This window comes from Netta rufina (assembly GCF_964035555.1).
Source record: "Netta rufina genome assembly, chromosome: 1".
Classification (NCBI taxonomy): Eukaryota; Metazoa; Chordata; class Aves; order Anseriformes; family Anatidae; genus Netta; species Netta rufina.
In genome coordinates this window covers 53,792,263-53,860,570 of record NC_140123.1, presented here as the reverse complement: position 1 = coordinate 53,860,570, position 68,308 = coordinate 53,792,263, and the positions used below count along the sequence as shown (strand labels likewise).

The following is a 68,308-nucleotide window of genomic DNA, read 5'->3' as shown; positions in this document are numbered from 1 at the left end:
GGGAGGGACACCGGGGACCGGGGGAGGACTTCCCGGGGACCCGGGGGGGAAAGAGACGGAGCCGGTGGCTGCCTGTGGCCGGGCGACACGGCAGCAGCCCGCTAAATGCCGTCACACAGCTCGGGGGAAGGGGAAAAGCAAGCCCCCTCCCCACCTGCGCGCTCCTGGCAATGGAGAGGGAAGCAGGGGAAAAAAAAGAAAAAAAAAAAAAAAGAAAGAAAAAAGAAAGAAAAAAAGGCTATTCAGGCAGAAAAGGGATCCCTGGAAGAGAAGAATATGTGCCGGGATTGTTCAACTTTTAATAAGTTTTAGGACTAATTCCAAACCCAGCAATGATTCCTGATCAAATTATTCCCCTGGAAATGCTCCTACACGTTCTTTTTATTAAGATTTCTTTGGCTGCCAGAAATGAAATATGAGACGTAGCAGATAGAAAGTAAAGGGAGGCCAGAGCAAATTCTTATAAGTTTTTTTTTTTCTTCCTTTTTTTTTTTTTTTTTTTTGGAGGGGTGGAGGGGAAGGAGGCGGGAGCGGAGGATGGAGCCAGAGAAATGACAAGTTATCTAAGGCAGCTCTCGCTCAGGTGCCGAGCGATGTGAATTCACACTCCAGGCCTGAGCAGCGAGGCGGCTTTCGAGCACATCCCAGGCTTTGACTCGAGGAATTTGACTCGCCCTCTTTTCGCTCAGGGGCTGAAGCCGGGCTCGGCGCGTTTGCGAGGAGCTGCTTTCCCAGCAGCACGCTCGGAGACCGAATTAGTCCCCGCGTCTTTGTCTAGGGCACCCAGACATAGCCAAAAATAAATAAATAAATAAATAAAAACCACGAAAGCAGGGTCCGTGCTCGCCCCCGGAGATGGACGTCCCCGGGCTGTGCAGGGCCCCCCTGCAGCTCCTTGGGTCTGGGCGAGCGCAGCAGGCAGCAGCCGAGCCCTGGGTTTCGGCAGGGGCTGCTCGCCTCTTTCGGGCTCAGGAAGAGCTTACCTATCCGGGAAAAGAGGGTGTCTCTCCACTGTTTTATTTTAACGCGTCTTAATAACCCGAATTGTCTCTATAGCATAGAGCTCGGGAGTAAGAAGCATTAAATCTGGTCGTGTTTTAAGAGGGATCAGCCTGAACAGAAATCAATTAGCACCGCAGACAAAACCAAGCCCTTCTAAAGACAAGTGACACCGCATTTTCAGCATACTTCGGTGGTTAATCGTGAGATGCTTCAGCAGTGCCGGCCGGAGGTGCCCGCCGGCCGGCTCCGCTCCCCACGAAGCCCCTGGGCTACGGCTCCGTGCCTGCAGTTCGCGTGGGCAAAACCAAGCCAAACCCAACCAAACCACCACCAAACGAACAAACCCAGTCCCTGGGATTAGGAGGGTGTCGGACCTAGAGGCACCCGGGAGCCAAAATTAGGCAACCCCGACGCTTGCCCCATTGCCTGTGCGCCTGTGCTCCCACCTGGCAGGTGGGGAGCTGGGTCCTTGCCGGAAAGGATCCACGGGGATCCGCTCCCTGAGTGGTTTGCTCACACCTCCCACATTAGGCACTTTCAGGATAAATAAAACACGGACCCAGCTCGGCGTGCATTGGCACCTCTTTGCCCTTGCACATCCCAGTGCGGGCATCCAGCGTGCGCAGTGCTCGGGGCACGCAGACAGCCTCGCCGGCCCTGTGGGGCTCCACGGCCAGATTTAGCCCCCTGGCTTCCGTGTGTGGCTGAGACAGTTTCTTGAATGCGTGCTTCTCGGATGTCGGGCGATGACATTTCACTAAAACCTGCCGTAATTGCCCAAGTCCGGCCGGCGGTTGGGGTATGGTCATTCCTTCCTTGCCCAGCCTTTCTTGACCTTGTTAACGTAATTACGGAAGAATAAAGGTATGTCTGAAATTTGTTTTCACAGCCTGAATGTTCTGCCTACAGGATAAATAGTACTTTTCATCATCTAAATTTAATAATTAGCAACCCGGCATTCAAGTAGCCCAGGAACCGGTGTTGCTGGCCAATATTTACCAAAACATTTCGTGTAAACGATGCCCATTCGTATGTACCTGCACAAAACAAACGATATTGTCACATCCATATTCTTTCATTAAAAATTTGTAACACTAACATTGATATTTTATTACATTTTGAACAAAATCTCAGCAATTTAAATAGGAAAAGCATCCAATGTACAAGGAATAAGAAAGCAATTGCAGCAGGTTTGTCTTGGTCACAGATAAAAAATACTGGGGAAAATCCAGACCACAGTAAAGAGAACGACATAGCTAACAAGGATTTCACTAGGACCAGGCTTTTACCCAACATTTTTTTTTTCGTTGATGCTTTGCAATAAATTAATTAGAGTCTGGGCTCCAAACTCTTCAGAGAGTCATAAATCCTGGTGAAAACATGCTCCCTCTTGAAGTTGCACCTGGATCACTGGTAGGAACATTTTTTTAATTCATGTAAAAGTTCCTTTCTTCATAATAAAGTGAGAAGTTGAAGAGGATAGCGGATTACAAGAAAATTTGGACTTTAATTTGCATCTCATAAGTATACTTAAGAATGTCCTTTTTCTGACATGAGCTAATGGCAAACTTGGCTCCCGGATGACCGACTAGGACACATTATTTAAGGATTGCTAATTAAAACAATTGCTGAAGGCGTATTTCCAGGTTTACTGATTTTTTTTTTCTCTCAAATTTTCAATAGTCATTCTTACTACAACACAGAAGACATACCCAAGGCTCGCTCCCTCCAAACGGGTAGAATATTTTACCTCAAACTTGTGACAAGGGAAATGATCTCTTACTTCTGAAGGATTTAGGTATAAGATTGCAAGGTTTTAGGGAAAGTGAACTCTTTACAAGGCGCTGGTTTTGTTGGTGGTGATTGATTTAGTTTCCATACAAATGCTTAAGTTTTTGCCAGCCTCCAAACCCCACACTTAAAAGAGAACACCAGTTCTATCTCATGGTCTCTTTCTATAAATTGGAAGGAGGGGAGTTAAGTCCTATTGAACTATTGGTTTATGATCAGCTGTGGAGAAGTAATGACAGCTTCAGAGCAGGTCCACGCAAGCAAGTCTGTCCCTTGTGAGCTCACCAACATAGCTCCGATACAGCTGAACACCTCGCAGCAAAATCATGCTACTTGCAGTTGCGAGGTGAACTGATATCCCATCTCCATGAGCATTTCCTCTCCATGGCAGAAGATACTCCCTTGGCCATGCCACCCATGCTTGCTCTTTTGGAGTTTTTCCATCCAATTATTTCATGCTCTGGCCAGCCATCACAGCCCATGGTTTGTTCTCATCCTCTTCATGCTCACAACTGCCCTTGAGACCTGAAGTTATGCACTTATATATGCACATATATATGCACATATATATGTATATATATATATAAAATATATATATATATTTTTTTGAGACTGTCTTTTCCAGATCAATTTCCTCTCACTTAGGGATGTGACAACTTCCTCATGCAGCTCACACAGTCCTTTAACCACATCCAAAAGACCTCCCCCTTTACCCTCTTGTTCCCTTACTTCTTCCTCCCTGGTGGCTGTAGAGAAGAAGATGGTTTAATCTGCCACCTTCACCTTGGCAACACAGAATATCCTTCTTTGCTCACATTCTGTCTTTGTAGGTCTTTTCAAACTGCCTTATCTTTGTGATTTTTAACATACCAGAATTAATTCAGCATAGCTCAGAGCAAACTCCTAGTTTCTCAGGCTTTATGCATTTTCTCACTCTCCTCCCTTAATATTCCTATCAACATCTCTGAGCCTTGTCCTTTCTTCTGGTCCTTCCAACCAAACTCTAGTCTAGTCTTACGTCATTTGGGTTTGTGTAAGTTCCATTGAAAAATGTCTTTCTGTCCACCTTCCCTATGTTCTTTCATAATAGTGTGTGGGTCTCCTTCACCTGTGTGACCACCTCCTGATGTGTTTTCCTCCTCTGTGCCCCTCGTCTCCATGCAGTTTTAAGGATTTTCAACACACCTGTTGTGCTAGCAACTGCATGCCGTATTCCATCTTATTCCCTAACTACACTATCTATTCATGTACTTCTGCCTTTGTTGTGATTTTGATATCACCTTCATGGCCCATTGATTTAACTTCCTCCTCAAACATCTCCAGCTTTTCCCAGAATATCAATTCTGTGTTTAAGAAGCTTCCTATGTGGTGCGTTGCATAGTGTCCTCCTCCTAATCTCTCCTTAAAGAGATTGCACTAGCAAACACTCAACAAAAGCAAGGCAGCTGGAGGGCTGCTTATGAGTGATGATTTTACCCTTTCCTCATCCTGTTTGCATGTTGGATTATCTGTTGTCTTGTCTCACACACTAGGATTGTTCACTCTCCAGTCCCAGGATGTATCTTAAGCTGCATGCACAGCACAGATGGCTGAGGAGCACAGTTTTCATTTGTCAGGAGAAAAAATATACACACACACGCACATGCACATGGTTTATTTTATATGTATTTATACATACCTTTCATTTCAGTCAAAAACGTTTTGCCACAGTCTGGACATTTTGTAGAAAAATAGATTGCTTTTAAAGCACCAAAATGCAAAGTTTCCAAATAAGACATGCACTTTGCAGCTAGCATTTGATGAGGCAACTGCTCTTCTGTCATGGGTCTTCTGCAATGTGCATCTGTGGAAGCTCCCACAACACATGCCGGTGAGACACCTCCAGCACCCAGACTGGCCCAGGGCATTGATGGACCCCAAGACATTGCCCAGAGTCTGGGCTCTAAATCCCAGCCCTGTAGTGGGTTCATGAGGGCTTTATATGGAGTATGATTTCAGCCAGGCCTCGCAGGTGTGCTGGGCTCCCTGTGGCACATGAATTAGGGGTGTTGAAACCTGTTAGAGCTGGGACCCCGAGGGCCTGGGGATCCCAGCACCATGAGTGACAGTCTGGAGGCTCTTACTTTGCTGGTTGCTTGGAACCAGCAATCACAAAATCTCAAGTTTTGGCCCTTGGGCAGTTCACCTTGATTAGCTCAGAGGCGACGGGACTGCAGTCTTGTAGCTGGGGTGATATTTAAGCCCTGTCGGTGGCTCTAAGGCAGATTCACCTGTAGCATATCTCAGTCAATGGACCTTCAGGTGCTCAGCTCAAGAACAGACCTACTAAGTGGTCTGTCCCAGGGACAGGAGGTCACTGTTTTCACAGCTGAGTTCCAGGGAAGGTCCACCAGGGGTATCTTTCTAGGTGGGGACAAGTCTACTCCAGGATGCTGCATAAGCTCTGTTGAGCAAATATTTATGTTCTGTGCTTGTAGCCTCTTTAGCACAAGTGGTCCACAGATGAGGTGCTGGCATGCAGGATTGGCCACAGACCAAGAGAAGTACATTCCCATTACCAGGAGTAACAGGTGTCAGCTCCTTCCCAATCTGAGTTAAGCACAAGTGGTTTCAAGGTATTCTGACCATGGACCTCAGTGTAAGCTCAAATGATAGGTGTTATTTATTTATTTATTTATTTATTTATTTATTTATTTCATCCAACTGCTTGGAAGTGGAAGCTGAGATCAAGCATGGACTTCAGGCAAATTTGAGAAAGCGGTGAGTCAGAAAGTTGAGGACATATGAGATTCTTCAGATGGACCAATGCACAAGTGGAATAGACTCAGCTCTGATCTGAATGGGAAGACAAAACTATGATTTTATCACATGGTTTGAGGATATGTACAGCATCAACAGATGCTGGAGGGGTAGAGGAGATAAAGCTCCCTTCACCCCTTTAAGAAATCAATACTCACATAAGCTAATATCCTATGACGTTGATGTTTTAATTTTACTTGCTTCCCCTGGTTTATCACAGCTTACACCTTGGCAGTTCTGCAGGATATACCCACTTTATACCTGTATGTTTTTGACAAATACAAACAAAGACTCCCTCGATACTTACAGTCACAGCAGTGAGCTCTTGGAGTCGTGCTGCTTCTGGAGGGAGCAGCATTTCCACGGAAAGCAGGGACCTCTGAGGAAACATGCGTGCTGCATACAAATGTCAGACTTACGTATGTAGCTACATGTGTAAATGATTTTCATTAATTTGTTGATATAAGCAGCAATACCCAGCTAGGAACTCTTCATCTCATGGATAACTCTAGGGGACGTTTGATTATAACAGCAGCACAAAACAAAATACAAAAGCAGCAGCATAGCCTAAATATCTTATCTGCAGGTTGAGCAAACTGTGTTGCTTTACTTTGTATGCTTTACCCCTCTCCATCTGTTTGTTAATACTTTATCCCTCTTATTGGCACTGTTACTGTTTTTAACATCATTGATCTCAGCATGGGCAGGAATGGCATATGCAGGTGGAAAACGACCCAAATTCATGGTGCTCACCTCTGGGCCCTGTATCAGAGGCAGTGTCCATGTGCTCTGCCCACGTGTCCAACTGCTCGCCAAGCAGTTCCAGAGGAAGCAAGCCTACATGTCCATGGAGTTACGGATTAGGTTTAGAAATAGGCCATATGCTTGGTATCGCCTTCAAGATCTGTCAGAAACTTTTCCTTGGGTTGGGACCCTGAAAATTTCTGTACCTGATGGATAGGGTTGAACTTGGAAAGACCCTAGGGCTGGAGCCTTTCCCTGTGGAGGCACCAGATGGGGTTTCTCCCCAGTGCCCAGCTGTCCATTTGCACACTGAGCAGCTGCAAGTCCACCTTCCCCCAGCCAGATTTACCCGTACCTGGCCCACGAGACCAGCACTTTCCAGGAGGGGACCACCAGCGAGCATGCTGCCTGTTGGCACAACCTTTTTCCCCATTGGGAAACCATCCTAAAAATCACCGTGCGTGTCCGTGGGGTGAAAAACCCACCGGGGGATGGGAAGGGGAAGCACTCTAAGCTGTCCATCAGCAGTGACCTGCCCGAGCCTGAGCTCCTTTGGCAATTATTAGGGCCGGGCTGGGGGCAAGCCTCGGGGCAGCCTGGGCTAGCGAGGAGCCCTCGCAGCTTGCCGGGGGCGCGCTCCCGGAGCCCCCCCCATCCCCATCCGCGCGGGGGCGCGCAGCGGGGGCGCGCAGGGAGGAAGGCGCCGGGGCAGAGGGGGCTCGGAGCGCGACGAGCAGCCTTATCGCCGCCGGTATCTTTACAACCGCTCAGATGAGTTTTTAATTGTGGCTTAATGCGTTTAATTATGACAACTCTCGCCCATTTTCAAGTATGATGTATTAATATTACAGATCATTAACGCTGCTAAATTGCTGTAATGACACAGAGTCCTCGGTGTCCCAGTTAGACGGAGAAAAGACCCGCTTTTCTCATTTGGCGCTTTTGTTACTCGCCTTATAGGAAATTCATGCACGATCCTCGAGTCTTTAAAGCATGTAGGAGAGGCTGCTGCTGCTGCAGCCTCCTTATTAAATTATTGATAGAGAAAATCCCCCATGTAAAACTTCCCGAGCCTGAGACGGCACAGGAGCTAATATTGTCTTTCTAATATCCACTTCATCAATATAAAAGTTAGAAAGCCTCGGCTCTCGAGCGGGTCCCCCCATCCCCTCGTTCATAATTAGAGCAGACCGCATTTAACATCTGCAAAATAGTCATGCTTATAAGGAATGAGAAATGCGAGATGTTCCATTCTGTTTGCAATGGTTAGACCGTTTTAATCTCTTAACTTCAATATATGTCCTCTAGCAGGCTATACTTCTTGGATTTCATTTTTAGATCCTTAAGGCTGCATATATCTGTCAAACAGCCATAATGAATTTAAAGTGCTAATGCCTAGAAGACCAGGAAAAAAAAAAAAAACACATTGAAATATATCCTCGCTTGATTAAATTACCACCTCTAGCTACTTTACCTCCTTATGTCCGACCAGATTTCCCTTTTTACTTACCAAGTACCGGATCTGGAAGATGTGGAAGATGTAATTTCATGGTTAAAAGAAACACACTCACACACACACACACACACGTCCCCAGAGCCTCCCCCCCCCTTTCAGACGTGTGCCCGGACCAGGGGGCTTGCCGGCGGCTCGTCCTCGCACCCAGCCCGGGGGTGGGCCGGGGTCCCCCCGGGGGACAGGGGCCGGGGTTTGTCGCCCCTCGGGACGGGACGGAGAGCCACGATCCCTCCGACGGTGCCGGCGGTGGCTGGGAGCCGCGGCGCCGGGAGGACAGCACGGTAAAGGGGGGGGTGGTGGAGAGGTGGGGGGGGGGAAGGAGAGATACATCGCTGGATAAGCGGCTTCTCTAGGTAAAAAAAAAAAAAAAAAAAAAAAAAAAAGTGAATGGCCCGCAAAAAAAAAAAAAAAAAAGGATGAATGCGGCGACACAAAGGGAGGGGGGGTGGGGAAAGGAAACGGGTCTGTGGCGGTGGGAGAGAAAGGTAAAAGTGAACAGAGGAGAGAAAAGGAGAGGAAAGAAAAAAAATGTAAATGAGTGAGACAAAAAAGCAAAGAGAAAAAGAAAAGAGAACAAGAGGGGGAAAGAAGTAATATTTTCCTTGATAAAAATGCACAAAAGGGAAGATGAACTTTGTTCTTTTTCTCTTTCTACTCTCCTCTCTCTTTCTGCTTTTCGCCTCGCAGCACGCCAGCCTAAGCTGAGAGCTGTAATGTCATTAAATTGCAAATGCTTTTTCATTTCCGACACACACTGTTTACTTATCTGGCAAAAACATATGTTGGAAGGAATCCGTTAAATTCTGCCCATTGCCTTGGGTAAAAGTGCAATGGAAACGGACCCACTGAGCTTCTTCTTTCTTCTTCTTTTAGCACTTCCCTTATCTACAAGACTGCTTCGCAGAAAACTGGCTAGTTCAATGAAAAATGAAGATACAGCAGGAGATTAGAGAAGAACACTGAGCAAAAAATTCCTGGAGAGAGGGTCACTCCATTGCAAATGATTTCACTCCTCTAGATCTGCATAAATTACTATTTTTAAGGCATCTCCAAAGTCTGTATATTTTTCTCACTCTGTCAAACATTTAATTTCACGCCCCGTGTTCTGAATATGCTAAAATGCATATCTCTGATGCACCTTTAAGCCAGAAAAACGAATGCAAAATTGAAGATAAAATGATGTGATTTGCACTACAAGCCTATTACTTGAGGTATTTACATATAGTTTACCTCTGCAGTTCTGAGAATGATTTATTAAAAAAAAATCTGGATTAAGCTCATATAAATATGTATAAATCTTTGTTTAGAAAATAGATTTTGCAGCTGTTGTGTCAAAAAAAAAAAGTTCTTTAAGATTCTGTGAAGAATTTTCCTTTTAGCGCGCTTGAAAAAAGAGGGGGAAAGGACAGCATTTGACATCCTGCTTTGGCAGGAAAACACACACGCACACACGTTCGGGATTTTTTTTTTTTTTCCTAAAGACTCCTTTTATTTCACACTTTTTTTTTTTTTTTTTTTTTTTTTTTTTTCGGTAAAGTTCCCCGGCCCCCTGCCTCTCCCTCCCCTCATTCGCCGGGCAGGAGCCGTGCCCTGCCTTCTGCCGGGCGCGGAGCGGAGCGGGGCTCAGGTGTAGTAAAACAATTGCGGGCTGGGGATGAAAAAATAAATAAATAATAATAATAAAAAAAGAGCCACAGTTCAGCCCAAAGCGATGCTCGCCCAGGTGCCGGTGCCCGCGGCACGGGCGGAGCGGCCGCCCCCGGCCCTTCCTTGCCCCCCCTCCCGGAGCCCCCCGGCAGCGAGCAAAGCACGGGAAGATGCCCAAATGTGTCCCCCCCGGCTGTATTAAGGTGAGTGGTGGCGGTGCCGGGCACAGGGCTGCAGCCACTTGAGCAGCCACAGCCGGGGGCTTTGCTTTGGCCGGACACAGAGCGGGGGTCGGGGTGTCCCCCCAGCCGGGCGCGGCCACCCCCGGTGGCAGCAGCTGGTCCTCGCCCCGCTGCTCCTCCCTCTGCCCTCCCCTTCCCGGCTAACGGGGAGCATCGCTGAGAGAAGGGGGAGACAGCCGAGGAGCCCGCGGGGGGCTCAGAGGGGTCCCCTCCTCTTCTTCTTCCTCCTCCTCCTCTTCCTCTTCCTCCATCCCCTGGCAGAGGCCAGGCTCGCAGCACACGGGACTCCCTGGCTTAATTAAGGGCAGGGGAAGCAGACGGGGTCACCAGCCCAAATCCCCGTGCGCAGGCCTTCCGCAGCCCCATAGGGTTACGGCCGTGCTCCATGAGGTTAATCCAAGCGAGCCTCCGAAACGCTTCTTCAGGCGCCACTCCAATTCCTGTTCTGCGATGCGTGGCCCAGGCGACAGCGGCTGTTTTGGGGCTGTTTGGGTAAGTGGGAAGCTTTTTGGGATAACCACATACCCGCCTAGGACTTTAGATAACTTCTAGACCAATCGAAGACTCAGTGGTGAAATCTGGACTTTGCGTGATGCATGAATTGCAGCTCCCGTAGGGACACGGTGCCCAGGCAGGGATTTTCTCCCTCAGTCCTATCATCCTACTCTCACCTCCAGAACACAAGAGCTTTCCACCACCCCTCACAAAACAGATGCCATTGCCTGATGTGACAACCTCACTGCCAGCGAGAGCCACCTATACGTGCTCCTGCCCCCTTTGGTCTCTAGGAACAGACCTAGGAGATAGGGGATTGAAACTCACAGACTGTGCACAACACACGCACTGGTAGCTACAAAGCTGGTAGCTAACAGCTAGGAGATTTTGAGATTTTAGCTCCTCTCCTGCTGCTGGGTGACAGCCTGATGCCTCGTCCATCCATAAGTCCCAGAGCGCCTGGGACCACTGGCAGCACTGACACAGACCGGAGCTGGCTCCCTCGCTCCCACACAGGTGGGAAGGTGGGGAAAATAAGGGTATGCAGGTCTCGAGGGGAAGCAGCAGTGGTCCTTGTGTACTGATGGCTTCAGTGACAAAGTCCCACGTGGCAGCGGAGACTCCTGAAGGCCATCGCTTTGCGTTTGAATACAAGAAAAATGAAAACATGAAGGAAAAGCAAAGACAGTCTTGAGGTGAGCTTTATTTTGGACAGAAAAGGTACATCTCATGCTTCCCAGTAATAGCTCTGCCAACCAGCAGGCTTGCAGTAGCTGAAAATAGTTACCTGTAAGAGGTGGCAGGAGGAAACCTGAGGGCAAAGCGCAGCCTCATGTGCCACGCTGGCTCCTAACAGATTTTGAGGGGGACGAGGCAGGCCCTCCCTGCCATGCAAGCAGAGCATTTGCCACCACACTGCAAGTTGTGTGCTACTGAGGCAGCGATCCCTCTTCAGCCAGGGCCAGCTCACTGCAACCCCACGGGCTCTGCAGCCAAGCGAGTCACCCATCGCCACTCCTCTCTGCTTCTTCCAAAGGCATTTATTCATTTCTAACAACGACCTGGCATATTCTGCTCTTTCGGTGTCAGGACTCCGGGTCTGCACCATCACGGCTACACCGAAATGAGTATTTAGAGAGGCTTAATCCCCGTTCAAACCAACCAGCAAAGCTGCAGTTCGCCAGGGCAGGGATGGACCGAGGTAAGGTTTCTGACACGCGAAGCTGCTGTGACTTCGCTGTAATTAACCACCAAGAAAGCTGGCTCTGCGCTGAAGGCACGGGCACACGCTGCAGCACTGCGTGCAGAGGGGACAGCTGCACACGCATGTAAGGAAAATCTCTCCAGGACCAAAATCACCCTGTGGAAAAGGGCAGGGAAGTGACCAGATAATGGCACTGAGTGCACATCTCCAGAACGGAGACCTGAAAACAACAAATAGAGCCCCAGGCACCCCAAGGGGACAAGGCGGTGAGCGAGGAGCGGATGCTCTCTCTCCCCCTGTCACTTCACTAATGAAAACAGGGTGACAGGAACACCAGCAGACCCTGCTGCTTCTCAGGTTAAACTATAGCACTGCCCCGTCCCTCACCACTTCGAGGAGCAATGCAAACAGACTGCAGGGAGCTTGTCACCATTTGCTTGTCTTCTAGGGGTCAGCAGAGGCTACAAACAGAGGGGCTGGAGGCACAAGTGCACGGGAATCGAGCAACGAGGAAGGTACAGAGATCAGACACCCACAGCTCCAGATGAGGAAATATCTTAAAAGTGTTTGTTGGTACTGCTCACCTTTGCGCCTTGCACAATACCCTCCCCCATTGCCTTTCTATGAAAAAGGAGCAATGCAGCCCCGCCACCCTGAACTCGCTGGGTTCTCCAAACCAAGCCCGGCGCTCTGCACGACTTTGACGCAGCATCATCCGAATGCACGGATTAAAACCACCCTGACCCCCCTGGAGCTGATGCAGCTCGTGTAGTCTGTCGCAGGACCGCGCATCTGAGCTGCGGGTAGCGTTGCCATATGCAGTGTAAGGAACCTTCCATATGGTTTCTGAAAAGTGGTTACAGCACACGTGCACCAGGCACTTTTCAAAGTAAAACAGATCTGTTCATTTTTATTTTCAAAATACCAAAGCAGTAAAATCATGTAATTGAGTAATCACTTGCCAAATTTCCTTTTTTAATCTAATCTATTTTGAGTTACATCAGAGCCAAAATGCAAATTAAACTGGTAATGTTCCAAGATTTTTTTTTTCCCTTTCAGAAAACACAATTTAAGGTACTCATAAGTAAGGAAATTTTAAAAACCATTTGTTTTGTATGCTGTAAACTCTGGAAAACAAGTTCCAGCCTGAAGTAAATTTTCATAGGTAATAGGTTAAATAGAAGGCTTATGTAAATTTTGATCTCATCCTAACAGCTCCATTTTACAAAATTTGATTTGAAAATAATTCCACGGTTTAAAGGGAGCCTCGCATGGTCAGAAAGGAGGCAAAAAGTACCCACTCTAACAGCACAGATGTACGTTCTTTCAGCTCTGACCACTGTATTGAAGAAGAGATTCCTGAGATTGCTCATTTGCAGCCTCCCTCGGTCATTTTTCTTGCTGTTGCAGCATTAAAAGCCAAACTAACTAACCAGCCTGGGCGCATACTTCAGTACTTGACTGCAAGGTAAGAAAGATCCTCTCCATCCTATCGGAGCCGCATGAAGAGCTGCATCTCAGCAGATGGATGGATAGAAGTAGCCTTCAAGAGTACCTGGTGCTGCAAACCACGGCTCTTTGGGTTGCAGTTGCTCAGATGAAGTCTCTCCCTACGTGCAGGCAGACCTCGTGGAAAGCTGTGTGATCTTCATGGTTACCTTCCACCCCAATGCTGCCACCTGTTGAAAAGACTGGCAGCCACTCAAGTGGTGGCTGTTTTCATGTTGCTTGCCTCTTCTTCCCTCAAAACTGCTTCAAACCGGGGGCTGCTTGTGACACCTCCTGGCCCCTTTTGTAGGGCTGCAGAGACCCTGCTCATCTGAAAGTACTGTAAAGCAGCAGAACTGTTCTCCCATTACTGAAAAAAAAGCCAGAAAAACAAAAAACAACCCATCCCCAAAACAACCCGACACTACTCTTGAAGAGGTTTTAAGGGAAAGAAGAGGCCAGTTCTTAGCACGCAGAACCTAGCAGAAGACGTGCACGAGATAGAGTTGGGAGTCACTAGGCTATGGTTTGCAGAAGACTGACCGACCTTGCAGCTGCCCTTCCAAAGGGGATCGTGCCCCTCTTCAGCCTGCCCGCTCTACCCCATCCCCTGCAGTGCCGCTGGTGCTCAAAAAATCCCCGTGAGCTGGTTCAGTGTGCTAAAACCATGGAGAACGAATCTGATTTTTCTTCCTGCTGCTGCTACAGGCTGAGTTTTCTATCAGTTTAACTCCTTGACTCCAACTCCCTTAAGCTGGGAGGTGACAGCCAGTGCCACTGCAAGGGAAGCAACAGCAGCACGCAGCCAGGGGACAGGGACACTCTTTTTGGCAGCAAACAGCCCAAATTAGCTGCAATGTCAAACCACACCCTCAGGTCTCTGATGGCTAGAGAGACCAAAGGCATGGTGGAGAGGGCAAAGGAGAGACAGGAAAAGCGTGAAATCAAAACAGACCAAGGATAAAGAGAATACGCATACTAGATGCAAAGTAGGGGCTGGACTGAGTGTTGATCGTGGGAACAGATGGAGAGATAGAGAGAGAAATGACACCCATTACGCTCAAAATCATATGTGCGAGAGAGGGGGGAAAGGGAAGGAACAGAGAGTGTGCGGTGGGAGAGGTGGGATTCTGACAGACAGCGACAGGACCTGTAGGAAAGAATGGTTTAAGAAAAATTAGAATCAAAACTTACTGCTCAAAATCACAGCCTAGTGGTGTTTCAGTGTGGTTAAAGAACGATCCTTTGAAAAACAGCTTAATATTTTCTTTTAATGTTTGACATTTGCAAGGATCACCTGCCCCTTGTACATTGCATAGTCACACAAAAAGAGTTCCAAGGTACAACATAATCATCAGTTTTAGCCAGCCCAGCCAACATTTATAGCAATCTGTAAAAAGTGTCAAGTAGAGGCATGGCATCACACGGAATAAACCAGAACCAAACTGAATCAAACAGTCTTCCAGTTCTGTAGAGGACGGAGATGCAAACAAAAAGATTTTGATATCTCTGTGGCTCTCCATTAGCACTGGAACCAGAAAGGAATATTTATTAGGTCTGACTATAAATGTTTGTCTTGTGTGGGAGGTCTTAGTATAGTAATATGTATTAGAAACTTGATATTTTTCCAATCAAGCCTTTCCACTTCCATTTACATATATTTAATTGTAAATATTCATTTTTCCTACCTGAAGCACTTTAAATAAAAGCACAATCAACATACCCTACACGGAATGGGAGCGAATAGCTTAGGGGATGAGCTGGAGCATTGTTCCAACCTCTACATCACTGGTTCCAATCCAGCCCGGGTCGGGAGCCATGCAAGATTACCACTCCTCGCAGCGTGTGGGGGGTCTCGGAGGCTGAATTGCTGATCTCACTCTCATTCCTCCTGAACAACGATCCTCCCCCCAACCAATAAATCAGAATTGACACTAACTGGCATCTGTGCCAGTAGAAAAGGCAATGACTGGCAAGGAAACGTCCTCTCATGCACTGAAGTGAGTTTCTTCAGAGTGCAAACAACTTCGGTTTGCAATCTTGTCCATGTATACTTATCTTTTCCAAGCACCGAAACTCACAGACAATGGAATTAGTATACCCTCTCTCTGCAACTTTATTTAAAACAGAACCACGCGACGCATAAAAACTAACAAGTACGAAGCTGCCATTCAGCCCCAGCTAAATAGTTGTGCTCAGCACGGCCGGCCAGCAGCTGGTAGCGCTGCCTTTGCACGCAGCGTGTTTCTCTCTCATTGCAGCGGGCGAGGTGGCAGGGAGTCTGCAAGCTGGCTACAGCCCTCCCGCTGAGAGCTCCCCGGGTCCATGACTGCTTTCAGCTGGCACAAAACCATGCCATTTATGCGCTGGGGCTACGGGCATGCTGAAGGAGTGCTTTTGTCCACTGCTGTCATCTGGTGTGTAGCTGAGGTGGGTGCATCATGAGTTGCTCAGATCAGCCAGAGCTACAGTTTGGCGACGCAAAACTTTTTTTTTTTTTTTTTTGGGGGTGTGCGTGTGTGATGGAAAGCACGTTTGAGAAAAAAGAGAAAGCTTTTCTGGCAGGATGCACTGATTGAAGACAACTAAAAGAAGCCTGGAAGCTATTCTCCTAAAATGAGGTTACGAAACCAAAACGGTTAAATGGGTCAATATGTGAATAAGCATGAAAAAAAACCAAGGTTTTATCAATTGGTCTTGTTAAAAATGTAAGTTAGGAAGCAGGGAGAATTTCACATATTCAAACCTTTCTTCAGGCAGTGAACTTCAAGCCAGAGTTTAGGTAGGCAAGAAGTTTTGTAAATAGGTCATATTTGAAGACTCCAGCCACCCCACACCCATGGGTATCACGTACCGAATTAACTGACATCTTGAGTATTAGCACAGTCATCCTGACCCACTGCTACAGCATGCGTTAGTGATTTAATAACAGAACACCGGTGGATGTTGGTTATGAAGGAACGCTAACAGACCTGAGCAGAAACGCATGTCCGTGGTACAGCTTACCATGAGAAAGTGATACTTAATTGCTACAGTTACATTAATAGTAAAATCAAAATTTTATTTTCAAATCATTGGATTCAATGCCAGACTAAGAGGATAATGTTACCTGTTGACTTACGGAGCAATATGGAAAAGATTAAGAGACAACATCTGATGCTTTGTATTTATGCCCAGATGAACTATGAATTCTGAATTCATTTTATGAATTGTTGTAGGGTATACTTAAAAGGTGAAATTAAGATATCATTTACCTTAACACTGGCAGACTGAAGTCAGAGGGACTACAGGAAGTAAGAAAGTACTTCTGGAGAATGAAATAAATAGAGTGCCTATTCTGAAAGTCACATGCAATTTTTCTGCATAGGTTAAAACTTTTATCATGACAGATCATAAACTATAAAGTAGCTCTTGTGTCTATCAGAAAATTCTATTTTGTGTGTGAATTTCATGTCTTATACATGAGGACAGATAGAACTCTTTTACTGCATTATTGGAGACTTATCAAAAACAGGATGCTTTTTTCTTGAGAAGATGAAAAGTACAGAGATAAGCAGGGAAATAAAGACTGAAGTTTTAACCAATAATATTTTTGTGTGGTTATCAGAGGAATGTAATAATTAATCTTTTAATCACTCTGAAGATTGTGTGAAATCATAATATCTCATCTTTTCCAGCCTCAACCTGCCATTCTTGATCTGAATTACAAACAATAAGAAAGGAGATGATTTAATGAGCAACTTTGTCATGTTGCCATTTTGCCTTAGTCAAAGGCAAATGTCTACTTTCACCTCTAAACTGAAATGGAATAGACTTATGTTTCAACTATGCTCACAGCTGAGGCAAACACGCATGGAAAAGTTAGGGTTATTTTAAAGCTAGAACCCTGGTGTCTTCACATTTTCAAAAAGGCATAATTAAATACATACTATTAAGAAGAAACAAACATTTGTTTACTAGGAAATAAAATCGGCGTCGTGAAGAAACACACTTGTATGGTGAGAAATCTAAAATATGAAAAATAATAAAGTAAATCCTAAGAGAACGATTGCAGTCACAATGGTAATAGGTATGTTCTTATTACGAAGGAAAAAATGTCAGCACGATTTCATCATACTCAATAAATAGGCACTTCAATAAAGTATATATTTACACTGGCTTTCTGAATGCTAGGGCATCACAAAGTAGTATGGCTTTATTACAATGGATGGAAGATGGCAACTACTTAGAACCCAGTGCCAACATGGATTATAACAAATCCAGTGAGTATTTTGTTTTTCAATTATTCATAGAAAATTTAATCCTGATTAAGTATCCTTGGGCAGGAATTCATGGGTAGTTGATGACTGAAACCAACATTTATTTGAAATGCTTCTGTTAATTTAATCTGTGTATATGGCTTAATTATGATTGAATCCTCAATGTAAGAGAAATGAATTATATCAGGATTAAAATTCTAGTACCACATCACCCATTCCATTTTCTTTGCCTTTTTTTTTGCGAGCCTGCTGTTTTAATTACCTTTATGTTACTATATCTTCTAAGCCTCAAATATTGTTTAGAACTTTACTGGGTGAGATTTTTAGTTACATTTATTTCAAAAAAAGGAAAATATAAACTCTATTTCCATTCCCATTAAAATTCTAACCAATATGAACAGTAATTGCAAAAAATGCTTTTCTTTTACACCAATACTAAAGAAAAATTTCCCACAGTTAGTTGTAAACATTTATATACGTTCTTAGTGGACTCTCCCTCTTTTGTTTCCCCTTTTATCCCTATACATAAAATGTATTTTTTTCTAAAGCACAAAAATAAAAGAACTTGTATTCGTCGTTATGCATCACACCAATTTCACAACTGGCCTATTTCAGACTTGTTGGAGCTTGTCGACATTTTAAGAACTGCATTTTATAAGACCTTCAAACTTAGTATTGATACAAAGCAGGAATATTTTTTGTGGCTGTGAATGGGAGAGAAAAGAATTATTGTACTTTTCTGTGACATGGCTCAGCACCATGTGCTACCCACAAACCATCTTCAGGAAATGATTCAAATTATGGATTTTTCCCACTCAGCAATACTTGAAACAGATTAATCTAAGGACTGTGTCAGACCAAAGGTCCGTGAAGTGCTCTGATATCACCAACCGGTTTTCCAGTGAAACCGATGTATCACATACCTGTGACATAAATACCTGTATGTTTGGGTCATTATTGCACATTTATTACATAACGTATTCTTCCTAAACATCTCAGAAGTGATGTCGATTTTTATGTCCAGAGGATACTGTTAGTGGCAATGTCACTGATGATAATGAAGACACTTCCCAATATAGACTATGAGAGAGAAAAAGTCTGTAGAGGATAACCATGGAGATGCTCTGACAGAGGATAACACCTATGGTAATAATCTAAAGACAAAAAAAAAACAAAGAAGGGAAAAAGTAAGTGAAAAACAAACCCAAGTACATTTTTACCAGCACATTATATAAGTGCTTGAAGTTTAACTTTAAACCTTTTAATGCTGCTGCAGTTACAAAAGATTTGAATGTGAACCTCAGGTCCAGGATTCATGCTCTCACACCTGGATGTTTTTGAATCTGTAGATAGCCCTGGGCAAGTCACATAACCCCTTCTGGCAGTCTCTGTTCTGGGGAATTTCAGGCTTGCAATTCACCACCCATGCAGTTCCACAAGCAGAGGTGATGTTTAGATATTCTATTCTTACAACAAACAGAGATGAATAAAAAAAAAAAAAAGCCTGAAAACACTTTGCACTAGCACAGTCATGGAGCTCTGATGGTAGTCATTTATCAGTCTCACTTAGACCTCTTTTCAGAGCAAGCCTCTTGATCTGTAGATGTATAAGGCAGTTCTTATCAAACCCATAAAGGTAACTACTGTTTCTGAGCAAGCAGAAGTCTGAATTGAGGTACAGAGGGTCTTTTCAAATACACATTTTTCTTCCATAAATATGGTATTCATTGATCATGTATTCCTTTATTATATTTAAGTGCATTTAAATAAGGAAAAACACAGCTAAATTGTCATAAGGTAGGAACTGGAGCTGCACACAATGGTTAAACTTTCTCAAAATTCAAGAGCAGAGCAACTGTAACCTCCCTTCAGTAAACTCAAACTCTCAAAATATTGCAAAATTTCCTGTACTGGTCCCAATTCTAAAGATTGCCCATCCTACCTCAATGATATTTTCACCAAGAAACTACTAACAAAGAGACTTTTGGTTGATCAAAAGGAGTTCTTTTTTTTCCTCCCAAGTTTAATTCTTTACACAAAAAGAATCAAACACAGTATTTCAGGTACTATATTTTTTAGTAGAATGTTTTCTCCCCTCATATATTCCCTGCACAAATAAAAGCTTTTTTATTTTTTTCTGAAAATATTTGCATACAAATGCACAGATGGTTATAACCATAAAGAAAAGCAGCAAACTCTACCCTGGAATGAAGTAGTCAATCACCCGAGAATAGACGTGCACTTTATCTGAACATGGCAGGCTCCACACACTAGTTCTCCAGTTTCCAATATGTTTAAGCAACCGAGAAACCCAATGAGTCCACTTTTGTTTTTAACTGTTTAGAGCTTACAAACCAAACTACACATTTGGATAGATCTCTTAATCTAAAGAATACAGTTCAGCTACAGGTTCCCTGACCTATTTAGCCACATAAAGCTTTTAAATGCTGAAGACTAAAAAGCAAACAAAAAAAAATCCACTGATTTATCTTTCTACTAGCTTTGTTAAAAGAATCCCCAAGGTGTTTTTAATTAAAAAGCAAACAAGCAAACAATAAAACAAAACACCCCCTCCACATTTTCCTTTGACTTAACCATCTCCCCACCCCCCCTTAGTCTAGAAACGATTACCCTTAGATGATTCAAACCCAGTATGCCTTTGTAAAATATGACTCACATTAGCATCAATAAGAGCTGTGTGACTAAGACTTTTCAAGTTGCTTTGGGGTCATAAGATTAACAGCCTAAGAGCATGAGTTTGCTAACAAACAGTGAACATGAAGAACAACTACTATTCAAATTCCATCTCTTTTATCTTGCCTGTACATACCTTTTCTCTTTGATATTCTCTGAATATTACAGAAACGGTTGCAAGACATGGGTGGCACAAAAACCAGAGAATGCAGGCCTGAAAGAGAAGAAGAGTATAAGTTATAAAATAACTATACGCCAACTAAGAAGAAAGAGATGACAGTTAGAGGAACTGCATTTACATTTCTGTCTTTTTTATGAATCCATTGTTTAATTTTCAATCAACAGAGTGAAAACCACACAATGAAAGGTGGGATTTCTGTTTAAAAAAGCTCTATACTCCTTGTCAAATTAAAATGACTGCTCAGAGCATGATGACAGAGTGCAATTTAATCAAATCAGACACTTAAATATTAACTTTCATATGGAGGAAAACAGTTTAGTGCTTCAGTCGACTGCGTGCCACAATTACTTTTACAGCAAAAGGGATCAACTTCTATGATGTAACCCATACTTTGGCAAAGGTGATATAGAACTCCCTTTTCAGCGTGCTTCTCTCCACTGTGATGATCTGGTAAAGACCCGCAGCCAACGACAAGGCTAGGCAAACTCTGAGGCCAATAAGCAGTCCACTTGCTAAGCCATGGTGTGAATGGTAGCTGTGGTGATTAGTATCTTCAAACTGTTCCCAAATTAATAAAAGGCTCTGGAAAAGAACAACAGCAATGTACATTTAGAAAAAATGAGGTTACATTAAATGCTGATTACCCTTCCCATGACAGATCAAATTATCAGCACAACTGGTCATACTCTGCTCGTTGGAGACTGCCATGTTACAGAAAATAACCCACAACCTAGGCTGAGCTGCTGCTTTGGCACTACCTATTACTCCAAATGTGACTGGCAGGAACAGGGTTTCATTTGTTGCATTCGGTAACTTTTAGAAAGTTTGACAAGTTAAAGTTTCCTCTCATTTGGGTAGAAGGAATGCAGCATTTTAGCATAAGTTCCAAAATAGTCATGTAGTTAAACAGGCAGCCTACTCAGCAGGAAGCCCACTGAAACGATTCCACTGAGCTACAGGGAGGTGTCTCCTTCCACTTGGGATCCACAACCTGTAAAGCTTGTTTCAAAGGCAGGCGACTACGCCTTTTCTTTCAAAATCCTAACAGGATTCACTTTTCCTTTTAAAGATGGGGAAGTAAGAGGGTGGTGCTGCTGCCCCTTTTATACAATAGCCCGAGGGCTAAAGCATTCACCCAGGTTGAACTTAGATCTCCCACAATTCCCGTCTTTGCCTAAAGGATATCCAACTCACATCTCCCACCTCCTTGGAGAGAGCCCTAGCTGCCAGGCTATAGGCTGTTCTTGGGTGGGCCACTCTCCACCTCTTCTATTGAAGCCGTGCCATCGTGGAGAAAAGAATTCAGAATCAGCTAGGTCAGAAACTGTGAGCGAGCTTGACTCTGCAAGCAACTGGCTTGGAAACCTCCTAGGGACTACGAAAGGCAGCGTCACAGGTTCCAAATGCTGTTGCAACACCTGGACAAGCACTCCAGCCAACAGATAATACACAGAAGATCGTAATCCTCCTTAACTCCCAGAAAAATTGCATTGTCTTCCTTGCTGTAGAACTCAGTGCTGCAGGAGGACTGTGAGAAAGAGTATTGACAAATTTTCTAAAGAAAAACAGACTAAGAGATGCCTATTTTCCGAATCTTAGTTGAATAGAAAGCAGGCGCCTACTTGTAGCGTTGTATGAAAGTTGGGTCTTGCCGAATAAAACCTTTTCAAGAGTAACATTACAAATTAGAATACTCATAAAGTTTAGACTCCCAGAAGCATGTAGCAGATGAGTGGCATTTGAAGAACTGAATATACACTGGAATCCAGTCCACCTACTGCAGACATCTAACTTGCACTTAGGTTTCAGGTGTCTAATAAAGCAGGCTTTCTGAAGAAAGGTAGTCAAATTTGATTTATATGAGCAAAGTAGCGCTAAAGGCCTTCAGAAGGAGACATTGTATGCCTCAATTTAGAAATCTAAATTAGTCAGATTCCTTTCTGAGCAAATTCAAAGGCTCTCTAATTACATTAATATCATAAAGACAGAAAGGTTACTGATATAAACTTTTTTTTTAAATGTGTAATCCACCTGTGCATTCCAAAGGTGGGTGTCCTTGAGTCTCATCAGTTGAGACTAGATTTTTTTCACTTGGAATATCCTTTGAGAGTACTCTCTCCTTTTTTCCTTCCCTTACTCGAGCCATGACACTGTGAGCATGACTGCTGCCACTTCAGTTACTTCTCAACCACCTGGATAGAAAATGAAAGGATGGGAGAGAGAGAGAAGTGTGAAGCACACATCCTGAATGTCACGGATTAGTAGTAAACCATCCAGCCAACTTCTTCAAACACTGCCACTATAATGCTCTGTTTCTGGGTAGCTCCAAGCAAACACCTTACAATGATCAAATTATTCGACTGAGAATCCTCTCAAGGACTATGACTGAAATAAGACTGAACTACTTCTGAAACCTTGAGATAGAATCACAGTGTTTGGTGGAGTTGTGGCTAAAGCACTAGTTTTGGTCTGAAAGTGATGAATTCTCAATGCAGAAGCTATTTCAGTTCAGGTAGAATGTATCCAGGCAACAACAAGGGTTTTACCAGTTGGAAAATCACTGCATTCTCCTACAGAGTATTTTGTTTTTTTGTAATTTAGGCATGGGAAGAGGCAGTCTTTAACATTCCTGGACTGGACATACACTCTCTGAGAATATTAAAAAGCAACAACAACAAAAAAACATAATCTCAGGAATCTTCCCGAGACTACCATGCAGCTGGGGCTGATGAGATACAGACTGACAGATGAAGGTATGATAACACTTAAAGAAGAAATTTTAGGTAGACACAGAGCTACCTCAACCTTAAAGAACAGAGCTCATGAGGGTTTGAATTTTTCTTAACCTACCACCAAAAGTAACAGCAAGGAAGGAAGCCACTTTCATGAGAAGATGACAAAGAGCTGGAGTAAAGGAGTCATGAGAACAAAGTCCAAATCCTAATGGGAAAACAGTGTCTGAAAGCATGGTATGCTCTGGATGAGCCCTTTAAAGAATGTAAATCGTGCAGACAACCCAGAAATCAGTTGAATAAAGACTGTAGTGACAACAACGTAAGATCACATAAGTCCAGCTTCCTTCAGCTTCACTAGGTTACTACAAGAAGCAGAAGGCAGAAGCATCAGAGGCAGAAATGGACCTGTCAGTGCAACACATGAGAAACCTGGAGAAGGTGAACATGTGTCACTGCTCTTCCTGTGAGCTGGAACTGTTCTCACTCACTGGAGAGAAGCAGTATTCTATAAAAAAGAAATCTGTGCTGTGGAGTGTTTCTAGGTTACAACAGATGAGGCAATTTGTTCTCAGTGAAGGGAGAGCTCTCACTGACAAACTTGTTCTTGAAGTCAAAATCTCACTGGTTGGCCATGCCTGAGGAATTAAGGTCAATGAGCCCTGACGTCCCTCACCTTATCCACAGAAAGACACATATCTACTCACTTAGCTGTGGTATCAGGAGTAAGCTGAAAGAACACCCAGACACCAACAAGCTCAAGCTGAAACTGGACGCATTTTTTTGTTACCATTGAGCAGAACTACGTTTCAGCTCTGGGAAGAAATCAGGGTGAATATCCTACTTGTTATCCAGCAGAACAACTGTTGCTCAGGCTGTCTACGAAAGAACTGGATGAGCTGGGTAGGTGCACAGCTGAAGAGCTGACTCACACTAGCTATGTCCAACATTAAAGTCCAACTGCTTCTCCATTAAATAAAGGTGAATGACCATCTCCTTGTTTACATCATGCACTGTTTGAAATGCCTGACAGCACCTGTACATAGTTCTGACTTATCTTGGTTCTCCAGTGGACACCACTGCCCAGTCCTGGTCTCCCTCAAGCTGCTGGGAAAACTTTGCTCCGGTCATCATCTCGATGTTCCAGTTATACAAGTCGGACCTCCACATCTGCACAACGAAGAACCAGACAGTTGTCTCTTTTGTCAGAAGGAAACAATTACGGTAGAACCCCTTCTCCTCCTTGCTATGCCAACACTGACTGTATGGCAAGATAACATATCAATCTCCAGCAAGAGCAGGTTCACATGGGACTGATCATCACAGAGAGATAAGGGGAAGGGGGAAGCAAAAGGGAAATGAGAAGTGGCAGCAAGGGAAGGCAGATCAACCAGCTGCTTCAAACTGTATCTAGTACTTGGGTATCCGGTGTCATGAACTTCAGCACAGCAAAACATGCTTCAGATCTGAGGTCAGAGGCAGAGTTCATTCAGAGCACACCTTTCGGGACATAGCGAAGAATCTCTGTGAAGCACGGCTTCTCACGCATTAAGATTCAGTATGCATTTTGATCACAGCCCTGAAAGCTGAAACTGTTCAGATCTATGTGATAGGAAAGGCTTGTCGTCACTAAAAAGTTTTGAACAAGGTTTGTGCCTCAGCAGCAAAGAGTGGAATCTTTAATGAATGCGGAGTGGCCAGGAATCTTTTGTTCTGAGGATGAACAAACACACACCCACACAAAAAAAAGAACAAGTTAACCCAAGGGGAGATGATAAATGGTAGGCTTGTCCCTCCCTTTGAGATGCTACCTCTTCATAGCCACAATGCCCACAAGAGATTTGCTGGCTAGGTGGCAATGTCCACCCTACACCGATGGCAACCTGTAAGCACAGCCCAGGAAATTGCTGGTGTTTGTGAAAGAACAAAAGGCAAGAATTAATACTGTCAATACAAATAGGGAAAAAAAAAAGGGCAAACAATGCCGAGTAATTTGAACTAACTGCAGAAAAGCAGAGACAGATAGTTTGCCAGCCAAAAATGCTTATAAATTCAGGAACAAAATGGTTTCCCACGCTGTTTACTTGCTTGACCTCCCTGGTGATGAGATGAGAGCAGGTAGTGTAGAATGTCAATAAAACTAACGTGGTTCAATCTCTATCTGCTGCTTTAATGTAACACAGGTGGTTTCCAGTACCCTCCACAACAATCCCAAGAACACCTCTGATGACCCACGCAAGTCTGTCCAGTCTCTGAAAGGGGAGAAGCTAGCTCTCCCATAAGACATTTTGGGAAAGAGCAGGTTGGAAAGGATGTTATTCTAGGTTTTTTATCATAAAAGTGATCATGTTACAGCAGGTATGATGCCCACATCAATCTAGACCAATGAACAATAAACTAATCCAGAGAATGAAATCTTGAGGCCACCACCTTTGATGTGGCCCGGGATCTGCTCCCCTGAGCTCAACAACCACATTTGCTATTAAGGGGAGGAAAACTAGCAGAAATTTCTATGTACTGAATTGTGTGATGAAAAACACCCTCTCTAGAAAGGCCAAGGGTACTTTTGGTGCCAGGGAAACTTTGCTGGAGACAGCAGACAGTGAGATGGACTGCAGAACCACCCAGGCAACGACATACTCTGACATCCATACTCTGTTCCTACAAGGCTCCTCCCAAACATATTCCCAATGGTACTGAGAAGGGAGATGTGGTAGAGATGCACCTTCACGGTGACAAGTAAGACAGCCAACTTTGTACTAATCCTCCAGTGGTGCTCAAATAGCCAATGTAAGTATATCATGGGCCAGTACTGAAAGCAGAATATATATATGATGCCTGCCCCATTTTTTTTTACCACAGCTAAAAAAAGATGAAGCTGATGATACTGAGTGCCCTTTCTATGTATAGTAAAAAGGAAACAACAACAACAAAACTTTCCAGTCTCAAGTGACAGAGCACTAACACACCCATATGCATGTACCAGTGGAGAAGCATGAATAAAATTAAATACTTTAGAAGTCTTCTTTACTACCAGCATGTAAAATTTCTGGTGCTAGACGGGTGTCAAAGTACGGTGGAATGAACCTATCTTTAAATTTCAACAGTCCCATTGACCTTAATAGGCTTTGGTTTATATTCTTAATTAGCAAGAATACTGTCAGCTCCCAGCTACTCTTAATGTTTTAGCAGTCCACTTATTTAGTTTGGAAGCAACACTAATTACAGACATTACTCAAATGGCACAAAATCTTTAGTATAATCTCTTCCTCATTACTGTCTCCAGTTTCTCCCTGTTCTTCTCATTCTCAGTGGCTTTCAAATCCTCTTGTCTTTATGCTGTGATTTAAAAACATTTGTTTACAAAAGACACCACCAGGGTTGGATGATCTCCATTACAATTTACTTTTAAGTTACTGGTTTACTTGACTTTCTAATTTATATTAATAGAAAATATTTGAATGAAATTATGTGTCAGACCATTTGTTTATTTGCAAGAACAATTCTGCAGCACATGAACCTTTCAAGAATTGCCTTTTATTGACTGAAAAGACTATTACACATTCTGTTTGAGTGGTTCTAAGAAAAGGACGGAGTCTCAACTTTTTTTGGTGACAGGAAGATTGCTGTAAGAATTTCTCTCTCATCCTTCTTCCCATGCTGCTTGTCGTCAACCCCAATGTTGTAGTTCACAAACTCCTACTTGTACTGATTACAGCTATTTATAGGATGACACTACAAATCAGATTGGTAAAATGATTGTGCTGAAATCTCCTTTTTATTTTATTTTTCTCCCATTCAATCTAGATCATTCCATTGATCTTGTTTACAGTGTAATACTATGAACAATTGGCACAACCTGGAGTTTGAAAAACTGTGGGAACTTCTTAAGTGGTTTTACTGCTGAACAAAAATATACTGTGGAGCTACATCTTAGATTGTTAAAGTAAAGAGGAGGTGTTGTTACCTATTAGACATACTGGGTGCACATTATGCTGTGGGTTTTGTTTTTTTTTTTCCCCAGTCTTGATACTCCCTCCCTCATAAAATATTGAAATTAGTTGGTTCACAGTTCTGTCATACTTAATAGCAGCTGTATATTTCAGTATAAGAATGAATATAAATACAAACCTGTGTAACAACAACTACTACAGCAATGCCAGTAGATGCTGGAGTGGAATCCCATTGAAGAGGTCTGCTATGAGATTTCTTCATTCTGCCTATTGTCCAACCCATGCACAGACTCAACAATAAATACAGCATTTGTATCTGAGAGACTATGTCACACACTATTGAAAACAAAAGGAAAATATGTAGGGTCACAACAACTACAACAACAACAAAGTATTTTTTTTTTTTTCTACAGCAAAGAGAAACATTCCATATATCTGCAAATAAAGAACAGATATTTATGCCTTGGTATCACCTTTATTCATGATCTTCACAGTTTGACTAGCTGATGTCGCTTTGCTAGAAAATCTGGATTTTTTGGCCATTTTTAAATGACTAAAACTTTCCTCTCCTTATGTTGCAATTCTGCAATGACATGGGCAGTGCGCCACATCCTTCCAAATCCCACTCCTGTTGTGTCCAAGAAGTCTAGGCTCAGGAGTCCACCTGCATAAATAGACTTATAAATGCCACATGACTAAAGTCATATGTATGTTAATCACACTGCAAATATGAAACATGATGAAATGAACTCCTTTCTTCATTCCACAAAACTTTTATTCAAAAATCAGACAGTGGCATTGTACTTTAAATTAACTGCGTTTTGTCTTAAGGATAGAGTAGCTTGCAGTAGAAAGCACATTTAGGACAAATTCCACACTCAGATACTTAAAGGGGAAAACATAATGACTAACCCTAGCACAAACTTCATTTGGAGCAATAATCTGTCTGTATTTCATTTCATTAAACGCAAACTCCCTTTGCCTCGTTTCACTGTGTCCATTCTTTTGGCTCTGTTTGGGAACAATTAACACGTACTCCATGAAGTTACATTCTTAATCAGCGTCTCAAACTTGTGTTTGAAGCTGTATCCGAATAAAGAATACTTTAAGCTAGAATATATTAAAATCTTTATTTTTCAACCCTGCTGAAATACTACTGACATTAGAAAGAACTGAACACTTCTTCTGGGGTGTTGTTAGCTTTAGAGTCAAGTTTCTGACTGAAGCTTATTGAAAGATTTTAAAGTTAGTGCATGGACTTGAGTGTACAGTGAGTACAGGCTCACTTTCCTAATGCAGCAGAGATGTATAAGCAGCTTGAGAAATTAGTTCTTACATTATGTAAATTTCAAATTTGTTACAGAAATTAGAGATGGGCACTACACACTTTTTTTGTTCACTTGATTAATATTTTAGTTCATTTAAATTTGTTCTGTATTTGATGTTTCCACTAATATTATCAGATATAAGATAAATATTTCTATATCACAAAAGTAAAACTTCTACTTTTATGAAACAACTGGAATGTATTAACAAATAAATATACTTTCACATTTACTAGAAATACTGCAATACAAAATGCTGCTCCTGTACAGAAATTAATATACACACAAGGGATGTGTGTCAAATGAAGATCAGCTACTGTATTTCCCTGATGGTCAGCAGTACTAGCAAAATATGGATATAAAACAGATTTAAACATATTACTCATGGGATACATTTGGTATTCTCATGCTTTATATAGTTACACCTAACATATTCAGGCACCTTTGTCATTTAGGAAATGTCAAGAGCTTTTAGTAAATACAAACTTTAATAAAATGAACTGGCATGGTTCTGTGACAAAATGATCTTGGAATTATTTTACAATGCTAGCTACGGAGACATAGAACTCCGTGGAAAAAAAACACAAAACTGTTCTGCGAGCTCAAGGCATGCCAAACCAGCATCACAAATCCAAGCTACAGAAGTGACTGAATGAATCTGGATACTCTAGAGAGCATTCAATCATTCATTTTATTTTCTGTCACTCCTTAAGATAACCTCCCTGTAAGTTATAGCCAGACATCATCTCTCAGTCACATCTTGGATACAGACATTGCTCTGCTTAAGCGTGGCAACAAAGCAAGTGGATTCCCAGACAAAACGGTGTAACACAAATTTTCAGCACTATTTTTAGTGTTTGTTACCACTTACATCTTGCTTGAAAGCAAGAAGAGGCTTTACGGTTGAGCAAAATTTTGAAAATGACAATTGTATGATATTTTTGAAAATGACAATTGTATGATATCCAGGATCGATATAAGGCCACATGCTACTGAACTGATTTTACCATATATATATATATATATATATACACACTTATAAAGCACCTATCACCACATTGATAAACATTCTTTGGAACCACTCGGATGGCAGGGGCTGAATAGGGGTTGGCCTGAACATCTTTTTCAGCTGTTCAGCAGATGTATTACTTGACTTTTCACGTTTCGATCTTATCGAAAGTTAAAGCATCACTATTTGAGATGTTTTAGTATTCCAGAACTATTCATGTGATTTATGTGATTGTATGATTGACTTAGGTGATAAATTCGACTTTGTGTCAGGTTTTCATACATGGAAAAGACAAAATAATGGTAGAAAAAGAATAATTGCTCAATGTAGTATCTGGACAGGTTTCCAGAACAAATTCTGGCCCCACTGAAGTTAATGAAAATTTTATAATTTACCTAGGATTTCTGATCCTATGCAGGAAAAATGGTAGCAATTTCCACTTCCATACTATACTTGCTATCAGCTGTCCTTCAGAGCTGCAATTGACACTGAAGCTTTCCACATTTCCTTCTGCTTTCTTGCTGTTTAGGGAACCACAGATTTTAAAAACAGTGGGAAACTCTTTTAGCTGAATCACTCAAATTCAGATAGTGATTCGAAAATACTAATTTATTCTTAGTAACCTCCGTTTTAAGCAAATAATAGTGTGGTTTTCACCACAATACGTGCACAGAAAATCTAAGATGCAGCTATTTTCTCTGAAGTTCTGGTTGTGCAGTTAACACTGGATTTCTCAGCAGGGAGGAGTTACGACTACCTCCATGTTCTCCACTTAATTTCATTTCAGAAGATCAGAAGACAAGAGGGAAAATTTATTAACACAGTTGCTGGAAAGGCTGCAAAGACTCACTAACTCAAATGCTTAAAACAAGGAGGAGTGTCAATTACTGTGGTGCCAAGTGCCATCAAGAGGCTGTTAATTCCAACTGCAAGTTTCTGAACTAACTCTATGAAGGGAAATATTTTTCTATGTAGGTTGCTACTCTATAATGCTATTGCACTATCATAGTACTACTTTCTTGAAGTGCTTCAAAAGCCCAATCAAAAAGGTAATGTATTAGCTTAGAAAAGATCATCCATTGCCTCAAATGTAAATTACATGGGAAAAAAAAAAAAAAGAAAAAAAGCAACATTAGATCCTGAAGAATCCAGTAAGAATAAACTAGTGCATTTTGGCATTTTACGTATGGGTGTTATAAGAATTCCATTCCAACGAGAGCTAAGAATATCCATTCAGAGTGGAGAAGAATACTTTGGTAACATCAATTTTTAACATAATCATTTTTGCATCACTCTAATCTTATCACTTGTGCTGTAAAATACTTTTTTCATTATAGTCCACATTAAATTTGCTAATAAAATGACACACTCCTTAAAATTTGATTAAGTTTTCCAAAATGCTTCAGCACTCTAGATCATTCTAAGTCCACAAAACTCTTTGACATATTCAAACTTTTACTCACTTGATAGGTATGTATTTAAGTACTTGTAGGATGGAATGTTAAAACAATAAAATCTTTTTAAAAATCCTAAACAACGTTACAGTTATAGAGCTTTAAATACAGTTACTTTAAGCATCCGGATTAAATCCTGTTTTTCAGAATAGCAACTTACAGTATTTCATGTTAAAAATACAGTGACATGGTACAAGATAATACAGTCCAACAAGATTAGTGCATTACACAGATTAACGTGTAAGAGTACATAAAAACAGCAGAGAGGCATACTCACATTCTGCCAGAGTTCCCATAAAAGGTGCTCCTATTCCATCCTTAGAATAACTGACAAAAGAATAGAAGATGATCTTTTTAAATGAGTCTTAAATTTGTGTTTTTCCTGATAAGTACATTTAGGCAATGATGGAGTTCTAAAAAGTTAGTCATACGTTTTTGCCACAATCAGCACATGAAAGACCATGTACTGATCTTTAAAATAGCATGTTCTTCTAGTCTTAAGGTTGAAAGCAAATATAAGCAGAGATACCTTGAGAAATGGAGGTAGTTGGCAAAAGCTGAACCAGCCTGCAACAATAATGCAGTTGACAGCACCTTTAATACAGTATGCATAGGTCCACGCTTCTTAATTGTTTGCCATAGGGACTGTGCATATATGCAAGCAGTTAAGAAGTATGCTAGAACAAGCAGGAAAAAAAATTCATGTAATCCTGTGGGATAAAAAAATAAAAAATAAAGTTAGTTTTTACAAAGAAAGCCTATTACTAGCAGTAAATAACTAAAAGCAAGATATATTATTTATATAATCACTAGGGATTACTACGCAATCATCAAGCAAAAGTGATAGTAAAGAGAAAATATAGCCTATTTTATCCAAGAGAGTCAGTGACTTCTTCAGACAGCTATCATTAGACCTGACAAAGAATTTTTTATTCAACAATACCTTTTCTGAGTGTAGGAGAGATTCTGTTCAAATACAGGTTGACATACAGTTTCTTGATAAACAGAAAATAATTGTAGCCCATCTGATCTGACACATTTATTAAATGACTCATTTTTAGCTATGTTTTTTTTGCTTTACTTTTTGAAGTCACAATCTGAGATTAGAGAAACCCAGGACTGTTCTATCTACTTAACCACTGGGTGTCACTCTTCCTCCACATAAAACAGCTATTCCAAGAAACACAGTTGACCAAGATTGACAACTTAGAAAAACAGCACAGGGAAAATGGACTTTTTTTTGCACCAATCTAAAAAAATGTGCAAAGTTTTTGATATTTACAAAACAAAAGTAGTCTGATTTTCAGTCTAGCAGGATTTTGCTAAGACGCTTCCCTGAAAACTTGGATCCTGATTGTTTTTTTTTTTCTGTTGTCTTGAAACAGAAAAGCTACCAGAGGGTCAAAAAGCAAAAATCACTGAAAACTTCTGTTTTCCTTCTCCAGTCTTCTTTGAAGATACATGGTGCTCACAGAATCAAACTTTGTTTCTGGCAAAACAACTCTGCTAAAAACTTTCAATCAGATCTAAAGCTGAAAGCAAAAGAGAAACTGTGGATGATTGGCTTGACAGCAAAAGGATTTGAGAGAAACCTGCATTGAAATATAACTAAAAAAAAAAAAAAAAAAAAAAGTTTCTTTTGTGGCAAAAAAAAAAAATTTTTTTTTTTTTTTTAAATAGTTTCCTGACTTCTAAATCACCTAGAGTTGGGGAGAGACTCTTGGGGACATGAGCATGTTTTATTGGAGGGTTTGGTTAATTACTTCTGGAGTAAGACATTTTCTTCAGAAAAGTTAACAAAGTTTAAAAAAAAAAAAAAAAAAAAAAAAAAACATAACTGCAAAAATGATTATATCGGTAGGGTATTGGACATTGTCTTTGATACCTCTGCTTTTTACATTTTTTTTTAGATTCCAGGGTAGATTTAGATTAGACATCAGGAAGACATTCTTCACTATGGTTGTGGTGAGGCCCTGGCACAGGCTGCCCAGAGAAGCTGTGGGTGCCCCATCCTTGGAGGTGTTCAGGGCCAGGCTGGATGGGGTTTTGGGCAGCCTGGGCTGGTGGGAGGTGTCCCTGCCCATGGCGGTGGGGTTGGAACTAGATCTTTAAGGTTCAACCCAAACGATTCTGGGATTCTATGACATAGAAAATAAAACATATGTATGTTAATTTCAAGTACCTAACTTTGAAATTCTGTTTACCTGGCCAGCTGCCTTTAGAAATGCTATGTCTTATGTAAATGCTATGTCTTATGTAAAAAACCCTACTATATAAAACAATAAAACACTACCTGCTAGGGACTGGAAACCAGGCCTCCTTCACTCTCAAGGCAAAGATCCTAATCAGAAGGTTACAGTTTCAAGGTCTTTACTACACTTTCCTTATAGTCCACTTCATTTTTGAGAACTCTTAGTGGCAGGGGCACAACTTCACTAACTTAAGTGAAAGGTGACCTACTGGAACCATCTGCAATTACGCAGTTTTTAGTCCCCTCAAGGAAAACCAAACCAAACCAAACCAAACAAACAAAACAAAACAAAACAACAACAACAAAAAAAAAACAGAACAAAACAAAATCCACCAAGAAATGAACCTGGATCTTTTCTCTGACATGCTCCTGTTCTAAGCTGCATACTTTAAGGGGAAAAAGGACAAAATTTATTCCCTAGAGATGCATAAGAGAGAGAGAGAGAGAGAAGAAACCCTTCTCAGTTCTTTGAAAAGTAGACATAGGCAAGTCTTTTCAGGATTCATAACAGTGTGGCTGGTTTTCATTCTGAATTAACAAAGGTATTCATTTGCAACCATGAAAGACATGGCATGTACATCTCAACTTATTTCCTTCACGGTGGCTCTAAATACCTGCACCCAACTCATTTCCACAGGATCACAGAATGGCTGAGGCTGGAAAGGACCTCTGGAGATCCTTTGGTCTAACCCCCTGCCAAGCAGGGTCACCAACAGCACATTGCACAGGATGGCATCCAGGTGGGTTTTGAGTATCTCCAGAGGAAACTTCTAGAAGATTGACATCTCCTTGCTCAGCATGCAAGCTTTTCAGAGTTCTGCTTTACAGTGCTCAGAGACTTCATAAAAATATAGTGCAGAACTGCGATGGAGGTCTGTACACCACTTAAAGGCCACATGATATCATGATATCTTATAGTCTGTTGTCTTTCAATTTAGACAAGAAGTGCTACTGGTACTATTGAGAGTAAGCGAATTAACTTTGAATGCACATCTGGATACAAAATTCACTAAACAAAAACCACAAACCATGTTTGCAGAGTAAGAAGCCAATTAAGAAGTTAAAGAGCCTGATCAATACGTAAGTCTAGAAAAACAGTCAATTAACAGTGCTACTTCCTTACAGATTGCTCTAAATGTTTCAGCGTGAAGATTTTCCTCCCTTCCGAAAGGAAGCTGCCATTGTTCCCTCTACATTCTCCTGAGACTGACAACAGAGTATACAATTTTTAGCACTACAGTTAGGCTAGATCTGGGTACGTTGGCTACATCTGTATATGAAGGCAGACTAAGCATATTCTTCCCATTCAACAGACTAAGTCAGTGTCATGTGGCATAGGCCTCCCAGAGCAGCAAAGCTATGCACTGTGATGAAGCACACACTGGGTTGATTTGAATGACCAAATTGTCATAAAAATTGATATATGCATTTCTTCAGCTGCTGTCTTGAGTCACTTCTAGAAGTTTTTCTTTTCTTTGCAGGTGTAGAGATTTGAATTTGCATTTTTTCAATAAAAAAATGTGGACTGCCAATCATCTCATCCAGTCTGCAGCCCGTGCATAACGTACTTGGAAAGACCCAGACAGTGAACTGAAGTTGTACTGGCAAAATGTTTATGTCATGCATGAACTCATTGCACAGAATCAAATTTTACAAATTTCAGCTAAGGAATTCCACAAATTAAACAAATTCATTAAAATCTATTTACAATCAAGTGAAAGCTTACAATTTCAACAGGGAAAAAAACACTATCAAAGATATGAACACAATCTTTCCTTGTTTACTACATTTGCAATTAGACAAGTTTTGGCAAGTCACTCTAGAGAAAGGGAAGGATTTATCTGTAATGCCAGGAGATGAATCAAAGTTTACTCTTCTTTGAGAAAGTCAAATTCAAAGTAAGAGTAAGTATTCATCCCCCAGTGTCATGTTTTTGCAAGCACAGTAGGTACTGATTGGCTTGGCTGATCAGACCTTAACTTATTAATCTAATTTTAAGAAAAAAAATCTTACCAGATTCCCCTGCGCTAAAGTGATCTAATGGATTCCCTTCTGCATCTGGATTTAGTAAGACCATTTCAAACTGAATATCCTCGGTTTCAGAATAATTCTCTTCGCAGGTAAACTTGTCTACATAAAACACATACCATGTTTCCGGATAAGGAATCTGGGACACTGTCAGATTTTGCTCTGTGTGGTTCACAGTCACTTTGGAAGAAAACAAACAAACAAAATGAGTAGATAACTTGTTTAACTTGTTTTTAGAAACCCCATCTTCAAATAAAGATAAGATTTAAATATACATCATCATTTACAGATTATAAACTACAAACAGTATAAAACAGTCTTTGTTTTGAAAGCAAACCACAACACCCGAGAGCAGACTTCCATCCTCAACTGAGGTTTCAAGTAGGTGCAGCCAGGCGTTGGTGAGGATGCGCACCATATTCCTTTTCTCAGCTTTTGGGTTTGGTTTGCTGGGACGGCTCCATTCCACCAGAAGCCACTAACTGCAAATAGTGCACACCATGTTTAGTGTACTTCCACCCTCTTGCACAGTATCACTGGGACTCTAGCTATTCTGTTTTGCCAACAGACACTCATTCAGTATGAAAATTACATTTGAAAATTGAATAGAGTAAATTTCACAAAGACATTTAGAGCATAGAACAGGTACAGCCACATGCAAAATTTGCCAAATTGGCGTGCATGCCTTCCAGGCACATATTTTACAGCATCTTCCCCAAACTGACATAGACAATTTCAATTGACACTCAAGTACTGAGACCATTGTCTGGAAAAAAAAAAGAAAAGTATATTTCAAATCAATCATGTTTAAAACCAGCTACGTAGGACTGAAAAGTTTCATCTTATTTCTGATATTACCACTATTTTTCCTAAGGGCAACTGTTAACCAATACACAATCTTTCCAAAGTAAACATTTGTTGCAAATGAAGTTTGTGGCTCTATACATCAAGAACTGTACACTGATTACTGAATTAATTAATCAGTGTAACAGTGATCATTGCTAATCAGCTTAACCATAAATGAAAGCCATTTCTGTAGAAGAAATAATAAAATAATTACTGGACTGCTGATGAATTCATTTGAATAGTTTATAAGATGACAGTGGCTAAGGACAAGGAAAGAGAAAAAGTTTGTAAGGATTCTTCAAAACAAGTTGCTTTTATGCAAAGTTTTTTCTATAAGAAAAAGCTGCAAACATATACACAAAACAATCCTTAGCAAACTCATTATCCTTAAACCTTTTTTGACAAAATTTAGAACTAATTTCTAACTTGAAGCCTACCTGTGAAAAACATTCATGCAATTTAAGTAAACTTGTTTCGAGTTCAAGGAGTTATTTTCTATTCTTTGAAAGCGTGAACTCATGATCAACAGTTGGATCCAGCAAGAAACATACGACATGTCCCTCTGCAGCAACTGTCACAAAATACTGATTTGGAAAACACATGAAGCAGACCAGAAAAAAAACATTCTGAAAAAAGCAGTTGCTTTGTGGAACACATGAAATGTACATCAGGTACATTTCAGATCTGTGTATCTTATTAAGCAAATATACAAAGTGAAGCAGCTCCCTTCAAAAATACAACCTTTGTAAAAAGGCAAATTAAGGATTTCATACGCTGCTTAATTAAAAAGCAAGTTAGATGGCAGTTTACAAGGGGGGCTCTACTCTCCAGCTGTACTCTCAGCTGAGATCTGGTATAGCCTTATTTGCATCATGACTAGAGATTACACAGCACGTTTAATCAGTTTTCCATCAAATCTGCAAGCTAACTCACGGGATATGAAGTAAGCCAAAATGGAAATGTAATTGATTTTGCCCAAGATCAGCAAACAGATCCAACTCACCCTGTGGTCATGTGATTCCTACACACAGTAGAAAACAGCGAATACATTGCTGGGACAGACAGGAGTGAAGGACCAAATGCTGGTCTTTTCAGCAGCACTTCATGCTTAGCTCAGCTCAAGTGTAAGGGAACTACATCCTTAGAAGTGACATCTGTATAAGATTTCGTAATGGCAATGCTCCAGGACATCAATTAGTTACTCTAGGGATTCTGGCTGCACAGAGGAAATATATTTAAAAGAGAAGCTGCATTCACTTAAGGTTATTAAATTTTATTTCTCAAAGGAAAAATCATGCTTTAAATTGGCTTTGTAATATTAGGATCAACAAATGGTGCAAAAATTGTTTTTGTATGTTTGTTCTCCAGTTACATAAAGGAAAACTTCAGTGTTTCACTTTCTTGTACATTTAGGTAGGTCCTCAAATTAAGCATTATCCTGATTAGCACATATTTAATACTAAAATGTGTCTAACGTTTTGTACATCAAAGTTTGAGAGTTTGTGCTATCACATAAATGAAAATACTTTAATTTTGTTTTCTTGTCTTTGAAAATCCTAATTTTCCATGGAATTGAGAACAGTAGCCTCCTGACAAAGAAGAGGTGTTCCTCAATAAAAAAAGACAAGAGGCTAATCTACACATTCTGTACTGGTATAATTATAAATCCCAGTATTTATAACATCTAAATGGGAAAATCAGCGATGAATGTCAAATTACAAAATTGAAGAGTGAAAGAACATTAAATGATGATATAGGCAAGTTGTAAAATTAGGCAGCATTACTCAGACAAACAAATTTCTCAAGATGACCTTACAGACAGAAATGAAATCAAAAGTAATGATCATGATGTTGTGCAAGGGGAAGAAGAAAAAAAGAACAGAGGGAAAAGGTTTTACTCTTTTACTGTGTATTTGGGATACATACTCCCATCTTACAAGAATTCACTTCAGAGTTTTAGCAGGCTTCACTGATTTGCCTTTAAGGTTTTTTTTTTTTTTTTTCATTCTACTGCAAGGAAAGTGATAATTCTAACTGCATATCTGACTGTCTCAACAATTTACATATTCTAACTACTTCAGTTTCATCTTACTACAGTATTCTTTGCACATTTTTAACAATCTTTTTTAAGGAAAAGTTTGAGGTTTATAAAAAAAGAAAAAAAGACTTTTACTCCAAGTGGAATTATAGGAAGTCTCTGTATTGAATGAGTAAATGAAAACTTCAACTGAACGTGGATCTTTGAGTTGTGTGCAAATGGGAGCACCAGACTAGAACTTGGAAGTTCAGCTGTTTGCACTGAAGCCATTGTTTGTCAAGGACTGTTCGTTTTCGACTGATATACTACATCACAACTTGCAAGCAAAGTCTTCTGAAGTGATGCAAACAAAGCAATTGCATTCCTTGTATCCATTTTTAATTACAGGAGGTTGAAGTCCTGCTTTTGCTTAAGTTGATGCAAAGTCCAAATTCACTGAAACACTGGGGTTCTACATACACACAACTTAATTCATAAGGAGAGGAAAGCAGTAACTCACTTGTCAGTTGAGCTTTAGAGAATTTCTCTGTACAGCTGTGATCTTGGATACTGTTCTGCAGCTTCAGCCATTCCTGTGCTTGAAACAGGTGAAGTCTAGCTTCTTTTGTCACAGCTACTGCTACGTTGTTGATTCTGACACACAGAACAGCATGGTCACCTTGATATTTAAAAAATAAAATCAACTACTCTGCCTTGATGACAGTTATGCAAACAAAAAGCTAACACAGCAGAGATTTTTAAAAAGTAACACCTCTTTAAAAAGCTTCACTTTATTTCTAAAACTTTTACCACTAGTTTCTATAAACATCTGTATACTTTCACAAACGAACTCTAGTAATCTCAGTAGTACAATATTGCACGCACAATTCTCTAGTATGGTACCTACACAAGCTTTCAACACAACCCAGATGTCATTAACCTCCACTTCAAACAGCCTCCCCCCACTTTTCTTTTTTTGATTTCCAGATAATCTTTTTTTTTTTTTTTTTTCCTTCATCCCATCTCTATTTTTATACGCTTCCATGACACTATTACAAGCATCATGGAGTAGCTCTCAAGTCTTATACCTGAAGAACTGGACTAAGTGGATCTTCATGTTATTGACTGATTAGAGCTAAAACACTTGATTATCAGACAAATTGATAGAAACATACTCACAAAGAAAACCAGACTTCAAGAGTGCTCTCTACTGTGTCAGTCTACCTGTAGTCTGCATCTTGGCATAGTGAAATAATTTAGCCATTTTAGAACTAGCCCATTTGCTGTAACTTATTTTGTCTGTCAGTTCTATGATCCTCAAAATCATTGAGAAATTCTTTCATTATATAGTGCTATGGACTTCTTTAACATAACAGTATTCAAAATAAAAATACAGGACTTAACAGAGAAGAAAAAAAATCAGCACTGCAAGAGTCTAAATTTACTTCAATTTAAGCAAGTTCAGTATGTCTTTTAAACTGTCAGAGCAACCTTCTTTCCCACCTAACCTAGGCAGCAGCTGGATGTGCAGCTTCAAATAAGCTCTGCCAGGAAGGTTTGCCTATTAAGAGCAAACAGCAGTTCTACAATAAATCCCCCCAAAAGGTTATCTCCTGGGATCTGTAAAATGTTACATGGCTAACAGTTTACCTCAGTTGCTAATAAAGACTCTGAAAAACAGCAGGTTCTATAAAATCCCCCATGGCTTCACTGAGATCTCCCAAAAGGTATAGTTGTAAATATCCATACAGAAGTAGGAATATTTCTAAAGAAGGATGTAACATCAACCTGCATAATAAAGTATAACTGAACACTTAAAGCCCTCATCCTGAATCTTAATTGTCCCCCTCTGCTCTGCCCTTGCGGGGCTCCACCTGGAGTGCTGCGTTCAGGTCTGGGGCCCCCAGCGCAAGAAGGACGTGAGGCTGTTACAGTGGGTTCAGAGGAGGGTTACTGAGATGGTCAGAGGGCTGGAGCACCTCTCCTATGGAGAAAGGCTGAGAGAGCTGGGGATGTTCAGCCTGCAGAAGAGAAGGCTCTTGGGGACCTCATTACAACTCAGTACTTGAAGGCGACTTATAAAAAGGATGGAGAGCAACTATTTACTCAATCAGATATTGACAGGACGAGGGGGAATGGTTTTAAACTAAAAGATGGGAGACTTAGATTTGCGGTTAGGAGGAAAATTTTCACCGTGAGGGTGGTGAGGCCCTGGCACAGGCTGCCCAGAGAAGCTGTGGGTGCCCCATCCCTGGAGGTGCTCAAGGCCAGGCTGGATGGGGCTGTGGGCAGCCTGGGCTGGGGGGAGGTGTCCCTGCCCATGGCAGGGGGGTGGAGCTGGGTGATGTTTAAGGCCCCTTCCAACCCAAACCATTCTGTGATTTTCTCAGATTTAAGCAAGGCGTTTTTTCTTCTGATCTATTTAGAGCACTCCTACATTTATCTCCTGGGACGCTGATAACGAAGCGCTCTCAAGCCGCCCCGCGAGCAGTCCCCACCCCTCCTGCGCCTCTCCCCTCGCCCAGCGTTGAAAGGTCGCGCCGCAGCCCTCCCTCCCCGCTCCTTATTCCCCCTCACCCCAGCGGCTGTCCTCCCCCACAGCCCCTCCGGCCCAGGGGCTGCCCGCAACCCCCACAAATCCCGGCAGCTTCCCGAGCCGCCCCCAAAGCCCCTTCTCCGCGAAGCGACGGGCAGAACAGCGCCCGAAGCCACCACAACGCCCCGCGACGTGGGCCGCCCCGACGGCCCTAACGCTCCTAACGGCCCTAACGGCCGCTCGCCTACCGACGTGGCGCCACCCCCCCCGGGCCCCAACCCAACGCCCTCAGCGGCTCCTACCGTGGAACTGGAAGCGCGCCAGGGGCCGCCAGGGCTGCAGGCGGGCGGCGGCGCTGACGAAGCCGCCCCGCAGCGTCTTGCCCCAGGCGCAGCCCCAGCAGCAGGCGCACAGCGCCCACAGCAGCCGCCACCGCATCGCCACGGCCCCTCACGTCACCTCCCCCCCCCCCCCTCCCCCCACAGCCGCCCCGCCACGCCGCGCCCCCCCTCCCGCTCCTCCTCCGTCCCCGCCCTGCCGCCTACTGGCCGCGCCCCTCCGGGTTCCCCCCGTTTCCTACGTGGCCGTTGCCTGGTTCAGCCGTAAGGCAGCGCAGCGTCGTAAAAAAAAGGTGGCTGCTGTTATAGGGGTGAGCCGTGTCGCGCCGCCGCCGTAAAGCGTGGGCGATGTCGGGGCCGCAGCCGGTGGCGGCGGCGGCGCCGCGCTTCGAGAAGCGGCTGCTGGTGACGGGCGGCGCCGGCTTCATGTGAGGGGGCTGATTACAACAAAATACCACCCAAAACCACTTCTTCGTACGCCCAGGGGCGGTGGCGGCGGGTTGGGAGGGTGGTAGGGGGTAGGGAGTAGGGAGTTGGCAGTTGGCTTTGTAACTTAGAGAAGTCGAGTAATGAGCTCTGTCTAGTACCAAGGCTGTGTTCTAATATATACGTACATATTTTACATATACATACACATACATATATATATATAGCATGTCCCTAATGTATAAACTTAAAGGTATAAAATTCTTCTAGGATGCTAATAGGCTGTAGTGTATACTGCTTCTTTTTTAATAAAAAAAATACCTCTTTTTTTTTTTTCTTGTTACAGCACAAACTTTTAGTCCTGTTTTTATTTATCAGTATGCGGCAACTGAAATACTGACGTTGCCATGTCTTAAAATCCCGCAGTGAGATGCTCTTCCTCCTGTCTGTACTGCTCCTTCTTCCCCCCCGTAGCCTTCTGGTCTTGCTAAACTGACTTTTAATGTTGTTTGATTGACAGCACTCGATATTGATTTGTCAATTGGTATTGATTTGTCATCGCTTTGTTGCATTAAGGCCAATAATGTAGTTGTAAAATCCACTTTTCTTCTTTCATCCTGTAGTGCTTCACACGTAGTCGTGTCCCTCGTCAAGAACTATCCAAATTATCTGATTATAAACCTAGATAAAGTAAGTGGGTTGTCTTCTTTCTTACTAAGGAATACCTTTTTAAAAGACTCTTAATGTAAACTACAGTGTGTTGAAATTTACTTGAAAAACTATTATTTGCTAAATTTATGTTTAACTCTCCCTTTGCTCCTGAGCAAAAACAATTTAACTGATGCTGATTTTTACAGTTCTGTGCCTGCTACAAATAATTATGTATTGCTTATAATTTGCGTAAAGAGGAAACTTTTGAAGTTAGGGATATCTGCTTAATAAGTCTTACAATCTAAAGATATCTTTCAGACTTCTGTGTTTTCTTGTATTTCATAATGTTTACTTGCAAAATAGCTTTTCTTTTGAAAGCAGTTTTTACTTTAATCTTAAATTTTCTAGTAATTGGGTTGGAGCTGAATTGGCTTGCTTGCTTTTTTGAAGACTATTTGTTGATGTTCTGTGGGTATTTCTTTTTAGCTCGACTACTGTGCAAGTTTGAAGAATCTTGAAACTGTCTCAGAGAAGGAAAACTACAAGTTTATCCAGGTGATAAAGCCTTCTTTTTCTTTTCTAGGGAACTTAACTTTGTGTGTGTGTTTGTATCACGGTAATGTAGTCTCCAGAGCTCCTCAAAACCTAGGGATAAAACCACTGTTTTACCATAAATGAAAATTGAGATTACTTCTACTAATTTTCTGTAGAGAATAAGTCAGTGTTTGGAATATGCCAGTGTGCTTGATGCTTGGCTTGACACAACAGCAGTAACTAGAGTTCAGTACCTTTATTAGTAGAGTCCATGTCTCACCCAGAGAAGTCTGTGACAGTATGCGGCTGTGTGATAGTTTGTTCGGCCTCTTACTTGAAGCAGTCTTTTGAAAATTGGTATATTTTATTGTATAATAAAGGTTCAGGGTTGGTAAAAGCCTGAGTATGGAGATAACCGGCTTTAGGAATGACTCATTTACTTCCAAGCCTGCTTTTGATAAATGGTGTGGACAAGATGGCCTTTGATTTGGCTCCTTCATGCTTAGACACTCTCTTAGGTTCTGCACCTTCAAACACTGCAGCTTGTTATATTCCATGGTGTGCATTGTCCTCTTTCTTGTTCTATTTGTGCTAGGAATCAAGCTACATTCTTCCTTTTACTGCTGTTGATGTTGTGTGTACTTTTGTAGTTGTTTTGGAACAGGGTCTAGATTCAAAGTATGTCTTTGCTTTCTAAAATGTTGATGTTTACTGTTCCAACAGTTTACTGTTCCAACAGTTTAGGCTTCAGACAGGAGACAGATCTAGATTTATTGTTCAGATAAATATTCAGACTGCTAGGTTTGTATGCAGAAGTTCTTTTTCTGCCTGTAAGTCAGTGCTGATGCTGGCCTGTTTGTTGAGCTAGGCTGCCTGAAATTGCAGGTTATCAGAGAAAAGCCCACAGTTTTAGTTTTCTGAAATAGCAGCTATCTACTAATCTGTCACAACTATTTCAGAGGTAAAAGATGTAAACTCAGCTTACTGCTTAGATTCAGGCAAGGTTGGGAAATTAACTTTTCCACATGTCTGGTTACCCCAGTGCCTGTTTTTGTAAACCTCTCTTTATTTTCATAAATATTTATCCCTGAGCTGCTAGATAAAATCTGCTTGAGAGGTAAGAGGATATGTGGTAAGTGAACGTATGCAGTTTCAGGATGCACAAACTGTTCTCTTGTTATTTTTCTTACTGTTTTTGACACCTTTCAGTATATGATGTGATATATACGAATGCTAAATAAAGGCCTTGTTACCTGCATGTGTACTGGTGCTTAGTTACCAGTGCACAGAGTTCTAGAAGGCATCTTGTAAACCAAGCAGGAGGATGGTAAATGCTGCTTCTGAACAAGAGAGGGAATACATTTTCACAAAACTTACTGTGAGAATAATTCATTCCAGCTATTCCAGTCGGAATTTAGTGTGGTGTTTTCCTCTTTCTTTTGCTTATTTATTTATTTCTTTATTTTGAAAGAAGGTTGGCTAGAACTTAGATGCAGATGGCAAGGTATTTACTCTGACAAGAAAAAATGCACTGAGAAAACACTCCCCAAGGGTCAAGGCCTAAGATTAGAATTGTGATGCTACTGCTGGCCTTCAGAGAGAGCAGGAAGGATAAATGCTGTAGAAAACTTCTTTGTTTTAGAAGGTAGAGAAGTAAAAGCTTAGAGATCTCCATAAGGCAGTATGAAGGGTACTGTAGTACTTCCAACAGTTTTAATTGCAATTTATGTTCTTGCTCAGCACAGTGCCCTTCAATGCATACTAGAGGAAGACATACTTTGTTAAAGGTTGAGGATTATTTCTGTAATTGTACATTTTTTTGACAATGGGGAGGTCTGTGTAAATACAAGTTACTTTTAAAAAGCTTTCTTAAAGTACCTTGAGATTCTTAATCATCTTAAGTCTGAGGCAAAGTCTACATCTGACAGTATTTTTAGAAGAAACATATCAATTTGAGTGATCTTATTGAAAGCAATCTTAAAAGAAAAAGGAATATTTAATTTTAAAATTCAGTTAAAAAAAAAAAAAAGGTAACTAATTCTAGCCATATTAATTAAAATTTGGGTGTAATATGGGTCTGAAGTATTTCCTGGAGTGTTTTGTGTTCAGGGATGAGATACAGGAAAATCCGTAGATCTTCCTTCTGTTTCTGACATACAGTACTTCTTTGAGGCTGTTGTTCAGAATCATTGCTTGAGAACTTCTTAAGAGGTAGGTGAATTTGAACTATGTTCAGTTAATTGCCTTGTTCTTGAAAATACGTAAGTCTTCCTCCCCATGCCATAGCTTTTGAAGTACTGTCTTGTTTAAGTTGAGGCAATAGATGATTATCAAAAGCTACTTCTCAGCTTGTATTTACATTTGAAAGTTGCTGTTGATTGTGTGTCGGACTAACAAATGGCTTGTGTGTTGATGCCTGACTCTTTTCCAAATCCATCAATTTTTCTGGTGATAAAAAAAATACCCTTGGAAGACATCCATCTATTTTGACAACAGTGGGGATGAACTTCACCTCTTATAATGCCACTAGGTGTCACTGTCTGCCAGCCAGACTCCAATAACTTTCCTGTTTGCTGTAGGCACTTGTTCTGACCTTAGCTTTCAAGTTACAAGTTATACTTCTGTTGTGTATATTCTGGGGGTGATATTGTTTATATTAAACAGTAATATAAAACCTGAAAGGAGGTACCTGTTGTTGAGGCGGCTGCTCAAAAAGCAATACAGTGTTGGTATTTTGCCCCAAACTCAGTTGGTAGCTGTATTTGTATCTGTGAAAAACTAAAAGAAAGCATCTTATATCTAAAACTCTAGATATTCATATCTTGTTTGCTCTTCAAAGACATAAGTTCCTCTTTTGACTGGACAGTCTTAGTTTTCTGTTACTGCTATTAAAGAAAAAAATGAGTAATACTGTGGTTCTGATATAAGATAAATGCTTTGGCTTTGCAAGCGCGTACTTACTGCAAAACTTTCTCCTGTGCCTCCTGTATAATGGTTTGTTTATGATGCTTGAATCAAATTACAGCATATTCGTTATTTAAAGAAAAAAATTTTTTTTTTTTTTTTTTTTTTTTACTGTTCAGGGGGATATTTGTGAACCTCATTTTATAAAACAGCTTTTTGAAACTGAGAAGATTGACATAGTCCTTCATTTTGCAGCCCAAACTCATGTAGGTGAGTATTGTTGTATGTTTTGGTATTATTTTTGTGTGTATGTTTGTTTGAAATAGTATACTGATAATTTTTATCTTTTTTTCCCCCATTCACTTAACACAAGGATACAGTTTGATATCTTTGCAGAATACATGATTGAAGGCCTGGCAGCCTTTTTGACTTAAGGAGTTCACAGCTTTAAGGCACTTCATTATTTTGATTGTGTATAAATGGAAATGCTTTTTATGTATAAAGATACTTTAAATTCCATCTAGACTTGTGTAACATACACTGTAGTAGTGGAGTCATGAAGGTAATTTCACTTGATTGGCTGTAACCTTGCAGGAAACACTAGAAAGTAGAACTTAAGAGTAAGCATTGCTCCCCATTGGGTCCTGCCAGGGCTCTAAAAAGAGAGAAGATGAATTATACACAGAAGTACCTGGTTTAGATTTATTGCTCTTCTGTAAAATTGTTGATGAGAAGTATTCCTATCATATTCTGTTCATCGTGAGCAAAAGTCCTTGAAGAATTCTCCAGGAAAATGCTTCTCAGAATTATCAAAATTGATATGCCCAAAGTCGTTAAGTTGGTGGAACAATCCTAAGAATTAAAACAGGTGGTGGTTTATTAACAGTAATTGGTGTATGTGAATGTATCTTATGACGGTGTTTGAGTGATACTTTCCTGACTGAGCTTGGCACTTCCTAAAGGAGGGAATTAGTTATGCTGCCACTTAAATGAAGCTAACTTATGTTATTTCAAATTGCACCATCTGTAGCTAATAAGCTTTTGTTCCTCATTCTGGCCTCTTTTTTGAAGCAAAGATTTTGTTTTCAAGTATATATAGAAAGTGGCTTAATTTAATGGTGACTGTGCTATCTGACAAAGAACTAGTGATAAAATCCCAGTCTATATCACTGCCCTTAATATTATGGTTCAATAGAAAGCTATGTATTGCCTAAATTTAATCTTTTTTTTGGATGCAGATCTTTCATTTTGGCATGCCTTGGAATTCACCTATGTGAATGTTTATGGCACTAATGTACTGGTTGCTGCTGCACACGAAGCCAATGTGGAGAAGTTTGTCTATGTCAGTACAGATGAAGTATATGGAGGCAGCACTGATCAGGTGAGTTTGAAAGAGCATGAGGTTCTAACTAGTAGAACTTTCCTCAGCCTCTCTAAATGTATGATTTTGAGCTATTTCTGACAATAGTTGAACATGTAAGTAGGTACTAATTGCTTCTAGAAAGCCAAGTATCAAAATTGTCCTGAAGTTTTTTTGTTGGTGTTGTTAATAACATGTGAATGCTTCAAAGAGATAGATACTCCTTGTGAATCATAGCAGGGATTCTTAAAGATATATTTTGGGGGTGGGGAAGGAAGGAAGGAAGTTTTTTTTTTTTAAAAAAAAAAAAAAAAAAAAAAAAGTAAATCAGGATCAAGTAATTTCAGAGGCAAAGGCCAGACAAGAACAGTGAGTCTTTTAGTTATGCATGTAGGTGATAGTTGTGAGTGGCACCTTAGCAACTATATAGTCCCTCCTTTGTTTCATTATCGTTTCTCTCTTTTTTTTTTTTTTTTTTTTTTTTTCCCCAAGTGGCAAATAGATAAAACTGACAGGGTAGCCACGAGGAACAAGACAGAATTGTTGGAGCCTTGTTTTTGAAAGGCTGTGGGCTGAAATTTTATTTTCCTTAGAGAAGAAAGTTTATAGAGAAGGGGGAGTGGACCAATTTTATTTAGGACTGAAAGCTCAATTTACTGGCTGTGGTGTCATGGTGCACTCAGAAGCAATATGAGCTCAAAGAGGATTGAATTTCCTTGTGTCAATGGTTATTATTTTGCAGGGTAAATATCTAAGGATCCGCTACTGTGAGATACTTGGCTGGAAGTATAAAAGTATTATTGCTGATATTCTGGCTGACCCTTGTGTTTGATAAGTATTGTCTTGGGTTATTGGTTGTCTCCTTTCTAAATAGGGGGGTATCTTTCTCAGTCTAGTGTGCCTGAATATTTTAGAGATGTTTATTTCAGTTGCAGCTGTAGCTTTTGTAACTGTAAGACATACCTGGACTAAAGAAATTGAGTAATGCAAGCTTTCATTTTAGGAATTTGATGAATCCTCACCAAAACGCCCTACAAATCCCTATGCCTCCTCTAAAGCAGCTGCAGAGTGTTTTGTTCAGTCTTACTGGGAAAGGTACCAAGTAAGTTAATGCACGCTTCAAAAACTCTGAAGCTCCTACTTAAATGTATATTATACGTGTGAGAGTGTAAAAGTCAGTAGTAGACGACATGGTGCCACCTCTTTCCTGGTTGCTGGTGTTGTAATTTGGATAGATCAGAGTATATCAGCCACTTATTGGTGGTGAGGTCATGCAAAGGGCTGGAGAGTGGTCAATTATTTTTAGATTCAGAAATAAAAAATCTGAACTGTAATGTCTAAAGTTATTTTTGATAAAATGTTCAAAGATTGGTAAAAATGTAAAAAACAGTTGTAAGCTTGAGGAACGTCCAGATATACATAAGCAGAATATGCAAAATTCAAATTGTTTTAAGACTAATTTTATAGTGAATGAAGGGAAAAAAGACGAAAAGATTATATTTGTTTAAGCAAAGATGTTTTGAGTTTTCAATGCTTTTGATATGTTATTCTGCAAAGCTGTTTTTGACATCAGGTTGACTTGAATATGGTAATGACTGAAACACTTCTGTACAGTGAGGAAGTCTGCAGTCAACCAGACACATGTGTAATGTCCTATGGTGGGTCCTTAACAAGACTGAGAGGTTGGGAACATCTGTCACTATAGGCCTAGAGGCAGATAGCTTAATTAATGTCTGTAAAAGCTTTCAGGTATTTTATTAGGCACTGCAAGTGACATCATTCATTCTTTAACAAGAAGCCTGCAGTTTTTTTACTAGTGTATATACTTAATCTGTAATGACATGGATATTTTGTGCTTTTAAGTTTCCAGTTGTTATTACGCGAAGCAGTAATGTTTATGGGCCACACCAGTATCCAGAAAAAGTAAGTCAAACTTATGCTTTACTCTTAGCTTTGCTATGCTGTAGTTTAAGGTTTTAATAACGTTACTTTTTTTCTCATAAGAATGGACAGATTTTCCAAAAAAGCTCTGTCTTGGAAGTATATTAGTCAATGCTTACACATGGTTGTATATTCTGATCTCACACTAAAACATTTTCCCATCAACACAATGTATACAGGTGTTCTGGTTGTCAGTAAAGCATCAGTTCAAGACTTCCAGTTACTTACAAGAGTTTAACTGCAGTGGCTTTGTTCTGTACTTTTCCTAATTTTCAAATAATCAACTGGCAGGCTTCCCCTACAAATTACTTGAATTTACATTTTACCTGCTGTAGCTAAGAATATTAAATAACTGAGGCAACATTTAAAGTAACTTAGGAGAGATGAATCTGGTATAAAGAGACGTTCCAACCTGTATGGGCAATAGAGAAGACAAACCTTTCACCATCAGATGTATGGTGAGTAGTAGCACAGACAGACTTGTATTTTTTCTACGTAGTTCCATAGTCCCTTGCAGGATAGCCATTTAAAATAGTTATTAGTGAGAGGGAGATGCCTTTGTAGGTAATACCACGCTGTGCTAATGAACGGAAATACGCTAGTGGAGTGAATTTATTTGAAATGTAGCTCTATTTTGTGGTTCTAGTGAGATTTTTTTTACTACTTTTGTTTTTAGCCAAATAAGTAATTTGTATTCCCTGTGTTGTTGCAGATAGACAAACAATGTTTTCTAAAACATGTTTTTACTGATCTGTGGCTTGGCAAATGTTTGTTTGTGGATTGCCTGATGTTGGGACTATATTTCTGAGATGTATTGCTACTTGATTCCTTTAAACTTGTCCTCAAGTATCCACTTTTAGTTATTGTTAAAAACAATACTAGGGTAAAACAGATCTTGGGTTTTAACTAGTATGGCTACTCCTATGTTTAGGGTATGAAGTAAATTAAGAAGTAAAAAAAAAAAATAAATTCTGTGTGTTCAATTTGAAAACTTATTAGAGGGACCAACCATTGTGAAGTTTCTGGGCCATGATGCATGTATCTAAGCATATAGCCCAACATAATACAATTGTAAATATTCATGCTGCAAGCTGGTGTCTATCACTTCACTAGTGTTTACTTATCTTTAAATTCTCTATTGGCTCTCTTACAAATTTAATGATTTTAATGACTGGTACTCTTGCTATAGTTTTACTGCAACTATATGGTCAAACTATATTCTGAATAGTTTGCAGTAGTCATAACTGTTTAGACTCTAGTTCATTTCTTTGTGTGAAAAGTAATGGAACCATTCTCATATGTAAAAGCACTAAGTTTGTAACTGTTTGTTTGTAATGGATGACCAGAAAGGTGAGAGTTACAATGCAATAGAGGCATTTACTCTTAAAAAAAAAAAATATATATATATATATATATGTATATATGTATAAACAAAAATTGATTTCCTGTGAACTTCAGAAAAGGCAACTGTGGTTTACAAAATACTCTGTTTATACTAGGAAAAAAAAGCCTGCAGTTCCTAGGCTTAATGCATTGCTTGGTAAGACTTCAGTTTATTTGAACATTTAAAATTTATTTATTAAAGTATGTAATTATACTTGCTGGTGAAGCACTGTGTTCTTTGCAGAATAACTTCTAAAATAATTTTCTTTTGTTTTCTTGATGTTCAACTGTTTAGGTTATTCCAAAGTTTATATCTTTGTTGCAACAGAACAGAAAATGGTATGTAACTTTTTTTTTTTTTGTGTGGTATTTTTGCTGTGAAACTGCAATTAGTTGTAAATATTGTACGTTTTGTGAAATGATAATTTAATAATTAAATTATGAATTGCTTATTTCAGTAATAGGATTTCTTTAAAAAGAGTTGTTTGCATGTCAGCTATTTAAATTAAAGTATCTTCAGGTGAATTCTAACAGTAGAACAATTTAAGATGTGTTTTAATTGAATGCTTCTGTTTAGAAATTAACAAAAATCTTCTACTTCTTCCTGTTTTTTTTTTTTTTTGTTTTGTTTTTTGTTTTGTTTTTTTTTAGCTGTATTCATGGTTCTGGACTTCAAAGAAGGAATTTCCTATATGCTACTGATGTTGTAGAAGCATTCCTTACTGTTCTGAAGGAGGGGAAGCCAGGTGAAATTTATAACATTGGAACTAATTTTGAGATGTCCATTGCCCAGCTTGCTAAGGAGTTAATCCACTTAGTGAGTAAAAAGTTACAGTACTTGTCATTGCCCATATAAACAATTCTATAAACCTTTTGCTCTGTGAGGTAGTTTAGTGCTTGCAGCGGATGATAGAAAAACGATGTTGTAACCTTCCTGTGGCAGCTGTGCTATGTGCAGTACAGGCACTGAGTTGGCTATCCTGACTGGGACATAACTGGTGTAGCAATTAGAAACCATTTGATTTTTTTTTTCCACGTTGACTACTTTATTTTTGGTCTGAAAATGTGGAAGATTAAACTATAACAATTGAGCTATGAATGTTTAACAAGTGCCTGAATGAGCGAGAAGTATTGGAATTGGTTTAAGTAGTTTGACAGCTCAGTTTAGACAAAAGACTGTTTCTATTTGGTTTTTGTTTTTCCATGACAGATTGAAATCTAATTTTAAATGTATGTCAAGATGGTGCAAAATACAAGGGGGTGACTTTTTTTTTTTCCTCTTTCCCTTCTTACTAGATAAAGAAGACCAGTTCAGAATCTGAAATGGAGCACTGGATGGATTATGTCAAAGACAGGTAAAATAAAAAAAGTAAAAAATAAAAAATAAATTTAAAAAATGCTAAGCAAGTACAGGAGAGCTCTGTCCTGAAGGTTTCCTGCTGAATGCTTACATATTTATTTGCAAAAGTGTTTCTGGGATAACTTTTCCAGATTTAATTGCAGCTTTGGTTTGTCTCTGTTCTTCTATCTCCATTTCTTTTTCTGCAGCAACAGTGAGTCTCTGCATAGTTCTTATATCACTCTTTCTCTGGAGTGCATAGAAATCACGTGATAACTTCTGAGGAAGTGAAGGTTGTTTCGCTTTCTTAATTCTATTTGCTTGTGGACTTGATGTCTACAATCTGTATAGTGTATTTTAAAAAAAATTATTTTTTAATTACTTGGATCTTTGGAAAGCTTGTACTGCTTTGGAAGTACACTCTAATCTTCAAAGGCTGTCTGCAGACTTTCTTCAGACTTCTCACTGCTGAAGTTTGCTCTGGGAAAAGAACCAGTTTTACATAGTAACTGAATCCTTAAGGATATTTTATTCGCTACTTTGTTGTCAACATCACTTGAGAGGTGAATCCACCTCTCTCATTTAGCTAAGTGTCTCTCACTTAGCTTTAATATTTTGGTGTTAATGTGACTAGTTTGGATTTGGATGTGCTTTATAGGTTAGACCCACACTCCACAGACAGAAAGACGAACCTAGCTAAATTCCTAGCTTAAGATAAAAATACCTTCTTAAATGTAGATGTAAAACATTAGGGCAGCAGCAAAAACTGATAGCTTCTGTAAGTGTTTTTCCTGTGTGTAATCCTTAACTGCAGGCTTGGTTTGGCTCTGTTCTTTTATCTCCATTTCTTTTCTGCAGCAACAATGACTCTGCATCCTTCAGATATCACTCTTTCTCTGGAGTGATTAGAAATCACATATCTGCAGATAGCAGTTAAGTATTATTGTGGCCTTTAGAATTCTCACTTTCTGTTCGTATTTGGATGGTTTTCTTGGCAACTGAAATGTATTTAAATGCACTAATTTTTCTCTAAAAGGAAGTATTTTTCAGAGTCCTATATAAATGTGTCATGGTACCTGAACAAATTCCCTTTGAGCACATGATGCAAACGTTCAGTAGGTTTCAGTGTAGTTCCAACTGAGATGGTTCTTCATGTGTTTTGTGTCCTGTCTGCTAATGTTTAAAGATACATGGACTTGGGAGAAATAACCGCATGGGAATACCTCTTCAAAAGAACGCTGGGACCTTATAAAAGAGTATTAGGATACAGATTGTGGAAGTAAAAATGTGTGCTGTACTTATTGGAAGGAAATGTCTTTCTGTGTTGAATCTTGCAGTTTGGATTCTACATATTTGATAATAAGTTTGTGCAGCTAATGAGGCACTGTAACGGCAATGCTTTAGAAATCTTTGTACTTCAGATATGAAGTGTGTGAATATTTGTGGGCTTTCAGGATGTGAATGCAGTTATTGGAAAACACTGCCTTGCTTAGTGGTTGTCTAAAGAGCTGCAAATGCACCAATTTGCATTGACAGTGATTTGAGATTAGCATTAATTTTTGTGTGAAGACATTAATTCATATTTATTCTAGTAAATTCTAAGTAGTTGACTGTGCAAGCTGAATTGTGTTGTAGCTGCTCTCAGTTGTCACTTTTTTTGGAAGGCAGTGTAATCTGTTCAAGTTGAAGGGGATTTTCAAAACTGAAGCATACCTAATGATGGCTTGAAGACAGTGTGAAGTGCTGTGTATCTAATTAATGGAAGAAGTCTAACCAAATTGTTTTCCCTGTGCATTTTGTTTGTCAACAGACCTGCCAATGACATGAGATACCCAATGAGTTCAGAAAAAATGCACAAGTTAGGATGGAGACCTAAAGTGCCTTGGAAAGAAGGAATAAAGAAAACAAGTATGTCTGATGCCATTTACACAAATAGATTTGGAAGTGATGGGGGGAGAGAAAGGGAGAGGGGAGTAAAATTCAGTCTATAGGTTAATTAATGATGAGCTAAAGGGAATGAATTTATCGTTTTAATTTTACATAAAATTAGCTCCTTTTTATAAATTATAATTTATAAATTATATATTTATATTTATAAATATAAAAAGCTTATAATTAAAAAAAGTAGCATAAGGTACTGGAAGTAATTTTTATTGGTACAACAAATCTTGAATAAAGAGTTTGTAAAGGCTAAAACTAGATTTTTTTGAACATTATAGGTTAAATTCTTGCAAAATGAGAATGTTGGTAGTATTTATCTGTATAAATACTTGAGTTTCCCTGTTATCTCTGTTCAATTTGATTTATCAATGTTCTTTATGTGCTAGTTGAATGGTACAAAGAAAACTTTCACAACTGGAAAAACGCAGAGAAAGCTTTGGAGCCTTTTCCTGTGACAGAGCCATTTGCACAGCTTAATGTTCCGTAAGGTGGCAGAACTTGAAGGAATCTATTCTACCTCACACAGTCTTTTCTTTGAAGCCTGCAATCAAGTGACCACAGCAAATTCTAAATGTGTCCAAGATACGTGAACCATGATGAGTACAGATCTATAATATGGCATGACTTAGAAGGGTTCAGCACTTTATAAGTTTAACCTTATAAGTTTAATTTCAGCTTTTGGTGCAATATTAAATCTTCACTAGGTATAGATTTTTTATTTCTGAAGAGTTTTACAGGGTAAAGAATTTTTATAGTGTTATAAGTTAGTATAACTGATGTCAAATCTGTCTTACTCATCTCGAATGACAGGATTGTGACTACAGTGTTTGGGACTTCCAATGAATGTGTGTATATATGTATTTTTAATTTTGAAATTCTTCATCTGATTTATTGTTTTTACACTGTAATATATGTTTTGTCACTTTAAATAGTTGCCTTCTGTTTTAAATCAAGTGGAAAAGATGATGTATTTTCTGGAGAGCATAAATTGATTGATAAAAACTAGATATGGCAGCCATATGGTTCACAGTTCTTTTCTCTATTTTTGCAGTATTACTTTGTGTAGATGACAGTTTAAGCTGTTATCTACTCTAACTTTAAATGCCTCTTTGTAAAGGGGATGGGGAAGGTGTTAAGAAAGTAGCAGATGTTCTTACTGAAATTTCCACAAGCCATTTCTTAAACTTCATTCCCATGTCTTACAAGTCATCTGTTTACTGTATTATGTCCTTTTATGCTTTAATTTCCTTTTTCCTTTTCTAAATTATTATTGTAACAGACTTCAAATACTGTAATGAGATTAACATTCCGGTAATGTGACTTCCTGTGATGTGAAAGCTATGTACGATGAAAAGTTTAAAATACTTCCTTTGGATTGTGGATTGGCACACATTATTTGATGCTGTGTTTGGTGTGTCTGTGTTTTTTTTGACAAACATTTTAAAGATGAAACAAAATTTGAGTTTTAATATAAAACTTAGAAGGAAACTTCAGTGCTAAAAATGTGTCAATAAATTTTTCAGAATTGATTTATTGATTAAAAATTTACAGTGTAACTGTTTTCTCTTATTTGAGTAAATAAGCTGAGGTAGTATATACCTGTTCAAAAAGTAGATGGTGTGTTTTTTGTTTTTGTTTTGTTTAGGACACAGGAACACTTAATCTTCACTGTTTTGCCTTTGAGGTGACACGTGTAAAAGAAGAAACTTCTTGCTTAGTATAGAAGTATATTGATAAAAGCACAGACCCAAACAGTTCTTTTGCTTCCTCGTAGCTGTGGAAGTGTAGGATTAAGATGCTAGGGTGTGCTTAGAAACACTGTTGGCCTCTGAAGTTGTCTTTTACTGCGTATTTGAATTGCTGTAAGTTCAAGACTCTCAGAAACTAAGTTAACACACTTTGCAGAAATTCTTCCCCTATCACTGAAGATGTATTAGTGGAGTTTGGGGCATCTACCTTTGCACAAGCTAGAGTTATGGTAGTTACTGAACACTTAATAGCATCTGGCTCAGCTGACAGGTATTGCTGCCTTTGGACTTGCAATGCTCCTAATTGCATCACACCTCGTGTACTGTATGGTGCTGTTGATGGCAAGAATCATCCTAAAAGAAGACTGAGCAGTAAGCTTCTAAACTAATTTCTGTCCCGGATATATATTCTAAAGCCTGGGAACATGTTTCTTTGACAAGGTGGGATGATAATACTGTACTTGAATTGAATCACACTTTTTTTTTCTCATATTTGGTTTAGTAGTCAAAACTTTAATTTGGGAACAAAAATTGCAGGACTTAACATGCGCTAGTCTGTTGGAATATTTGGCATACCATATACTTAACCTTAAGCTTGTACCAGTGAATTGCTTAAATCTCATGGTCAAACACGCATTGCTGGTTGAAACAATTTTACAAATAGATATGGTGTCTTTGAAACACTAAAAAAAAGAAAAATTAACTTCTGATAATATGTTATGAGATGACAAATACACAGAAGAAAAGCTTGTGATTAGTTTATTGAATAGGTCTTTTTAAAGTTGTTTTGAATGTTTAGATGCTGAAGGTTTAATGACATTCTATCTAACCATCCAAATGGTTGCATAGAAGCAATATTATTGGGAGTGGATTTGTCAAAAGGATCTATTAACTGTTAGTCAAAGCCATTCTCTTAGTTTATGTAAATGTTTTGAGAAATCTTCAAAACTGTTTGAGATGGTGAACAGATATTCCTACTTATTTTTTTAAATCTATGATTCTTACTTTGTGCTACTTTGCTGTAGATCAGGTTGCCTTAGCAGGTGAGTTTTCTGGTAGGAGCATTTCTTTCCCCAGGAATAGTCCGTACTCGTGAAGAAAACGGCCTATTTTGCCATTAACCTTCTAGTTGCTTCTGTAGAAGGAAAACGACAAAAAAAATCAACCAGCAAACTGTTAATGTGGAGATGTGCACTGCTTTTGGTTATGCCTCACTGAGAAGATATGAAGTAGCACTTCAGCAGAAGGCAAAAGTAATGATGTAAAATACTGTAAGCATAACAATTTTTCAGTCCACTTTCCTCAGGGTTTGTGTCACGGAACAAAGAGGTTAAACCAATAAGAAAATAAACAGAGTAGATGTTTGTATCACTTACACTGGTGAAGCTTTCCTAAAGGAGAGTGGCTGCTCTTTGAAGGAGGGTTTCTGTACAGGTTCTGTCACAGATGAGAGGCTCAGACTTGGGAAGTTATTTGGGGACTGCTGTCTGTTCTGCATCTCTGGGGGTTTACTGTTGTGGGATGGATTAGATCTTTAGGAAGCAGCTACTGAAGTCCCATGCACTTCAATTGTGTGCACTGGGAAAGATCAATGTTGCTACTGTCTTGGTTTATGAAGCCTGCAGATCTCCTGCAAGCAGCAGCGAAGGAAATGGGAAGATGGGTGAAGCAGATGGCAGCAGAAATGCTGTCTGGAGTCTGCACTGGGAATTCTGCACTGTGGGGCCTTTGCATGTGTAGCAGATCCCAGTTTGTGTGATGGAGATGATACTTGTACTTTCTGAAGCTTTGTCTATTGACAAAGTATACCTTGGCATCTACTTGTATGTATTCATAAGCTGTTTGTCTTTACGATCCCACTTGAGGTTGAAGCTGGTTTACATTTTATTACATTGTCGTAAAATGATAGATGAAAAAATTACTTTTATTCATCCACCCTGTTCTTTACTAGGTATATGAGAAAGGTTGAGGGTGAAGAAGCTGATGTCTGTATGGTTTTTTTTTTTTTTGTTTAAACCCTTGGTTCCCATTCTGAACAAAATAGCTGTTGTCGACGGAAGGAAGACACAGACGCTCAATATGAGTGAACAATGAACTTCAACTTTAATGGATAGCTCAGTCGCCTTTTATCTAGTTTGAACATAATCAACTCATACATATTGCAAAAACTAAGCTCAGGATTGGCTAACATTTCCCGCTCTTTTCAGGTAGTTCCTCCTTCTTTTAGCCACCGTCCCGCCTTAGGGACTGTCCCCATCGCTCAAGGGCATCGTGTCCTTGAGCCTGATTGGCTCTCAGCCAGCTGTGTACGTGCCAGACTCATGTGAGTTGAGTACGGTACTTCACTAGCCCATTGCCTCTTAACTGCCCAACATCCTCGTGTCCTATTTCACTTAACCATTCCTCCACAAATAGCACGTGCTATTTTATGTCTTATAAGAAAGTTGTGAATAGCTTCAACTGTATTCAGGATGTTCCATTTTGCTAAAACTGTATTCTTCTACTCTTTAAATAGCTAAGATATTCCTACTTTTCAATACATGGACTTCTCATACAAAAAGCCAACAACAACAAAAAAAACCCTTTGGACTGTTTAATAAAATATTTTATATTTGATTCAGAATCATGCTTGTGTTTTTGTTTGATTTTTGCCTTGCTGTTGTTTTTATTTCCACTGTTTGCATTACTCTCTCCTAGCAAAAAGAAAGGATTAAATAAATAATAAAAATTAGAATAAATGGTTGATCCATAGTGCTCTTTTTCCCCTCTCCCATGTGGTAATGGGTATGAAAAGTCTGGTGTCAATAGTGTTTTAACTTCTGTGTGTGTAATCACACGTTTTGAGTTTATCAGCACCAAAGATCATAAGATTGCGTTAGTGGCATCAATAAAAGCCACACTCATTAAGTGATTACATTCATCATTGCTCAGTAAAACAATCATCACCCGTGGCGATGAAAACCATGGGGTGATGAGAATTTGCATCAGAATCTTGTTTGGTTTTATTAGGCTAAGAGGAGGGAGAAGCGGTGCCCGGACATGCAGAGCAGCACGGCAGGGGGTGTAGAGAAGGGATGCTCTCACAGGCAGGTTTTGTTGGGGTGGGCAAAGAAGCACTTGGAAACTCAAGCCATGAGTGTGTTTGCTGTAGGTACTGTGCATGCTAACATGTGCTCAGGCACATCCCCTGCACTTGTCCTGTAGCCACAGGAGTGAGATAGCGCCTGTCTGTTCAAATAAATGCCTAAATGGCGATAGGGGAATAAAATACTATTTTTTCTTGATAAATATGCTCAGTTAGGTGGTGTGGTTTGTGCAGTCGCAGGGCACCTTCCCTGCAGAAGGTGGGGCTCTTCCTGCCAGGGCTCCAGAGAGCACCCAGAGCTCTGTGTGGGATTTATCAGGCTTCAAAATGCCCATGTACCCAGAATTTCGTATCCAAATTTTAGGTGTGGTGGCCAGGTGAACTGTGGGCAACAATGGCTTTGAGGTAGCTCTTTCACCTCCAACAACCACGAGCCGAAATAGCTCAGTTGGGAGAGCGTTAGACTGAAGATCTAAAGGTCCCTGGTTCGATCCCGGGTTTCGGCAATAAGCTTTTGTCTTTTCCCCCCTCATTCCGCAGGCTGCTGTCGGCTGTCGCGGCGCCCCCCAGCCGCTGTCGCCGCACCCGCAGCCCCCCGGGGAAGCCCCGGCCTCTGCCCGCTTGTGGCTGAGCCCCCCGCTGTCCCCCCACTCCACAGCCCCGGCTCAGCAGCGCCCCAGGCGGCCTCAGACTCGGCACGGCTCCCTCTGGCTGTCGCGACATGTCGGGCGTGTCGCTCACGACCGCGTGGGGCGAGCCGGCAGCGGCGCTCTACCCGCGGGTAGCCGGTTCGCCAGCGCCTAACGCTGGGTGGCCTGAAAGTTCCTGTTGTCATCCTCAGTCGGTTAACTCTTTTATGTTATTTTATTATTATTTTACGTCGTTTCGTTTCGTTTTGTTTCGTTTTGCTCCGTTTCGTTTCATTTCAGACGCAGGCGGTGTTTCCAGCGGTGGGACCGGGGGAGCGCGCGCCATGTTCTGTGCCCTGCCGCTACGGTGGCGCCTGGGCTGTGGCATGGATGGTGCCTCTGCGAGGGGCCTCCTCTGTGAGGAAATTGCAGCAGCCCCCTGAAATGGCAAACTTTGGGGTGCTCACGTGTTGTACCCGCGAGGTGTGGATGAAAAAACCACCGCGGGGTGATTTGGGAAGGAGGTGGGTAGGGAGGGAACCCGAGGGCCTCCAAGGTCTCTGCACCAGCGAGGGCTTCGTGCTGCGGGAGCGGGGAGGAGGACACATGGCAGGACAAGGCTCGAAGCCACAGAAATCCTGTGTGGCAGCTCTCAGGACGAGGAAAGAGTCAGAAACAGAAGAATCAGAGACTGCTTCTCCCCAGCATCTAGAACTGAGATCAAAATTCCTGAATCTCGCTGTTCTGCTGCTGCCAGCAGATGCTCGTCACTACCTCTGGTTCATGGAAAGGCTAAAGAACAGCCTTAGGGCCAGAAACATTGGTAATGAATGTCACCCAGTCTTCGCAATTCCTCCTTTCTTTACTTTTTCGTTGGCACCAATCATTTGGATTTCTCTGAAGCACATTTGTAAGGGCAGCATCTGGTTCTGGTTTAAAGACACGAAGAGGCGAGAAATCCATTAATTCTCTGGGTAATCTGTTGCAACTGTTCCATATATATCCCTTACTTTAATTTGGGTCTGTCCTCTGGTAAATTGCTGCCATTAGTGCTGTTAAACCTTTTCTCTGTTAGATTAAAGATCTCTTCACTTGCTGGCATTTTGAAACAAAGCATCACCCTGCCTTTGTTTTGATAAAGGAAACCAAAGTCTTTAAGACACTTTCTCCTGCTTTCAGAGCTTTTTATTATTATTTTTTTTTCTGGCCTTTTTAGTATACTGAAACCAGAACAATACACAGAAAAAAGTCTCTCAGTACTGGTGTCACCAGTGAAAAATACTGGAGCAAATCAGCTCCTTGCCAATATTTTGCAATCTTTCATCTATTCAGGAAAAGGCATCACAGCTTTATTCTTATTCTTATTCTTATTCTTATTCTTATTCTTATTCTTATTCTTATTCTTATTCTTATTCTTATTCTTATTCTTATTCTTATTATTTTAAATACATTTACTTATTTTTAAATCACAGCATCACATCAAAAATTGTCACTGACTTGCTTGTCCAATCTAAGGAGCATTCACTGCTGATTAATATCCTATTAGTACAAGTGGCATAATTGTTACTTAGACCCTTACAAATAAGGCAGGTAAGAGGTAGTATATATGCTTACATCAAAATTTTTCCTAACGATTTTTAAGCCTTCAAAAGAATATTGAGACTGCACACTCAAGTACTTAGGAACAGAAGGAAAGAAGGAAATTTTAAGATCATGATTGTTTTTGCATCCTTCTCTGTAGGTTTGTGCATGCAATGTCAGGTTTTTTTTTTTTTTTTTCCCAAAGACTTTTTATTTACTCAGCAAAAATATTAATGGTGCTTTGGGAATGGATTAATCACTTGTGTCACTCTTGTCCTCTCCAAGCACTTGGTTTTCAATGGGGCACACGGGCAGATGCATATATAGCAGTTGTGTGGTACAGCAGCACCTAAAATTTCTGTTTTTAAAACAAGGATAATGCTATTTGTAAAAGCAATTCCCTTCTCAGAGGTATTGTGAATTTAAAGAGAAATTTTGTGAATCACTACAACATTAAAGGTGACAGTGATGGGGGCTTAGAGAAGAAAATCTAATTTTTGTTTGCTATGGGATTTGGATAGCATGCACTAAATAAGGCTGCAGGTCTTATGTGGAAGAAGTGGATAAAATTAAGAGATAACCTTAATTCCAGTGTTTTTAAAGTTCTAACTGTTTGATTTTGCAGCTTGGTGCTTCTTCCTAATGTGATTTGGCAGATTCTGAGAAAATAACCCCAAGTGTTGTTGCTTTATTGCTTTTATGTCGCACAATATTCAGGCATTTTTCATTCAGCTTTATCTGCTTTACACCATCTTCTTGTTAGCATTGCTACTTTCCAGGTTTCTTCTTGCCACTGAACATCTTTATTTCTATTTATTTTTCTATTAGCTTGTCTCCCCTGCTAAGAAGCAGATCCAGGCTACTTTCATGCCTGTCTAATGAAGCCTTCATTTTTTAATCACAACGTTCCTTCTGTGCAACTGGGAAACTTCTCTGCCACTACAGATGTGGCTACATACGTTTTTTAAATGATTGTCAAATACTGAAGATGATACCTCACAGGGAATCTGAGGAAAATCACAATTTACAGTGCTGCTTCAGTCTTACTCGGATATTCAAAATCCGATGGATTTGGTTCATGGTTCATTTTTCGTTACCATCCTTGGCTACTGAATCATTGTTTCAGCGAATGAACACTGAAGCAGAAGCAGCAGCTCAGCAAGCAGTGTGTCACATGTGCTAGCTCTGCTGCAAGTGGAAGCACAACAACTTGCAACCACAGAACATGACAAATAGCAAAGAAGCTTAAAGCTTTCCTTTGAAACACCCTCTATTTGTTATTTCCGACAGTGGCAATAATAACTTATTGTGCCTGGCATATTCCATAGGCTTTCTGAGCATTTTAGAAAGTTCAGGTCTTTCTCCTTCTCCTTCCTCCCCCCAGACTTCTATATCTGCAAATAGAGGAAATCCCTTCCTTGTCCCTGCAGGCAGTTTCTGCACCTTATATTTGTTACTGTCTAGCATGCCTCTCTGTGCTGAATAAATGTTGTTCCTATACATAATAAAATTTCCTTCTCCTTGGACTGAAAACTGGGTTAGTTTGTTAGAAAAGAATTGTTTCTGCCTCTCGACTAAAATATTTCTGACTTTGCCTCCTGTGCTATTTAGACCTCCATTAAATCCCATTTAGATATTCAGTAAGATATTCAGTATGATCAATAAAAGGGGCTTAAAAACATAAAGACTCAGTCTGAGTTTTTATTAGAATAATTATTATTATTTTCCCTAATGTCAAATCTTTGTTGTTACTTATTTGTTTACTGCTCCCCCAAAAAAGAGCTAAATTGTTTTGGAATTTTTCTGGGGAAGAAATACATTTAAAAAGGAAAAAAAAGAATCAGCTTACTGTACATTTCTAGAATCTAGCATTCTACATTCAGTCTTCATCTTTTTCTTTTTTCTTTTCTTCCTGTGAGTTAGCAAGTTAGGAAAGCTTTATCTGGTCTGAGTAAGGAAACACATGTAAGAAGGCTTTTTCTGTTTCAGTTCCTTGGGAGTTTGGGTGTTTTTGATTTCCTCCTTCCACCTCTACCAATATACCTCAGGGTTCCTGCTTTGTGCTTCTGTAGTAATATAGGATTCATATCCCATAGAAATGTAGGAATACAGAGTTGATGGTATAGTTAGCAAGACAGATTTTTTAGTGAAGTCTTAACTGTCAATTCTGCTATGCTTATCAATGTTATCTTTATTCCTCAGTAAACCTCAGGGTAAACAGTGCATTTTTGTTTGTATGGACATACATGTAACTGCTTAAAGCAAGGGTGCATTCATTCGTTTGGTTGGCAATGTTCTTGAGATTTAGCCCACATGACATGAGGGATGAATATCTTTTGTTCCATTTTTTTATTTCCTGTTGGAATAAGTAGTAGCTTTAGTATCTTGAATAAAAACTGCGAGTATCTTCTAGAACTGTCTCTTGAAGGAGTTAATGTAAGGTCAAGACCTTAGAGGTTTTAGATATTATTTTCAAATACTGTTTTTGTGCTGTCTTTCAAAACTTTCTTTAATGTGGTTTTCAGTTCTCATATTTCTTTCCCCGTGATTGGCACAATTTGTTACACTGCTGAGTGGTAGAGAGCAGGCCCACTGTCCTACCCCTTTCGTGCTGCACATGAGGTTTTTGGCTCACCCCTTCCTGACTGTGTGCTGAGTGACAGGCCACAAAGGAAGCCTGTGTGCTAGTTGGACTGCTGGCTTCTTGCAGGTTTTGCACATGTAGAGCTGCACATGTGCCAAAACTAGGATATTAACTTATATTTCACTTCCCATTTTGCCAACAAGCGTGCATCTGCTCGATCTAAATCAGATTGTCTCCTACCACCGCTGTTTAGGGTGGAATTCGTCCCACTTTACTTTAAACAGGTAAAAGTTCAGTGTCTAAGTTTGAGTTAGTCACCCGCACCTCCTCTTCAGATCAAGGCGGGGAACTTAGGCGAGAGATGGGTTGCTTGACCTTTCCATGATGACTGAGAAAGGGATGAGTCACCCTATGGAGGCGCTTCTTGCCTTTCTGTGGTGGTTTTACCCAGCTGGGCAGCTGAACTCCACCACAACGATTCTCTCACTCCCCCTCCTCAGAGGGACAGGGGGAGAAAATATGACGGAAAGGGCTCAAGGGTTGAGATAAGGACAGGGAGATCACTCACCAATTACCATCACAGGCAAAATAGACCCAGCATAGGGAGATTAATATAATTTATTGCCTATCACTAGCAGACTAGAACAGTGAGAAACCAAAAGCAAACTAAAAAACACCTTCCCCCATCCATCCTCCCTTATCTTCTTCCCTCAGGAGGCACAGGGGAACAGGGAATGGGGGCTGCGGTCAGTCCCTAACACTTTGTTAACTTCTGCTCTGGTGCCTGGAGCACCTCCTGCTCCACCTGCACTGACCTCGGTGTCTGTAGGGCTGTCTCACTCCTCTCTCCCAGGTGCTGTTGCACAGCAGGTTTTTTTTTCCTTTCTGAAATCTGCTTTCCCAGAGGCGCAACCAATGTCACTGGCTCAGCTCTGGCCAGCGTTGTGTCCCTTTTGGAGCTGTCTGGAGCTGACTCTGATCTGCCATGGGGCAGCTGCTGGGCTTTGCTCACAGAGGCCACCCTGCAGCTCCCCTGCTGCTAAACCCTTGTCTTGTAAACCCAATGCACCTTCATTGACTATTTGGAAACCATCACATTGTAGCTGAGTTTTAGCTCTCTACCTCTCAGATGCCTGGGTTCCTTAAACGAATCCTACCTTATATTCTGTGATTGCCTTGATAGTTTGTCCAGGCTAGAATCTGACGAACTAACTCCAAAGAAGTACTTGGACAGACTTTGGACAAATGGTGTCTAGAGCTGTGGTGTAGATGCAGACATAAGGTTGCTCCTAAGTGGTGTATCTCTTTGACATTATTTACACATCCTTTGTCAGCTGAAGATGCTGAGATTAGCAGCATTGCTTTCTCAGGATGGTTTTGTCTGGCAGTCAGTGGTGTGTTTACCTAAACTGTAAGTAGCTTAAGCTTTCATCCCAGTTCCTACATCTGATAGACAATGGAAAAAGTATGTCAGTTGAGATATAAAGTGACTTGTAACATTGTTAGCTGAATGGTGATTCAGCTTCTTGATCTCTGAAGAGGTTCCTCAGATACACTAAACAAGGGAATAAGACAGGGAGACAGAAGAATGATTTTTCAAAGGAAATTAAATGCTCATACATTATCTCTGACAAAAATGAATAGAACTACACTCAGGCAATACCTGACTAAGTTATATAAAAATGTATCAGCAGTTTCTAAATAGCATTTATTTATGGCTGCGGAAAGATCTAGCTGAGTTGGCAGAGACATCTGCTGTACTAAAGCAGTGCATGATTTTAGGACCTTTCTGAGGAAGTTGTATATAGACATGCTTCAGCTAGCACATGTCCTTGCAGAGGTGGGAAGCAACGTGTCATCAGACTAGGAACTTTCACAGTGGATGTCTTTAGGTAGTAGGGCTTTCCCATCGCAGTCAGCTCCCAACTTGTGGGAGCTAAGTTCAGTCAGGATGCAAGGCCTAGTGAAGAGTCAGCGGGGGACCCAGGTGGGACTCATCTGTCCAAACGTAGGCCTTTAATGAGTATTGAGTACCACTGAACCCTAGGCAACCCTTACAATAAGGAAATGAAGAAGGGTATGTCTTTCTGTGATGCAATTCATTCCTTCCTCATGTGGGTACAGAAAACAGGCTGAGTGAATTGCACCCTAAAAACATCTATTTTTCACCATTAAGAGAGGATCCTGTAAAGGAGCCTCGGGTGGCCAGTTAAGTGTATATTTCAGTAATCAATAGATGTCTAACATTAGATGAGATAAATTTCATCCGCTGTCACCAGGAGGCCTGCTGGCAAAGCCATGGAAAGATTGACGAGTGGAATTTGCAACACAAGGAAAGCTTGAGCAATCCAGAGTCCAGATTGATGGGACACAAGCACAGCAGCCTTGTGGCTGTCAAGAAAAGGAAACAGCTAAGGCAAAGAAACTGTCTTTAACTCAGGTTGAATTCCTGGTGCAGTCTTGTCGTGTATTTGGTGTGAGGCCTGAGCAGGTTACTCCTCTGTGGGTTGCTCTTCTGTTCTAACAATGTGTGAACATAGCACAGCATGTAGATTGATTTTCAGTGAGGCTTCTGAAGGAAAAGAAGCCTGCAGATTAGAAAAGGACTGGATAAATAATGCAAATATGAGAAAGCAGGAGCTGACGAGACTGTTCATATGAAGAGACATTTTGTGCAAGGGCAGGATCATGAGATCTCCAGAGCTGCTCTGCATGCCCAAACTTTGGCTTCATTCTCTCAGTTGCAGGACAGGGAGACAACAGGTAAGGCTGTGAGAGGGCAGTGATCTGCACTGGAGGAAGGAGGAGAGAGGACCTAAGTCAAAGAGAGCCTGTACAGGAAGGGCATGGCTAATCCCAGCAGCTGATATGGTGGTGCCTTGGGGAAAACAAATGTAAGAAAGGATAAAAATCACAGTGCAGCAGCTGTGAGAGACAGGAGTGAGAAAAATGTGAGTGAAATAGCCCTGCAGCCCCCAATATCAGTGCAGAAGGAGGTGCTCCAAGCATGCAGCAGCAGTTCACCTGTGGCCTGTGGAGAGGCCCCTGGTGGAGCAGGCTGTCCCCCTGCAGCCCATGGGTCCCACATGGAGCAGATCTTCACGCTGCAGCCCCCCCATGGGTGGAGGAGCCCCCGGTGGAGCAGGTGGGTGTGTCCTGGAGGAGGCTGCGGCCCATGGAGAGCCCCCGCAGGAGCAGGCCCCGGGCCGGAGCTGCAGCCCATGGAGAGGAGCCCATGCAGGAGCAGGTGGTCTGGGGGGAGCTGCCGCCCTTTGGGGATCCGTGCTGGAGCAGTTTGCTCCTGGGGATGGACCCTGTGGTAGGGACCCATGTGGGAGCAGTGCTTGAAAAGCTGCTGCCTGTGGGCAGCCCCCGCAGGCTCAGTTTGTAAAGGACTCAGCTGCTCAGTGTAGAAGAACGGGGAGTGAAGTTGAACCTGAAAAGGGGGGAGGGGGGGGGGAGGGGGGAGGAGGCAAGGGGAAGGTATTCTTGGTTTTGTTTTCTTTTACTCTCTATTTTACTCTGTTATTAATCGGTAATGAATTAAATTATTCTTTCCCTAAGTTGAGTCGATTTTGCCTGTGATAGTAACTAGTGGGTGATCTTCTTATCTTGACCCATGAGGTTTTCCATCTTATGTTCTTCTCTGCCCTGCTCAGAAGTGGCAGTGAGAGAGCGGCTGGGTGGACATCTGGGAGCCTCCATATAGAGAAACCTTTTTTTCTGAAAGGTACTGCTTAGGGTCACTTAAAATCCCCACTTACTTGTAGAATCTCTGGTGTCTAGTAATACATGATCTTATACTGCAGGCCTTACCTCATCTGGGGCAATAAATGTCTCGTCTACTTGCCTAGCAAATTCTAGATTTCCTGAAACTCCTAGGAAGTTTATGTCTTTGAAATCTTTCTCCTTCAGGCAAATTACTCTTTAGGCTTCATCGACTATATCGATTAGATGTCTACTGGCTATAAAGCTCCCAGGTAGAAGCATACATAGCAGACGCATAATGAAGGTATCTTACTTTTGAATTGACTTCCACCCTGTAACACGAATAGCTTTGCTTCAGACATTTTCCAGTCAGATACTTTCATAAGTGTTCAAGTAATACCTAGTGGCAGCATTGGAAAATGCCTTAGATCTTCTTGCTGTAATGAAATCTGGAGCACATAAATTGACAGCAGTTAAAATCAGCTGCCAAAATATTTATCTGTCACTTAAAATATGAACAAAAAGGTGGATTTGATGTAAGCTTTGGATAAAGATTGTTCTGGCTTGATATCCATTCAAAGCATACCCAGCATGGCCGTTTCATGTCACAGATAAGTAAAAGAGATGTTGCATGATCTTTGGAGCAATGAAAAACATACCAAGGTATTATAAATTCATTTTTTTGCTAGCTGAAGAAGGCAAAATTCAAACTGCAGTGGTAATCTGTGACCAAGGAGTGATCTGGCATGGAGAGAGGGCAAGAAGGCCTGACTGCAGAAGGCTTTAAAATAGCTTGAAGCAGGAATGCCAGAGACCGAATGGCTCCATGATAGGCAGTGGAGTTTCCCTTGCTGATAAGAAATGCTGCTGCATTGTGTTGTAGGAATCATGGAGTGTGAGCACACATGGGCCACCTTTGGTGGACAGAACTGGTGCTGGGGGACGAACCCAATGCCAGGCTAGTGTGCATGATGCCAATACTGATGTGATTGGTGCTGGTGACAGTGTATATAGGAAATAGGCTCTTGCTGCAGCTTTGCAGACCCCTTGTAGAACTGCTTACAGTGGTAGGACTTTGTCCAATGCATCACTCATTCAAACTTTTTATATTTAAGCACAAATGTGTGTTCAAATCACCTCAAGCAGTACAATAAAAATTCTCCAACCCTTATAAATCCTTTTTGTCCAAGCTTGAAATTTTGTCCAAGCTTGAAATTTTGCTCCACATAGAATCTGTTCAAATGAGGTTTATGACAATGTAAATAATCACAAACTAATATAAAGAGTTGGCAGAACAAAGAAACAAAGGTGTAATATTTTCTTTGAAGAAAAGAAATAGAAAAATATTCACAAGGGCAAAAAATTCCAGAAGCGTTCATCACTTTTGTGTGCTCAGCTTGAAATACCATGGATTGACTTGACTGAGTTTGTTTCTTATGATACGATTCCTTCCCTCCTTCCCTCCTTTCCTCTTTCCTTCCTCCCTCCCTTCCTTCCATTTGAAAGCTCTTTTGCCAATGAGGCACACACTTGGGTGTTGCTCCTTCTGCCTCTTTTCTTTCAACTTTGACCTTGATCCTTTTCCTGCATGCAGTTTTCTATGTGGAATTATCTTTCTAGTTATCTCCAGAAGTATCACCTGTCATTACGAATCATTGTGTGATCTATTCTTTCTATCGATATATTGTTTCCCAAATAATTTTTTATATTTTGGACAAAAGTCTTACCAAAATTCCAAAGGCTTAATACTTTTCTGGCTTGATGCTAATCTGTGCCTGAGTACAGTTAGAGCCTGAGAAACAATACCGTCATTGGTAAAAAAAAAAAAAAAAAAAAAAAAAGCAAACCTACTGCCTACTCATTACTCAGGAATTCTGTATTCAGGGTGAGCTGTGAGTAGAGATTTTTTGCCTGTACCTTTGAGTATTCTGTTTCTTTAGTCT

General features: G+C 40.7%; 2 protein-coding genes across 2 annotated transcripts; one reads left to right on the top strand and one right to left on the bottom strand.

Moving 5' to 3' along the window:
- Positions 1-14,240: 14,240 nt before the first annotated feature.
- GPR180 (G protein-coupled receptor 180) lies at positions 14,241-40,651 on the bottom strand (the record flags this gene model as incomplete). Its single annotated transcript, XM_084301156.1, has 9 exons — positions 14,241-18,341; positions 20,018-20,095; positions 20,453-20,644; positions 26,926-27,083; positions 30,813-30,862; positions 31,065-31,245; positions 34,800-34,994; positions 38,198-38,356; positions 40,516-40,651. 9 exons carry the CDS (start codon positions 40,649-40,651, stop codon positions 18,183-18,185), a joined length of 1,308 nt encoding a protein of 435 aa, XP_084157282.1. The 3' UTR covers positions 14,241-18,182.
- Positions 40,652-40,899: 248 nt separating this feature from the next.
- On the top strand, positions 40,900-54,469 carry TGDS (TDP-glucose 4,6-dehydratase; the record flags this gene model as incomplete). The annotated part of the gene is made up of 12 exons (XM_084301164.1): positions 40,900-40,979; positions 41,601-41,667; positions 42,115-42,183; positions 45,246-45,336; positions 46,305-46,447; positions 47,430-47,528; positions 48,290-48,349; positions 50,046-50,089; positions 50,402-50,567; positions 51,047-51,105; positions 52,900-52,997; positions 53,417-54,469. The coding sequence occupies 12 exons, from the start codon at positions 40,900-40,902 to the stop codon at positions 53,515-53,517; spliced, it is 1,077 nt and encodes a 358-aa protein (XP_084157290.1). The 3' UTR covers positions 53,518-54,469.
- Between the last annotated feature and the right edge of the window lie 13,839 nt (positions 54,470-68,308).